The 72,089-nt window shown below is 38.9% G+C and overlaps 2 protein-coding genes and 2 long non-coding RNA genes across 8 annotated transcripts; 3 read left to right on the forward strand and 1 right to left on the reverse strand.

Annotated features, from left to right (window-relative positions):
* Positions 1–3,269: 3,269 nt before the first annotated feature.
* On the forward strand, positions 3,270–11,538 carry LOC124285377 (peroxiredoxin-5, mitochondrial-like). 2 transcript variants are annotated; one of them, XM_046721602.1, is made up of 7 exons: positions 3,270–3,383; positions 4,506–4,640; positions 5,539–5,580; positions 6,500–6,589; positions 7,402–7,496; positions 8,248–9,906; positions 10,548–11,538. In XM_046721602.1, the coding sequence occupies exons 1-6, from the start codon at positions 3,291–3,293 to the stop codon at positions 8,366–8,368; spliced, it is 576 nt and encodes a 191-aa protein (XP_046577558.1). In that variant the 5' UTR covers positions 3,270–3,290; the 3' UTR covers positions 8,369–9,906; positions 10,548–11,538. The 2 variants fall into 2 exon arrangements, with proteins under 2 accessions (XP_046577558.1, XP_046577559.1); XM_046721603.1 differs by lacking the exons at positions 8,248–9,906; positions 10,548–11,538 and adding an exon at positions 7,870–8,026.
* A 977-nt stretch (positions 11,539–12,515) lies between these two features.
* LOC124285375 (glutaminyl-peptide cyclotransferase-like) lies at positions 12,516–53,665 on the reverse strand. Of its 4 annotated transcripts, XR_006900805.1 has the most exons (10): positions 53,474–53,665; positions 35,142–35,294; positions 34,103–34,378; positions 29,880–30,038; positions 28,723–28,822; positions 28,031–28,165; positions 23,362–23,533; positions 19,574–20,050; positions 18,813–18,832; positions 17,943–18,529 (listed from the first exon to the last, which is right to left on the reverse strand). XR_006900805.1 is itself a non-coding variant. In XM_046721600.1 (9 exons), the coding sequence occupies exons 1-9, from the start codon at positions 53,555–53,557 to the stop codon at positions 14,622–14,624; spliced, it is 1,251 nt and encodes a 416-aa protein (XP_046577556.1). In that variant the 5' UTR covers positions 53,558–53,665; the 3' UTR covers positions 12,516–14,621. The 4 variants fall into 4 exon arrangements, 3 of the variants coding, with proteins under 3 accessions (XP_046577556.1, XP_046577555.1, XP_046577557.1); XM_046721600.1 differs by lacking the exons at positions 17,943–18,529; positions 18,813–18,832; positions 19,574–20,050 and adding exons at positions 12,516–14,740; positions 19,257–19,309; XM_046721599.1 differs by lacking the exons at positions 17,943–18,529; positions 18,813–18,832 and adding an exon at positions 12,516–14,740 and having other exon boundaries at positions 19,998–20,050.
* On the forward strand, positions 14,817–33,397 carry LOC124285379. The gene is made up of 3 exons (XR_006900807.1): positions 14,817–15,033; positions 21,021–21,031; positions 33,387–33,397. It is a non-coding gene; the product is annotated as an uncharacterized LOC124285379 (long non-coding RNA).
* Positions 16,269–16,754, forward strand: LOC124285378. Its single transcript, XR_006900806.1, has 2 exons — positions 16,269–16,534; positions 16,586–16,754. It is a non-coding gene; the product is annotated as an uncharacterized LOC124285378 (long non-coding RNA).
* Positions 53,666–72,089: the final 18,424 nt, after the last annotated feature.

A 72,089-nucleotide genomic window follows, 5' to 3' on the forward strand; every position in this document is an offset into this window, starting at 1 on the left:
GTTTGGTTTGTTTAAACCCGTATGTCTCCATTACTTTAATAATGGTATAAAATGCACGTGATTTTGTGCGCGAAAACCCGTATGTCTCCATTACTTGAACCACGTGTCAGAAGACAGTCGTAAGGATGGACATCGGTAGCTCAGATGATGATGGAATGTTTTTGACCCAGTCAACATACACAACGCAATATCCGGATATATCTTCAGATGAAACTGCTGATAAAATTTTTGTTGGTGACGTTTTGGAGGGTTTTGGTGACAAAATCACTCAGTCGGATGACGAGTTAGTGGCATCTTGTATAGTCGCTGAGAAGCAATCAACGTATGAAACTACGTATGAAACTGACAAGAAGGGAGGGAACACGTCGGAGACGTCGGTTACCCACAGTGGCAGTCGTTTTCACGAGCCCGTTCCTGACAACATACTGAATGATCTACAAACCAAAAAGTAAGTACACGTTCATTTCGGATGTTTACTTTAAAATGATAATTCTAGAATTGTTTTGAGAATTTAAAGTAACGCGCACGGTAAACTTTGACATTTGTACTGGATTTGTTTTGTATGCTTTCTCCGAACATGAAATGGAATTGGCATTTATATAATGATGGTGTTACAATAATTATTACGTTAAATCTTACTCGTCTCTTAGAGATTTTCAGAAAGCTTCAGAGATGTTACAATAACATGTACAGATTCGTTTTGTTAATTCTGTTAGCGATTGTGTTTAACATTTATGACCGTTCTCAGTTTATTGTCTTTGGACACTTTGGAGTATTTAAAGTTGAAGTTTAGCTTATAGCAGTTTATGATATCATATACTCTATATCTTATCAGTTGACTTTTGACCTTTCAGGTTTGCCGACATCACAGTATCAAAAATGAAATGGGCTACAATTTTATTCAGAGAATATATATACTATTTCCAGATTTGTCTGTGAGGTGATGAAGACGGACGGCACTGATTTCACGTCCGACACGTTATATGGACTTGTGATCTGTCTCCAATTACACATGGACAGCATTGGCAAAGCCTACAAGTTGACGCTGATGACGCTTTTTTGCCAATAAAGAACACCCAGGATAGCATGATGAAACGTCGCGCTAAGGATCCATCCAGTAAACCAGCGGTTCAAGCCGAAGTGATCACGCCAGAGGAAGAGGAAGTTCTATGGGCAAAAGGTGTTCTTGGGAGTGATAAGCCTAAGCAATTATTGGACACTATTTTCTACTTGGTTGGGATTAATTTCGCCCTAAGGGGTGGCCAGGAACACCGAAATTTGCGCGTCGGAAGGACTTCTCAGTTTCCGTTATCGTCTGATCAACACGGACGTGTTCTGATCTATACTGAGGACGTCTTATCCAAGTCCAATCAGGGGGGCCTAAGCATCGGAAGTGTAAATCTGTGAGGGCCTATGAGAACGTTGACAAGCCAGACAGGTGTTTGGTTGAACTCTTTGAAAAATATTTAACCCATAGACCCCCCCCAAAAAAAACAACAACAAACAAACAAACAGACAGTGACCCCTTCTACTTGCGACCATTACGAAATCCAGTGGGCGACGTATGGTACAGCAGTCAAGCAGTTGGCCGCCACAGTCTAGCTGCTACGGTGTCTGATATTTGCCAAAGAGCTGGATTGACCGGACACGGGACCAACCACTCACTACGCGCCACAGCCGCCACTCTAGACTAACGTTTAGTCCCTGAATACATATAAATTTGATAGTAGCCAATAAACCCATTTAAATTGAAAAAGAGCCCCATTGAGACCAGAGATTCAGGACAAAATCAAAATAAACGATAAAGTGTAAAGTTATGTTTTTTCTAATTTAGTAATGAGTAATATTCAATGTTAGTAATGGTGACTTTTCTCAGGGAAAGTCTCCATTACTGAAAGGTAATGGACAGATTTGCAATGACCAAGCAGAGCAGGTGTATTTTAAGTAAAAATGAAAATATAACAGAAAAAGGCACGGGCATGTTATGACATGTCACAAATGGAAAAAAATCGCCATATTTTTTGCTTCTTTCGTGGTTTATCTGGACATTATAAATGTAAGCTTGCATTTTCATTACAAAAATAAATTTATTTAAGTTGTAGTTGTATTATTTGAATAACATTATAAAAATAAACTTCATATTTATCAACAGTGGGATTAGATCTTTTAAATGGTGTATGAGATGTAGTAGCAATAACGTTTTACATGCTTATAATTTCCTTCATAAACATAGCCTTCATCTATGACCTTAGAGACTCAGTGTCATAGCAGTAAATGTCTCTGGTTGACTGGTGTTGAAAGAGTTAAGTAAACAATAACGCACCCCCAACGGGAGTTATAGTGGGTCAGATCAAGCCATATCTCCTAGCAGATATGGCTACAAAGACATAGCACCATAATGTTTTCCCCGCCCACTGTGACATCATGGGTTACTATGACATCACAATGTAATGGCATCACTAATCGCTATCTTAACTTTCATTACGACACTTTAAATCTTTCTATCATTCAACTGACGAGTTGATGACGCACATCAAGAGTTCATTAGATGTAACTGCACAAGTCTTCACTAAAATTGCTATATATTTATCATTTGCTGGTTGGAAGCAGGGGAGCTGGTGGCGGTTTTTTTTAAAGGATAAATTCCCCATAAGAATAATTGTTCATATATTCTGTATGTGTTTGTTCGGGTATTTTCCAGAAATACGTTAATTGTGAATTATTATTTTCCACAGTAGTTTCTATTGTTTTAGAATAATAAAATCTAGGAAATCACAGTATCATAAATGTTTATAGCTTCTTGCATGGTCATTTATCTCTAGAGTTAATGTTGTGGGGGTAATGTGTCGACTTGCTAAAATTACGACCAAGTGAATTTTACTAGATCTATTTGATTTAAATGTTTTTCGAAAAATTGTTTGTCGTGGTTTTATAAGTTGATTATTATATGTATCTTGAAATCAAATTCACCATAACAATGACCATGGAAAACGGTCAGCAACATCACATTTTCCTTTAAATGCAACCACAATCAAAATGAACATCTCGATCTCGATAGTTTAACAGAAATATAATTCAACCTATGTCGTGAAAACAAATCTAATGAATATTTACATAAATGCCAATCTAGCCAGCATCAGCATCAGCATCAGCATCAGTATCAGGACTCAATATTAAACATATAGGAGAGAAACGTATTACGTAACAAACAAATTGCCCACATGAAAAACGTAACCAGGACTTCCGGAAGTGACGTTACGTTATTTTTAGAACGGGGAACCGCGAGCAAAATGGCCACATTACAAGTGTGTCGGCGGTTGTTGTCGCGGGTTGCCTTGAAGACATCAGCTCCAGTGACAGTTAACCCAAAGAGATACTTGAGGGTAAGTAGTTGTCATGTGTCTAGAAGAAAGTATGTTGAAAAGGAAGTGTTTGTTGAGCATGACTGTGACACAGAAAGTTTGAAATCAGTTTGCGTTCCTCATACACTTCTGTGGACATTGCTGCGGTAGGGTCACGCATGGCTGATGCTGGGGCTCTTTAGGTCAAAATAGAGAACTAGGCCTATCGGTTCAAAATGTGTGGCAGCCTCTAGGTTGAATGGTGGGAGAATAATAGCATATTGGAAGTGATATATTTATCTTTTGTGTCAATCTAAGCGTCTAGGAGCATTTCTGTGAGAGATTGGAAATCATTTAACACCTCTTTGTCTGATAATTGAACAGTTATTATGTACACAGTTAATAAATATGGAAAATTAGTTTTACAGACAATGTTCAGTTTGGCACAAGGCTATCTGAACAACATCCCAGGATTAGATGCATTTGGCAATATCGATCATTTGTCCTTCAGTCCAAGACAAGTGAAAAGGAAGATGGATAACTTAAAAATTATTTCCCCCAAATCTAGATTTTATAAACAAAATCACATGTATGAAATATAATAGTGAAGGTCTATGCTGACTTGGAAGTATAAGTCTTTCAAACTTATATACGAATATTGATTATCAAAATACATGTATATGAATTTCATTATGTTTATAAAAACTGTTGTTGAATGTTATATCATATACTGTTGATATGTTTATGCAAATCAGGAAAGCTGTTGCATAATTTATTATGTTTAATAATTTCTTGTAGACAGGATTTATGGTGTCAATATATAGGTCATTTCTATAAACATTCACTGGGGAAAGTGACAGAAGAATGGTTTATTGCAGTAGTATTTCACCTAAGCAGAGACCATGTGTACATTTTATATCTATATATATGCAATATGGGATGTAATTGTTGAATTCAGAACATAACACCTATGGATTTCAGTTTTGGTTTAGGTTTGGGATAACATGTGAAAGTATATTGATTGGCCTAAAAGCAATATATATGTATTATCACTGTCCAGTTAGCCATTGTCTGAAATGTGAATACTTTAGCTATGTTCTAACAATGCAGGTGTGTGTTATCTGTTTCAGATATTGTATTCCATGTGTAACTTTTGTGCTGCAGGCCGGTGACAGGTTGCCAGATGTGGAGGTATATGGAGCCACACCGAATGATGCCATCAACCCTGCTGAGTTGTATAAAGGAAAACGAGGCGTGTTATTTTCAGTAGTTGGCGCCTTTACCCCAGGCTGTAGTGAGGTAGAAAGAAATACTCAATTAGCATTTTATCTTATATTACTTTCAAATTGCCCCGATTCCTAGAGTGTGAAAAAGAATGAAATTCTAGTTTGAAGTATTTTATATTTAGAAACATCAAGTCTGATAATCATGTTTATGAAACAGTCCATGCCTTGTCAGCAATGACCTGTAGTTCTTGGATGAATTTCTGCTCTTAACTCCACCTGTACTTCAATTGCGCAGATTGATGCTCATGCTGTTGATCACTGGATTGTCTGGTCCAGACTGGATTATTTACAGACCGCCGTCATATAGCTCGAATATTGCTGAGTGCGGCGTAAAACTAAACTCACTCACTTACCTGTACTTAAAAGTGAAAGCTTTCATTCTTTTCAGCTTTGACAATGTGTTGCTAATCTGCTGTCTACTGCTTTAATATGCAGTATTCTAGCTACATCAGAGCAGTCTATAAACATGGTAAATAATCTAGTGCAGAGATATTCATAGTGGGTATTTAAATTTTGAATGACACATGTGAGTATCCTTGTGAAAAGTTGAGTACTATACTTTACCTTCCATAAGAGATTAATTTAGGAAAGGAAAATACTGCTTAAGCTTGCCTTCATAGGAAAACTCACAGGCACATAGTTCTATTACATATTTAGCGTTTTAAGAGGTCACTTTCAAAACATATAATTCTGCCTAATTCATTTGGTGCCTTAGTTTATTCTTCACCATTTCTTGCTTAAGGTGTAAAAAACATCTGTTCACAAAGTGGTAAAGAAATAAGAAAAAAAATGCCTCATCTGATGAAATAACCATCTCAACTACTAAACAGAACTTATTTTTGGTAAAAAATGTTAATACATGCAATCAGACGTTTATAGATTCCTTTATATTTGTTTCTGTTCAATTTCAGTCACACATTCCTGAATACATATCTAACCATCAAAAGTTCAAGGTAGGTGTCTGTCTAAAAAAATATGCCTACGGAATTCAGCTATTTAATGTTTAGTGTGTAGTTAATTGTGTGATGTGTTAGCCATTCCCTATATTGAATATTACTTCAGAGATGGCAGTGCAAGCTAATGCTTAGGTTTGACTCTCATACTGAATTCAAAGTGTGTCATCACTAGGGTGTGAGTTTTAATCTCAGAATTAGAGATTTGATGTTGTAACATCTGTTTATCAAGGATTTAGATCAAAATTTGATGAAATATAAACTGTGGTGTCAACTTAATAATTATCACAATCATTAGTTCACAGTTTTGTTACGAGAGATTCTGTAGACGCAAGAATGACAAATCTCCTGTAACTCGCATCCACATAGTTTTATTCTTTGATGGGTAACAATGATGACACTTTAGGTGTTGATGTACGTTGACAATTGTACAACTAGAATACAGGTTTGATGTTGATCATTAGTTATTGTGTGAACAGATAAATCGATGAGTGGTTGAGGTTTTGAAAACTAGAATAAACAGAAACAATTTGTGATATAGTTTGACTATGAATATAACGCATTAACAAAAGATCATCTAAAATCATGTTTAACAATATTGAAAACGTTTGAACATTATTTGAACACTTTTAAAGGTCACATGCAACGTAAAACACAACTTTGCAGATTCTGATATCTTTCGGTATGGACTTACCGAAACAAATCATCAAAAATGCAAATTCAACTTATAAAGTTGAAAAATCATGCGATGAAAAAAAATCGGAAATCAGCTGGCCAGTCGGGATAGCTTTAACAATATTTCACTGGCCCGATTCACAATCAGCTAGCATTTGGCTAGCGGGCCAGTAGCTATTTCAAATGCTGCTCTCACTCACTCACTTCTACTACACTCGATCAATGGCTGATGTTTCTGTGACAGGAGGAGGGGTATGATGTCATCTGCTGTGTAGCTGTCAACGACCCTTTTGTCATGAATGCCTGGGGGAAGGAACTCAAAGCTGAGGGAAAGGTAAAATGGTTTATGTCATGTCGTAAAATATTTTGCATGATGTTTAAACAAGTGAATAGTTTAAGAATGAGGACAATGTTTATGGATATACAAACGTCTTTATTCTGTATAGGCGGCGTTTCGACATAGGTTCTTATGTTATCAAGCAAGTTAATAGTTTGCACAAGGTTTGTTCAAGGTATCCAAGATGGAATTTCAATGTGGTTGCCAGGTAGCCATCTTATGTTAAAAACAAGACATTTTAATTAAATATCTATTTCTTAAAATCTTTAAGGGAAATGGGGTTGAAACTTAGCATGCTTAGTGGGTACCTAATTAGTACTAAGTCGGTTCAAGACATTTTGATTTATGATCAAATATGGCTACAAGTGGCCATATTGAAAAATGCAATTATTCGGTTGTCAATCTTAAACAGATTGACCAATGAAACTAAAACTTCAAATGCATGCTCCCATGCACCTATGGTGACTCCTGAATTTGTTGAAAAGTTTGGGGTCTGATTGCAGCCGTGTTTAAAACACCATATGTGGCAATCACTCGGTAACTTTTGTTAAAAATGTCATGAATTTTGGTACATGCAAAGTTACAATGTACATTCTGATATGTCCATAAAGCTTAGAGTTGAAACTTCAGGCAAAGCCAACTTAACCATTGTGTGTATTGCAAGAATGCTCCACAATAGTGTGATCAGTCTGAAAAAAATATGGGATAGTCAGTTACTTATTTCATATTTGGGAAGAACTTTGTCCTAAACATATTTGAATAACAGATATTGACTTCCTGGTATGATATATTCTGTTTTTGTGTTTCAGATCAAAATGCTGGCTGACACAAGAGGCGAGTTCACAAGGGCGATGGGCATGCAGCTGGACTGTACGAAGCCTCTCGGGGGATGGCGGTCCAGGAGGTATAGCTGCCTGTTTCAACATTGTGCTATTGTGCATAGTAGTTTTGTGTTGCAGGTATTCTATAGTGGTAGAGGGCAGAATGATACAGCTGTAGTTTTGTGTTGCAGGTATTCTATAGTGGTAGAGGGCAGAATGATACAGCTGTAGTTTTGTGTTGCAGGTATTCTAAAGTGGTAGAGGTCAGCGTGATACAGCTGTAGTTTTGTGTTGCAGGTATTCTATAGTGGTGGAGGGCAGAATGATACAGCTGTAGTTTTGTGTTGCAGGTATTCTATAGTGGTAGAGGACAGCATGATACAGCTGTAGTTTTGTGTTGCAGGTATTCTATAGTGGTAGAGGGCAGCGTGATACAGCTGTAGATTTGTGTTGAAGGTATTCTATAGTGGTGGAGGACAGCGTGATACAGCTGTAGTTTTGTGTTGCAGGTATTCTATAGTGGTAGAGGACAGCGTGATACAGCTGTAGTTTTGTGTTGCAGGTATTCTATAGTGGTGGAGGACAGCGTGATACAGCTGTAGTTTGTGTTGCAGGTATTCTATAGTGGTGGAGGACAGCGTGATACAGCTGTAGTTTTGTGTTGCAGGCATTCTGTACAGCTGTAGTTTTTGTTGCAGGTATTCTATAGTGGTGGAGGACAGTGTGATACAGCTGTAGTTTGTGTTGCAGGTATTCTATAGTGGTGGAGGACAGCGTGATACAGCTGTAGTTTTGTGTTGCAGGCATTCTGTACAGCTGTAGTTTTTGTTGCAGGTATTCTATAGTGGTGGAGGACAGCGTGATACAACAGATCAACGAGGATCCAGATCACACAGGCCTGGTTTGTCTGCTGTGTATAAAGAACATGAAGAGTCGGGCACGGGCACCACCATGACATAGGTCTGGACCCCCTGCCCCGTCGTAGTGTCTTCTTTTCAACTTTGTGAGCTTACGCTACCATTTGATTTGTATTATAATTTGTTCACTTTAATCAAGGCATTATCTCCATCTGGACAAAAGGTTCTCGGCTGATAGTTTGTGTTGATGAGGACTTGGGATCTGTGCAATCTGCTGTTAACTTCTGTAGGACCATGTCGAGTTGCAGTTGCATCCCACCATCTTCAGTTATCTTCAGAGTATTTAGTTGAATTCTACTATCATATTTACCTTGGACACATTCCCCATGACTGCTTGGTGTTGAGTCTGATTTGAATGGCACATGGCTAAAAATGAATGTATGTTTTGAATAAGACTCATGATCAGGAGAAATTCTATGATAGTGTACATACATCAAAGATTGTGATGTAATAATTGGCAAATTGGTCCAGGGTGGAATGAAAATATCTTTCACTGCACCACTTTGAATAACAAACGACTTCTCTTTGGTACTAAAACACTGCTGTTCTTTTCCTGAAAGTTAAAATATGCAGTTTTACTTTTCAAAAAGTCATTTTAACAGTATCAAAGATGAACAAGAGTTAATGATCTCACTGGAAGTATGTTGTCTTAATTTCAAACAGGCCAAAATTTTTCTGAGAAAAACAGTTTGTATCCAGATGTTTTTACATCTCCTGAAACTGATGTTCTGTAGATGCTGAGAGAGAGATGAGAAGGCCCACCAGTGTATCTCTACATGGGAGTGGCCACATATGCTACTGAACTATTGTTAAGGATATTCTAAGTGTCCAGGTTGGTGATGAAGGGCACTTGTTGTTTGGATGTGTTGTCATGCAAAAAGTAGCTGATATTGAGTGAAACTTAAACATGTTAAAAAGTACACGAGTCAATAATATTTTGCCCACTAGTTTCGTTCCATATCCCAAGCAATTTTTAAGTAGTGTGTAAGAAAAGACACAGGAAACACGATTTTAGACAGAATCTCATGTAGATGCTGCCAAGTGTATCCATAGCTCGCCCGTACAAAGATCTACCTAGCGAACAAATGCAGGTGTATGGAGGTTGTATAGAACACCATAGCTCCCTGACTCAGGCAAACAGTGACATAGATCTGGATACTACCAGGATGATATTTGTGTGTGTGTCTTCAAGGCATAGTGAGACTTACCTCTGTATTTTGAGGAGGGACCTCTGGGATGATATAATTTCCGTCTAAGGTCGGCTGGCCCATTTGTCCAGTTTTGTGATCAGTTTAATTAGTAATGAAAACGCTTACTCCGAATTGTCACTGTTATCAGTTGTCATGGAAATCTGCTGGGATGTTATTGTGTTGGCTGTTCTAGCTGTTGAGTAGCTGGTGTTCTTATTGAACTTATTACATAGAAATGATGTTTTCTAAAAGGTTATTTTGCCTATGTGGAAAGTTTATTTTTCTGTTTTTACTTTGTGTAAAATTGTTAGCTTGCCAAGTGATATACCCATCTGCATCTTGAATTGTGTGTCAATTGAATCTGCTGCCTTCACTTGGCCTTTCATGTGTAAAGTGAAATCATCCGGATAATTGAATATCCGGTTATCTGGATTTTTTGTTTTCATACACCTTTAGGATAATCCAAAATGTTTATGATCATCAAGCCGTTATTGTACATGTATAGACATTCAAAAACAGCATCACAACATAATAATCATACCTTTACAATTATTCAGTTTTGAAAAAGTCTTTCATTGAGGACTGCTTACACTGGGTGCCGCTGCTTTGCAACACGATGGAGAACATTTTGACTTGAATATCGAGACACTGCACTTTTATTGCTTTTACTGAATAAACAACTTAACAGTTAGAACTCAATGGTTAAATCAATGTCAGCTAGGCCTACTAATTACCACCAATACCTTGCTGATCGATCATTAATCCGGATTAGCAGACCATGTCTCGTGTCAAAACACTTGGGACTCTCGCGCTTCCCTTCACACGGTCAAAGGTAGATCAAAGCTTCGTGCGTATACGCGGGTCAATTTTGTGTTGATTTAGCCGGTTGGTTTGTAAAATATACCGTCCGGAAAGGGAACCCGAATATCTGTTATAGACAGTCACTTTTATAACATAAGAGATTAGTTTTCTCTAAAAATTGACCGGAAGGCGAGTTTTCCGGATATCTGGGGTCCGGGTATCCGAGGTCTCACTGTATTTGGACTGTTATCTTTTTTTTGCTCTTTTGTTAATAATTGAGCACACCAGCAAACAGTCTTCACCAGAGAACAGAATATCAAACAGGAAGTGTCAGAAGCTATATTTTCTATATCCTTGCACCTACAACTGTGTGGAAGTATGTGTGTACAGTGCCTTTCATTCCTGCTAGATACCATTGGTTTGGGTAGTTCTTTTGAGAGCTGCTCATACACCAGTTTTTGTGATTGTGTGCTCGTATGTCTTGTAGGGACAATAAGTTTCTTGTCTTCCATTTACGTCTGTTGCCTGGACTCAGTTTCTTGCAGCAACACAAAATTTATCCCAAACTGATGAAAATTTAGGTCATCTGAGTTTTTAGCTCAGTGTTTTTTGTCTGGGATCTCAGTGGAATTGGCAGGGATTTCCACTTTAATTCTAATGAAAATTGAAGCTGAAATTTATTTAGAGAAACAAATTTGAGCTTGTTTCAAGAAAACTGGGTGGTATGCTGCTTTCATAAGAAAGCTTAAATCAGTAACTTATGTTCATGGCCAGACCGTGATCAGTTCTGTGGAATCTAGTACTGTCCTTTTCTTGTGAAAACACCCATGACCCATTCTTAGGTACAGTCTCCTTGTGTACAATGCATTGTTGAAAAATACAAAGTTGTAGTTCAGATTAAATCTTACCTTACATTAATAACCCACTACACATGGCATTCTGTATACATGATCATGTTTTACTTTCTCATAAAAATAACGCCAAAAAATGTGACCAGAGCCTTTATTCTTGAAACGTTCATAGCCCTAAGAATTCTTAACTTTGATAGTAGCCAACGTGTTAAGAAAGGGCTTAAAAAAATCGTAGGGCTACGAATGTTTTGAGAATAGCTAGCCAGCTCTATGTTTCCTGCTTTGGACAAAAATCAAACCCCACTGTCTGTATAAAGATACCCAGGTGTATTTTAGGGGTAAGGTGCATGCAATGTACTCACAAAAGTACACAATTTGGTAGCTCTTCTGAAGCTTCCCATTGTTAGGTATGGTTCTTTTATATATTTTCCTACCTGTGTAAATTGCTGTAGTTCCAGTCACTATTTTCTCATTTCAGAATAGGGCTGCCCAAAATGTTGTAGAAAGACATTATTATATGGTTTATCGAAACACTGTTCCTTTAAATATGTTGTTTGTATTGTTGATTAGCTTATAGTTGAAGAATTGTCCATTTCGGAAATCAACCCTATGTTTTTTTAACCACTTGCTTGTAAGAGTTTTGGAGTTTTGGTAAAACAAGAAACAGTTACATCTAAATGTTAACTGTTCTCCATATGAACAAGTTGCAAGCAATACTCCAGCAGTGGATACATTTATTTGCAATGTGTTGTGATATAAACCAGAATTACTGTGTTGTATGTTTCACAGTGTGTTTGTGGTGTCCATTCATGAAGACAGTGTTTTTAATATGTCAAATGACTAAACATTTCAGGGAATATATTTTGAATGTATGTATACATTTTTCAGAATTTGATGAGAGGTTTCAGATGAAACACTGGTACATGCTACTGTTGATCATGTTAAACTAGGGAATATAGATCTTGCAGTTACAATGAATTGATCTGGTACTGGTGTTGTCATAGTTACTTGTTAATAATGAACATATTTGGATAATGGTGAATGTGTAAATAAAGGTTTATGATCTTGACTGGCTCAATGTTATAGAATCCTGGTTTGAAATGAAGTCTGATGAAAGACATGTAGTTCTCGTGGTAGACGTCCACCAAAACCCAAACACAGACCAAGATCAACCTGGTAAACATCTTGTGGGATTTGGGGACATGAGTCACTGGATTGTCTGGTCCAGAGAGCATAGTGTTAACAAACCAAAAATAGAATAATGCTCTGAAGCAGCTGCAATCTGTGAACATGCATTATCATTTCTATTATCTTGTTCTACAACACAAGTCGTAACACCAGCATATCGCCCATGATTTTATTAAAATATATTCCTTCAACAAAATATGGAAACAATGTTTTCTTTCTTGACAATGGTCACGTTTAACACTGATATATGATGACACATAACATGAACACCGTCTTGTTCATGGTGTCCCAGAACTACAGCTCTATAAGCCCAGGGATATATACACCATACCACCGTGCATGGATACCATATGCCATCTTCAGTCACAGCTCAAAACACCACCAGTTCCGGCTATGTTAGAAAACTAACTTAGCCAAGACGATATCCAATTTTCAGTTAAATTGGAAAAACAAATTGTATATGTACATTTTGATATAAATGGTAAGACTTTTTACACTTAAGACAAGACCTTACTTTGTAAACAACCCCTGTTTAAGTGCTTTTTAAGCAGGGATTTCTGTTTTTGATGGACATTCAGTAGCTGGAAGAACAGGAAAAAATGAAATTTTTATGGATAACCATCCTAATTCTCTATCCAAATATCAATTACCAGAAGATAACAAAACTTCAGGAAACTGGAAGTCCAAAGAAGAACGCCAGCTTATAAATGAGACCAAGGCTGTACTGTACTTAATTGGCTTCTCTCCTGTTCTTCCTTTCTGACCTACAACCTGAACATTTTAAACAAAATCTGTTGATCAAATAACAAGTTAAGTCTAACGGAGTAATGTCCCTTTGTATAAAACATGGTCCTAAAGTTATCACCAGAGGGGGGTATTACTGTGTGTCTCATACATTCATGAAGCAAGACCTTATTACTACCTACAACATTATGTATCTAGTTAGGTGTGTCAATTAGCCACTGAGGAACATATTTACACTACAAATAAACAAGACATGATGGATATATCACAAGAAAATATACAAAGATATAATATATCATGCTTCATACAGTGTCAGTAACCATGGAAACAGTATAATAGTTGTGAGATAAACATATTAGTCCCAAAATGCCCTGTTGCACCATCACCAGTATAACAATCATGTCACGTCTCTCCAACACAGGCCACCATCAGTATTCAACACATGGACTGCTGGCTGGGGTTGTAGTGGGGACGTTGTAGTATTTATTAACATTCTCAATAAATAAGAAGTTATTCTGGAGAAAATGGATGCAAGGGAGAATATTTTTATATCAGTGTTGAATACAAGAGGACACTAATTAGATAATTTACAGTAATTTGTCATTTTCGGTTACTTTAAAACTGTTACATCCCAAACTGTGGCTTCAGCTGGAAGAGTGAGTGAGTATGGTTTTATGCCACTTTTAGAAATATATTTCAGCAATATCACGGCAGGGGCACCAGAAATTGGCTTCACACATTGTGCCCATGTGGGGAATCGAACCCGGGGCTTCAGTGTGACGAGCGAACGCTTTACCACTCGGCTACCCCACCGCCCCTCAGCTAAAACAAAACAATGTATGATTGATACATAGAGTCTGATGAGTGAAGTTTCACAATACCCCTATTGTCCAACTTGAAATCGGCCTTAAGTAATTGGTCCACATGAATGAGCTGATGATATTAAAACTGGTCCATTCTATTACATAAAATATCCAATAAGGACTTGACATAAACCACCCTTAAAGGATCAACACAAACAATTGAAATCAGGATAAACCAGAATGACAGTCACAGGGCAGCAAGTGATCTTAGAGCTGAAACAATTGCAAGTCACCAGAGTGCTGTTGTACAAAGGAATCTTAATACTAAGGTGACCGTGACTCCCCTAACATAGACTTACGACTGGCATAGTGTTGAGGTTGCTTTGTACAACGGCATCCTGCTCTATCAGAGACTCATGACAGTCATAGCTCTACAAATTCCAATGTGGAACGGGGCCTAAGCCCTATTCCACTTGATGTTAGCACCAGACATTCGCAAGTCAATGTTAAACTATGGCAGTCCCAAATACAGTCTTCATGCTGAGATCACGTGTTGCCCCAGACCCTCATAAGCTGTACCGATTACACACTGCTATCCAGGGTACAAAAAAGTCGTACCAACCATTCTTTCCCCAAAGTGAGACTGAGCACGGACTCCATACATTCATGCACACAATATCACAAAGAAACGGTCCAGATTGAGACAAATTATGATTATTTTGAGTGAGACCATCTTTCCCACAATATTAATGGCAAAACTACCAAAAGTTTGTGAACCCTGTCACTCACGGCTGCCGTGCCTCCCGACGTTGCCCTCGACTCACAGCTCATCTCTGTCACCAGAAAAAGAAACACAGTTAGTACAACACAACACACAACTTGCAAAACAAATCAGGAAATTTATTTTGATATTTCAAATACCCAAAACCTCCTGACTACATACTGTAATTACTGCTGAAAATGTAGGCCATAAAAATGGCTTTTTATTAGCATAATATCAAAATGAACCTTTTTAAGAATTCAAATATCTCATCTGCAACCATAACTGCATTTGAAAATGCAGCTAGTCAGTTGCAAGTCACTCAGTATTCGCTAAAACAAAACCATTATGTTTACCACACAAATCGTGAACTTACGCATGTTTGAGATAAGTAGCAATCTGATGAAAACATTTTAACCTTTTCTTGCTCGACAAATTAACAATAACCAGTTTACTTTATTTCTTGCTTATGTGAAAATGATTGATTATTTGTAATATACTTTTTTAATAAATAAGAAAAAAGCATACAGTGCAATGTGCCTGGAAGAAGTTAATATTAAATGCAAGCAGGAAAAGATGATATTTTACCAACAGATTCCTGTAAGATCTGAATATAGATCAAATTTGAATTTCGTAAAGGGAATGAGAAAATCGATCTAATTCACAAATTCACTTGCAAATCAAAACAGCAGCTTTGGGATTTGAAATGAAAATAAGCTTTCTGATTATTATAAATGTTGGCAGTTGATGATAGTCCATATCAACATCGTCTGAAAGAAACAAAATTGTGCTTTTTATAACATTCAACATGCCTTTCCTTAAAGTGAAATGATACGTACAGCTCCACGTTTACTGACATCCACTGATACTAGTTGCCAGTCATGCCTATACAGACAAATCCCTCAACAATTCTTGTAGAGACCAATACTAACTCACCTGCTTCACAAGTGAACAATAAATACTATTGTGAAGAACTGTTCGTACTCCATGTTTCTACATAATTTAGCTTCAAGTACAACATTTCTGTTAAAAATATATTGTATAATTAGCTGAATTTTGGAAACTTTCCGTGACATTTCTGAATGTGCTCTCTTACCAACATTTGTAACTAATATAGATGCACAAAATATATCTACAACATATGGAGGTGGACAATGACTTGTGAATGTTGATACAAGACCTGCATCAGTCTCTCTAAGAATATTCTCGTAGTGGGATTTGTAGGTAAGGATTTGTACAGTAACAGAGATACATAATAGCTGCTGACATCACAGATGAGCACTACAACACAACAAGGACACATGCTGACATCTGCTGGCTCATGCTGCCTACATGAACAATATGATTTCTCAACGTTTCAAACAATATGAAGACATTCTCTGCAGGTAAATTATCTTGCTTTATCTTGGGATTTCTCGTTTCAAACAATATGAAGACATTCTCTGCAGGTAAATTATCTTGCTTTATCTTGGGATTTCTCGTTTCAAACAATATGAAGACATCCTCTGCAGGTAAATTATCTTGCTTTATCTTGGGATTTCTCGTTTCAAACAATATGAATACATTCTCTGCAGGTAAATTATCTTGCTTTATCCTGGGAAGGATTTCATCCATCATGTCCATGATTATTAAGGTTTTTTCTCTGTAAGTTTCATACAGCATGGTTCAGGGCAACCAAAATGAGCTTCACATGTTAGTTCATGTGGTTAATCAAAAAGATCGTCTGTGTGACTGGTGAACACTTTAACCACTAGGCCACCCAAACATATAAAATTCAGAGCACTGTCTCTTGTACAGATTTTGCAACTGAAACTACATGTAGACCTAATACAGATACTTATGTAAATATATGTTTTTCACATTAGAGGTGAGATGAGGTGAAATTGGGTTTTTACGTCGTGCTTTTTTCACATTAGAGCTTTAGAAAACGAATCTGTTGGTAACCAAGGAAGCAGTTTCAGTATTAGAAATGAATACAGGAATGGTAACTACTGATGGCTGGGAAGGATGTCAATGATGAAACGTGCCTTGATACTGGGCAACATGACAATGTCAGCTATAAATAAGAGATGGGAAAGTGTGTGTTAGGATGAAAACTTAACTACAGAAATGAGATCTGTCAGACATTTGGTTATAGGCCAGAAAAACAAACTTCTTGTCAGGATACATAAACTTGAATCCCTGCGACACTGACAGACCGTAAACAGCATGACTAACACTAGTAAGGTTGGAATCCGGCACAAAAAATGGCATGAAAAACAAGAAACATAATATCCAAAAGCCTTATTGTAATCAATATTTTACTGGCAAAATATTTTTGAAAAATACTACTGTGATAATACCGTAACCATGTAATGTCATATTGTTTGGAGGCTCAAACAATACCAAACCCAAGGCATTCAAAATACTATGAAACTGTCACAACACCAAAGGGAGACAATCAGTCAAGGCTTCTGCACCACAACAAAAATGATGGACCAACAAAGAGGGAGTTTTACATGCACCGACCAAAAACCCAACCTACCTTCATCAACAAGATTAACATATAAGGATCTCTGATAAACTGAGGTCTCAATCTGTCCAAGATGAACTATATCACGTACGGACATACATAGAACATGTGAACTTGCCTGTAGCAATTTCTCCACAGCATGCACCAGTTCATCATCAACAACAATGGAGGCAGAAGACAATTTCTCATATGATATATCTGAGGTCATGAACCAGGACATGTAGTGGGAATTTTCAGAGAACTGTGTACTAGTTCTAAAGCCACAATACACGATGTTTCCCACATACGACCACAAAATATTACATAGTTTTGTTTCTGTCCCCACCCACGTCACTACAAATATCCAGCCTCACAAAAGTGCTTTGTCCAAAAGAATAACAGACCAAGTACAATCCTCACGTGTCTCTACTCTCTCCTTGATTTGAAACATCTCACATGTTGTTCCACATAACTGATATGCTTCATGTGAATCGCCGCACAAGTTAAGGTATACAGACATTTAGAACAGTTTTTATTTTAACAAACAACTTTATAATATACTACCTTGTCTCACATTTCCAAAAACATAATTAATATATTGTGACCTGTCATGATGTTTATTATACAAGCACAGGTAAGTAGCTCAAGTACCACAAACCCTGTGTTCAATTTACAAATTACAATTTACAAATTCAGTTTATCCAAACAATAATCTTGATCACTGTACATCAACAATACATTACACTAACAAAGCATTGAGTTGCCTCCATAGAAATCTTCTTTCTTCACAAGCGACAAATATACAGGCACAAATAAGATGGTAAACAATATGTCAGAACCATGACACACAGATATGTTGTATTCAAAGAAAGTAGCACCTAATACATAGTACTGAACCAAAGATTTGAATCTCTCTGTAAATCTGGTCAGTAACAATCACCATCCTGCAGTCTGGTTGCCAACACTCAATGAACACTGTAAAGCATGATCGCCATCACCAACAGCCTACCCTTGTGCAAATGTGTAGCCATCACCAGTAACCTACCCCAGTGCGAGTTGCCATCACCATCGGCCTAGCATTTTGCTCTCTTGTCACTATTGCCAACAGCCTACTACAGTGCAACCAGATCGCTATCGTCAACAGCCTACTACAGTGCAACCAGGTCGCTATCACCAACAGCCTATCACAGTGCAACCAGGTCGTTATCGCCAACAGCCTAACAGAGTGCAACCAGGTCGTTATCGCCAACAGTCTAACAGAGTGCAACCAGGTCGTTATCGCCAACAGCTTAACAGAGTGCAACCAGGTCGTTATCGCCAACAGCCTAACAGAGTGCAACCAGGTCGTTAGAGCCAACAGCCTACCACAACCTGGTCACAATCACCAACAGCCTACCACAACCTGGTCACAATCACCAACAGCCTACCACAACCTGGTCACAATCACCAACAGCCTACCACAACCTGGTCACAATCACCAACAGCCTACCACAACCTGGTCACAATCATCACCAACAGCCTACCACAACCTGGTCACAATCACCAACAGCCTACCACAACCTGGTCACAATCACCAACAGCCTACCACAACCTGGTCACAATCACCAACAGCCTACCACAACCTGGTCACAATCACCAACAGCCTACCACAAACCTGGTCACAATCACAGGAACCTTACCAAAGTGGAATCACAATAATCATAACACACTGCAACAAGATCATGATCACCGAGAGCCTACGGCGCTGCAACCAGTTTGCCATCACCTACAACCTCCAACCATGCAGCTAAGCTCAACCCCCATTGACAACAGTACAGCATGGTCATCCAAAAGTCATGTGAACCTCACCGATGTTTAAATATCATGGCAACATGTGGACAACCAGAATGAGGTTCTAACCTCAATATAGCATTAGGTGATATAGGAGTCCTTAATGAAGATCTGGGTGAACACAATCCAGGTGAACTCTCCCAGTCCGGATATTCCTGCAGTCCCTATATCATCATGCATGAGAACAGTATGGAGTGTGTTAGTTGGGGAGTGGTGTTAGTTCAGTCATAGATGTCATCAAGATAGTCGACAACTTGCTGCCACCAACCGCCATCAGTCTGGAAATCAGCATCAGCTTCTGACGATGCTCGGTCTGTGGCACTGAAATAAACACGGCTGTTATATGAGAGACATGGAATACAGAGAGACATAACAGACACCTTGCAATCGAGGACATATATGTTGATACACACAGAAGGATGAGGAACATGTGAAGGAGGGCATACATGTTTGTATACACTGACGAATAAGAGTGTAACTTTGCAGTGGTAGGGATATAATGTTGATATACACTGAAGGTCACATGACATTTTGCATTGGAGGATATAAAGATGATATACACTGGGCATGGACGTACACAGGAACCTTACCAAAGTGGAATCACAATAATCATAACACACTGCAACAAGATCATGATCACCGAGAGCCTACCGCGCTGCAACCAGTTTGCCATCACCTACAACCTCCAACCATGCAGCTAAGCTCAACCCCCATTGACAACAGTACAGCATGGTCATCCAAAAGTCATGTGAACCTCACCGATGTTTAAATATCATGGCAACATGTGGACAACCAGAATGAGGTTCTAACCTCAATATAGCATTAGGTGATATAGGAGTCCTTAATGAAGATCTGGGTGAACACAATCCAGGTGAACTCTCCCAGTCCGGATATTCCTGCAGTCCCTATATCATCATGCATGAGAACAGTATGGAGTGTGTTAGTTGGGGAGTGGTGTTAGTTCAGTCATAGATGTCATCAAGATAGTCGACAACTTGCTGCCACCAACCGCCATCAGTCTGGAAATCAGCATCAGCTTCTGACGATGCTCGGTCTGTGGCACTGAAATAAACACGGCTGTTATATGAGAGACATGGAATACAGAGAGACATAACAGACACCTTGCAATCGAGGACATATATGTTGATACACACAGAAGGATGAGGAACATGTGAAGGAGGGCATACATGTTTGTATACACTGACGAATAAGAGTGTAACTTTGCAGTGGTAGGGATATAATGTTGATATACACTGAAGGTCACATGACATTTTGCATTGGAGGATATAAAGATGATATACACTGGGCATGGACGTACAAGGACATGGGAAACACATTGTAAGAGGGGACGAATGCAAAGACATACACAGAATACCCTTTTTGATGGAGCAGAAAATATAACTATATACGCTGGTTAACATGGAAGGCACTTTAGAATGGACCCAAGGGATGCTACATGAGGAGGTAAGTTTTTTTCAGAAGCATCTATGAGAAAAAGATTCTGTTGAGAAGATGGTTAGACATGACATTCAGAACATTTCTAGTTTCACCTTGGCAAACTTGATGACAGAGTACGTCTGTACATGCATGTGTATCTTGTTTTATCGATATGGATTTCTGGAACTTTGATAATCATACTAGATCTATGCTCACTATCAACACCAACACATTATGTACATTGTTAAGTGAACCAACAAGTATTGAGGAAGGTTTGGTTGTCTAAAAAAATCTAAAATGTTGATGTTTAAACTTGAAGTCTTGGTGCATAATGAAATCAGACCAATGTTTTTTTGTACACTAACCTAAACAGGTCACCTTACAAATCAACCCTGACTCCCACCAAAAAGTAATAGACCTTGTCTGATGGTGACAATAGGACTCCATGGTGGAATTCATGCCCACTCATGGATCAAAACACCCTTCAGGTTTGGTCCATGGTATGCATGAATTGGGCAAACAAATCCTGACCATGTACTTTGTATATTCTCCAGGTTTTGTTTGATAAACTGATACGGTAAAGCAATATTAGAAGTGTTAGTCCTTGTAAACAATGTACACCTCTTTTCTGTGTGTTAGTACTATAATTATTTATTACTGTATCAAGTGTTTCACATTAAAAAGAATATGCTCAGTTTCTATATTGGCATCAAAAATAATTATTCTGATAAAATAGCCAGGATGGTATGACGGATGATGAACCGACAGAAGGGACAAGAAATATCCCTTCAGTTCTGCTGTTAAGACGTTCATCACACTAGTCAATTTTACCATGTCAAACATGTATACAGGTATAACATATATAGTTCTCTATAGTTCATTTGCTGTACAATATCACATAATATTATTGCTTCTGAAATATGCTGATATGTAACCTTGATGTATTCAGATATCAAAAGTTAAAGATTTTCTATATACTGAGTGAGTATAGTTTTACGCCGCACTCAGCAATATTCCAGCTCTATGGCAGCGGTCTGTAAATAATCAAGTCTGGACCAGACAATCCAGTGATCCACAGCATGAGCATCGATCTGCGCAATTAGGAACCGATGCCATGTGTCAACCAAGTCAGCGAGCCTGACCACCCAATCCCGTTAGTCGCCTCATACGACAAGCATAGTCGCCTTTTGTTTTCTATACAGAGCATGCATTGTTACATCTTTATCACAGATACAAGTAAGGCCACAACTGACGACATTTACACATTGTTAAAACCAAATGGTAAAGTCATATCGCATGCCACAACACTCAGAAAGCATGACATATTCCAATGTTGATTTATGGATCTGCACACTGACAAAAGTCACCAATTTCTCTGAAACATGTAAATATTCCACACATGTGGAACTAATAAAATTTTGACAACAGTCTCTTTTTTTCTTTCTACAAAAAGGGAGGAAGTTTTAAACAAATTTCAGTTCAAAATACTTCCAAAAGTTGTTACTAACAGTTAGTAAAAGGGAAGTAACTCTTGTTACAACCAGAGCAATTCAACCAATGTTATTCAATTCTGATTTCACCCAAAGGCCCAAAGTTTCAAGGGATTATTTATATTACATATTTTCCATAACCACCAAGACAATAGTCCATAAACAAAAAGTATCCATAAACCAATAAAAAAAAACAATAAAACACATAAATATCTGAATTAGCAACAATGTCATTACAGGGTAAACTAAAATTGTAGACGCAACTTCTAACATTCCATTGATGGCAGCAGAAACCAGATTAAGCTGAAATGTTGTGCCAGAAAATTGGGTCGTAATTAGCCTAACTTTGTTCAAAACGTGACTGTTCAACTAGCAGTGAATGGGTACCTGGTAGGATGAGACTGTTAATAATCTTGCACCTCAAAAGAATTGTCTCATTAGGCTATTGACTCATATTTTAATTGTCATGCCTCTGTCCACCCAGCAGTGAATGGGTACCTGGTAGGAAGAGATAGTAATGTAAATGTTAATCTTCTTGTACACCATTGGTAGCTTTGGTTGTGTACTCCCTAGGGAGTTGAGATTATAGAGCTGGTCACTACATCAAAGCTCTGTGTACATTAATCAGGACCAGAGATTCAACAGTGAGATCAAAGATGAACCCCAATGGGTAAAATAGAAGGCACTTGATTAGTGCAGATCTGTGCAGTTCACATAATTTTCGGTGCTCAATAATTAGTAGTCAACAACTGATCAGCCATTTAAACCACCCAACCCACAGCTGGTATCACAAACATAACTTAATAGAGCCCAGGCCCTGCTTCATAAAGGGATCTTAGAGCTATGATCACTTGTGAAATGTGCTCTGGTCTAGAGCATGATCCGCCAGGGGAGATAATCTTAGAAGTTGCATCTGTGTTCTTTGTCATCAGTTATTATTTTGTCAGTTGAAAGTATGTTGACCCAATCACTGTAAATGAACTCCAAAATCCCCAAAACACCCTCATACACTTGAAAACATATTTTCCATATAAGATATATTTAATAACAGTCTTCTGTTTTGATTCACTGATTCACAAGTCATTTTGATTGGTTGTTGCGTTCAACGTTATCAGAGATATTGTTTGGAGACGAGAAAGATGGGTTGGGGAGGCCATGTTCGAACTGAAGCTTGCATGGCATATCCACATCAAGATACACTACACTGGGAAATCAAGGATGCTGCTTCTTTTGGTTAAATTTTCAATACCCAAATATAATGTTGTCGTGGTAATTGTGTAACAAAGAAACAAACCGTAAACATCTTGATCAGCACTATGATAAACCAGGGACACAATGAGGACTTTAGCCACAACACTGCCTGAAGTGGATCACAATTTCCATCATGCAAACTGCCACAAAACAAAATGTCTGACTGCCACAACACATTAGCAGCTTGTTCCTCACTTTTTACATCCTGAGGCCTGAAGTCCATTGTACTGCAGATAGCTGGCAACAAAGTTACGGAATATGCGATTGAAGTCGTCGATTAGCGTGAAGTCCAGCGATGCAAGGTTATCTCTTTTCGTGTGCCAGACTTGTGGGAAGGGGTACGAGATTAGATGGAGAATGGAAACACCTGCAATAGAGATTATCATCTCGTGTTAAAACACATATCTACTTTATTGGCTAGTCTCAATTATGTAGAAGTTGATAAAACTTACATAGCCAGACTGTATGTGTATCCTTATATCATAATGTCTAAAGCAATGTCACTACTTCAAGTCCTAATTGATCCTGTTTGGGCTTTATAGAAGTGCTTCTATGGTCACAAGATAATCGTGACACACAAACACCCCACCGAATATATTACTGCAAACTCATGATTTGTTTCAAGTGCTGCTAGTGGTACACATGGTACACATGGAAATTCAAACTAAGGGAGACAACCCTGATGTGAATCTTGACTATATCCAACATTTAGCACTGCTGCCCTTAATAAGCACGAAAGATTTTTTGAAGAAAGAAACTGTAAGAAACATGAATAATTTTTTAAAGATGACCTTGATGCTTCATCATGTTTACATGACTGAATAGTGTTAAACATAACTGACAATGACTCAAATTCTCACACAGCATTACAGCTTCCCCATTTCCATAGGAGTGATATAGCGAGGATGCCAAACTATGTTCCCCATTTCCATAGGAGTGATATAGCGAGGATGCCAAACTATGGTCCCCATTTCCATAGGAGTGATATAGCGAGGATGCCAAATTATGTTCCCCATTTCCATAGGTGGGATATAGCGAGGATGCCAAACTATGTTCCCCATTTCCATAGGAGGGATATAGCGAGGATGCCAAACTATGTTCCTCATTTCCATAGGAGTGATATAGTGAGGATGCCAAATTATGTTCCACATTTCCATAGGTGGGATATAGCAAGGATGCCAAACTATGTTCCCCATTTCATAGGAGTGAATAGTGAGGATTCTAAACTATGTTCCCCATTTCCATAGGAGGGATAGGCAGGGCCAAACTATGTTCCCCCCATTTCCAGGATGCCATTCCAAACATGGATGCCAAACTATGTTCCCCATTTCCATAGGAGGGAATAGTGAGGATTCCAAACTATGTTCCCCATTTCCATAGGAGGGAATAGTGAGGATTCCAAACTATGTTCCCCATTTCCATAGGAGGGATATAGTGAGGATGCCAAACTATGTTCCCCATTTCCATAGGAGGGATATAGTGAGGATGCCAAACTATGTTCCCCATTTCCATAGGAGGGATATAGCGAGGATGCCAAACTATGTTCCCCATTTCCATAGGAGGGATATACCAAGGATGCCAAACTATGTTCCCCATTTCCATAGGAGGGATATACCAAGGATGCCAAACTATGTTCCCCATTTCCATAGGAGGGAATAGTGAGGATTCCAAACTATGTTCCCCATTTCCCCAGGAGGGAATAGTGAGGATTCCAAACTATGTTCCCCATTTCCATAGGAGGGAATAGTGAGGATGCCAAACTATGTTCCCCATTTCCATAGGAGGGATATAGCAAGGATGCCAAACTATGTTCCCCATTTCCATAGGAGGGAATAGTGAGGATTCCAAACTATGTTCCCCATTTCCATAGGAGGGATATAGCAAGGATGCCAAACTATGTTCCCCATTTCCATAGGAGGGAATAGTGAGGATTCCAAACTATGTTCCCCATTTCCATAGGAGGGATATAGTGAGGATGCCAAACTATGTTCCCCATTTCCATAGGAGGGATATAGTGAGGATTCCAAACTATGTTCCCCATTTCCATAGGAGGGATATGATTCCATAGGAAACTATGTTCCCCATTTCCAGGATGCCAAACTATGTTCCCCATTTCCATAGGAGGGATATAGCAAGGATGCCAAACTATGTTCCCCATTTCCATAGGAGGGATATAGAGGATGCCAAACTATGTTCCCCATTTCCATAGGAGGGATATAGTGAGGATGCCAAACTATGTTCCCCATTTCCATAGGAGGGATATAGCAAGGATGCCAAACTATGTTCCCCATTTCCATAGGAGGGATATAGCAAGGATTCCAAACTATGTTCCCCATTTCCATAGGAGGGATATAGCAAGGATGCCAAACTATGTTCCCCATTTCCATAGGAGGGATATAGCAAGGATGCCAAACTATGTTCCCCATTTCCATAGGAGGGATATAGCAAGGATGCCAAACTATGTTCCCCATTTCCATAGGAGAGATATAGCAAGGATTCCCAACGAAGGTCCCCATTTCCATAGGAGGGATATAGCAAGGATGCCAAACTATGTTCCCCATTTCCATAGGAGGGATATAGCGAGGATGCCAAACTATGTTCCCCATTTCCATAGGAGGGAATAGTGAGGATGCCAAACTATGTTCCCCATTTCCATAGGAGGGATATAGCAAGGATGCCAAACTATGTTCCCCATTTCCATAGGAGGGAATAGTGAGGATGCCAAACTATGTTGCCCATTTCCATAGGAGGGATATAGCAAGGATGCCAAACTATGTTCCCCATTTCCATAGGAGGGATATAGCAAGGATGCCAAACTATGTTCCCCATTTCCATAGGAGGGATATAGCAAGGATTCCCAACGAAGTTCCCCATTTCCATAGGAGGGATATAGCAAGGATGCCAAACTATGTTCTCCATTTCCATAGGAGGGATATAGCAAGGATGCCAAACAATGATCCCCATTTCCATAGGAGGGATATAGCGAGGATGCCAAACTATGTTCCCCATTTCCATAGGAGGGATATAGCAAGGATTCCCAACGAAGTTCCCCATTTCCATAGGAGGATATAGCAAGGATGCCAAACTATGTTCCCCATTTCCATAGGAGGGATATAGCAAGGATGCCAAACTATGTTCCCCATTTCCATAGGAGGGATATAGCAAGGATGCCAAACTATGTTCCCCATTTCCATAGGAGGGATATAGCAAGGATTCCAAACTATGTTGCCCATTTCCATAGGAGGGATATAGCAAGGACGCCAAACTATGTTCCCCATTTCCATAGGAGGGATATAGCAAGGATGCCAAACTATGTTCCCCATTTCCATAGGAGGGATATACCAAGGATTCCCAACGAAGTTCCCCATTTCCATAGGAGGGAATAGGGAGGATTCGAAACTATGTTCCCCATATCCACAGCAGGGACACAGCAAGGATTCAAACTATGTTCCCCATTTCCACATAGGGATATACTGAGGATTCCAAATTTTGTTCCCTTTGCAAGCAAAGTAGGAAACAATCATGAAAATTGTGGATTTTTCTAAGCACTTATTTTCTAGATTCAGGTCTTCTAACATTGTACACATCGTATACTAACACTATATGCAATCACGTAACACTAAACATTAAAGCTGCAGATGTTTGATCAGCATTTTAGAAGTTGGTGAGTCAAAAATGAAGAACACGGCTTTATTGATGACAACTTCTTGTTTACTGCATAGAGTGATGTTTCGACGCAGATTCTTACACCGTATCTCATATCTTAGCTTGATAACAGTGCGAGAATCTAAATTGAAACTTCGCTCAATGCAATAAACAAGAATTTGCCATCCATAAAGTTGTATGCTTCAAACAATAAAGCCTCATAACCCATAAAGCCATCACACTACTTTTAATTATACATGAAACTGATCTTCGCTAGTCTTAATTCGTGAGTTTTTCCCAGACATTTACAGCAATGCATATCACACAGATTAAATATGAAACTCTCCTTGTACAATCTTCAGAGTACATACATATATACATACTCACTGAGTAGTATCTTCATCATGGCATTAGTTGGGGAAAAATGGGCTTAATGTGACATTCAAGTTTTTTTAATTTACACTCATTTTCACTACTTATCAAAAGCTTAAACTCACTAGTGTAAATGTAGCCACTTATTTCAGTCAACTGTTAGTGAGTGAGTTTTATTCCAGCAATATCACGGCAGGGGGCACCAGAAATGGGGTTCACACATTGTACCCATGTGGGGAATCAGCGTCTTCAGCGTGACGAGCGAATGCTTTAACTACTAGGCTACTCCACTGCCCTGTTCTAAACTAAATTTTGCAAAGTGTTCCGGACTCTTTAAAGGTACTGTTTACACATGAACTGATGTATTGCAAAATAAATAAGTAATGAGTTCAATAAACGATGAAGCTCAGTGAAAATTGGTGAATTCTTAACAAAACTTTACACCAAAATGCAGCTGTTCACATGCATGATATTTGCACATGCTTTCTAGCAATTTGATGCATGATCCTCGTGCAATTCATCAGCATAAGGATTGCAGTTGGTTTCCCCCAAGTTAGTGGAGAAATCAATCTTCGATGTAACCATATATATACATAACATATAGTGAGTGCTTTAAGTGAGTCTAAACTTTTGATGGGTAGTATATATATATAATGAAAGATATAATATAAGATATAATGAAATATTAATTTCTTCAAAACATCAAGAAAACAAAATTACGTGAAAGGCCAAATGTGAGATGATCTCTGACATTCTTCAATTCTGCTGCACCAAATGTCAACCTATGTGTTTATCAGTGATCACTGAGATGATTTGATTTGTTTTTATAGGATTAACGACAACTGACCTTTTGCTTGGAAAGGCACATGATCGTCTTGCACTCCGGCATTCCTGGCCGACATAGAAGGGAAGAGCTGGTGTCGGTATCCATTTGAGTTCTGCTGCTGGCGTCGAAGAAGGTTCTTTTTCTCCAGACTTTTCTCTGAAACGATGGCATACTCATCAGACAGTTTTAAAAGACAAATATATATAGTAATTATGTGGTACATTGATTGAGTAGTATCTTCACCATGTTATTGGTTGGGAAACAATAGGCTTAATATGGCATTCAAGTTTTCTATCTTACATAGTGATATGCGTGCCTGAGTAGGTGTGGCTGATTGTATTATATCGGACTATATGCAAGTTAATGACGCTAACCCACTGAAACACCGAAGATCCGCGAATACCTGACTCAGATATGTTGCCTCTGTTGACCAGCCCTTGTTTATCCCCTGAGTGAGTGAGTGAGTGAGTGAGTGAGTGAGTGAGTGAGTGAGTGAGTGAGTGAGTGAGTGAGTGAGTGAGTGAGTGAGTGAGTGAGTGAGTGAGTGAGTGAGTGAGTGAGTGAGTGAGTGAGTGGGTTTTAGTTTCAGTTTTATGCCGCTTTTATCAATATTCCAGCAATATCACAGTGGGGACACCAGAAATGGGCTTCACACATTGTATAAAGATTTGCCTTGCATTACAGACTGTATACAAAAACTGGGCTTTACTTACCTATTTTATTTAGCTGTGTATACAGATCTGATGTGTCCACAACAATATTGGCAAACCTGGTATCTGTGGCTTCGATAAGGTCCAACAGGACGAAGTCAGTCTGAAAATGCCCAGTAAAAACCTGGTTATATTTAATAAAAAATCACATCTTTTACTAAGACAATAAACTGTGCATCAGAACAAATTGTAACCTATCTTCCCTAAAGTTTATTGGCTCATCATAGATCAGATGTCAGCTTTCTCAAACAATTAACATATTTACGAGTTCAAATCAGAAACTTTGAGGAAATCCCACATATAACAGAAATTCAGCCTAAATGTTTACAATTCATTTGCATACCATAACATTTTTTTGGTATATCGTTTTGTACCAGAACTGGTACTGTTTTCCGATTCACCAATGTACTGGCATGTTCAGGAAAGTTCCCAGGATTCAGTGCACTGTTACTATTGGTTACAGTGAATGCAGTTGTTTTGATCTTCCCAGCAAACAGACTTCAGAGTGAATCACCACATTCACAGTATGAAGTGTCCTGCACCAATAAGTAAGTACTCTCTAACCAACGTAGAGTCCAATCTGTAAGTTTTCTTTTAAAGCAACTGCTTAGACATAAAATGTACTTACCAGTTTACATTTTATAAACATATCGACGACTTCTTACTGTAAGATGTCGGAGGAAGGAGTATGTAATTAAATACATTGTAAAGCTATGTCTTTTCACTGACATTACAACAAAGTAAGTGATCGCGAGTGAGTGAGTTACTTTAATGCCACTTTCAGCAATATTCCAGCAATATCATGGCAGGGGACAGCATAAATGGATCAAACCCGGGTCTTCGGCGTGACGCCCCAACCTTTTTTAACCCCACAGCACCCTTTAGAACTAAGGACTACTGCTGGATCTCTGTTTACTGGATCTTACTGATGAGCATTCCTCTTTGTTAAATTGCAATGCACTAGAGGTGCTCACTGCAGTAAATATGGAAGTAAGATTTAGTGGATCAGCCACCAGATAGTCCTGTGCTGTTTTTCTAAGGTAATTCATTGAAACAGGGTTACCATGTTGCTCTGTATTGTAATGGCCTATGAACATAGATATGGCTTTATCATCGACTTCATGAAAACAACACACTGCTACATACTATCTGCTACTTACAATGGTACTGATATATTTGCGTGAGGGAGTTACAGGGTCTGGTTTGTCTGCCCACATCTGAGCAAGGTGGCGGGCTCCGTAGATGGAATCTGTTGCTGACCATTCCTTGAAAGCTTCTTCCCCATCAAAAAATACCAACTGGACGGTTAAATTTTTTGCCTGCAAGGAGAGAAAAGAAACTTAGTTGAAATAATGAACAATGTAACGTGTACTGTAATTGTACCCTGTAATCACGCACGATCATGTATATCCAAGGTCATCGTCTAGCATGAAGATACCTATACAGGGTGATTCTCACAGTACTATTCTCACAGTACTATTCTCTCAGTACTATTCTCACAGTACTATTCTCTCAGTACTATTCACACAGTACTATTCTCACAGTACTATTCTCTCAGTACTATTCTCACAGTACTATTCTCACAGTACTATTCTCTCAGTACTATTCACACAGTACTATTCTCACAGTACTATTCTCTCAGTACTATTCTCATAGTACTATTCTCTCAGTACTATTCTCATAGTACTATTCTCACAGTACTATTCTCTCAGTACTATTCTCTCAGTACTATTCTCACAGTACTATTCTCTCAGTACTATTCTCATAGTACTATTCTCACAGTACTATTCTCACAGTACTATTCTCTCACACTATTCTCTCAGTACTATTCTCATAGTACTACTGTAAAGTAATCTTCTGTACCCTTTTATCAACCAAGAGTAACTGTCTATCATCAAGGTTCCTGCCAGGGCTATCATTTTACAAGTTTTTATGATAACTATACATCCATGATCATGATAATAATAATATATAGTGAGATATATCCATGCAAATAACCTCATACCTACCTATCGTAGCCGACCCTTATCATGCTTATCATGTAACATTGTTCAGTCTTGTGTGTAACTGTCAGAGAAGACAATCACACTGATTGTTTGCCATGATCTCATGTCAGCCCCAGTTAATATACCATGTATACAGCACAATAAGTATCTTAATACTATTGTATTTTCACTGAGCATTGTGCATGTTGTATGTACAGATACTTGAATGAGGTGTTTCAAGACATGTCTTGGAGATTTGCCTGGAGTCATCCCGAACTTCACTCAACAATAGGTCTACTCATCGTGTTCATGGTGTAGAAAGCCGGAGTCTGTCAACTTACTGAAGCCTGGCATGGTCAACATGGTCAATTGATGATGGGCCATGTTTGTTTCCAGCTGATTACAGGCGGTTCAATAAACAAGAGCTTTCTACATGCCTGGTGAACACAAGAGTTCTTCATGACAGGCAGACAGCACGGGTATTGGTTTTAGACAACTAGTTAAACATGTCACTTAGCTTATCTGGTGATAGGGTCTTACCTGTAATCATTATGAAATGTATGCAGGTGAGATCAGGGTCTTTATATGTATTCAAAATCTATCAATAATATAGCCTAAAGTATGAACGCAATGATTCCCAGGATCCACATAAGCGTAAGAACTGATGATGATGATGATGACGATGATGATGATGATGATGAAAATGATGATAACAGATGACATATGCCCATGAGTATAAAAAACAACATGCAGCTGATTTAACACTAATAACAGAAAGACAGTGTATCATGTTTCTATTTGATGTCCATATAGAGAGCAAAAATAATTAGTAACATTTGATATGCCTTTGATGATGATGATGATGATGAATATTGATGAGAAAACTCAATACATATTTCTAATGAACATTTCCTTAAACGTAATTAACATTAACATATCCTAGAAAAAACCAAGAACAATGGTGATGATGATGATGAATATTGATGAGAAAACACAATACATATTTCTAATGAACATTTCCATAAACGTAATTAACATTAACATATCCTAGAAAAAAACAAGAACAATGGTGATGATGATGATGATGAGTTATTGCATAGAATCAGTTTTCCCATCACATCTATATGAAGTCTCAAGTCATCCTGCCCATGTTGATTATCCCTGAATGTTTGTCTTCTCACCAGAAAGTTCTTCATCCATATTCAACCGTTTTCAAATTTGTACATCTGTTCCATGTCAACAGAATAAACAGTGCTTTCCGTGTCAGTTCATTATGTCAATGTCACCAAAACCTCAGATTTTATTTTTCCACATGTTCATCATGCTCATTTAAAAACTGATCGTGAAGAAAATATTTTCTGAAAGTAATCCCTAATACAATTTTTATCATACTTTAAACTACTGGTAAAGTATAGACATTTTCCAATGCATTCAATATGTCCAAATCATGTCACTAACATTCAGAGATATTTTCTTTTTGCGTTTATCTTATTCCATAATTGTGTTTAAATACTCAAATATGAACCAGTGTGTTACATGTTAACATGGTCTAATCATGACAGTTGATCTGTGCAAGGACTTATAGTCTCAAGTAGCTATGAACAGTGTGCAGCTGTACAATTTCATTAACATGATAGCAGTTAGGGTGTCTGTTTTATAAACGTGATCAACATGATAAAGGGTAGAGGTGTGACGATACAGAAATATCACGATACGATACGTACTGCGATATCTTGGAACGATACGATTCGATTCGATGCATATCACGATATGCTATCTTAAGTTATTTTCTTTCAAAATGTATATTTTGATAGCAAGTAACAGTGTAAATTTTGACATAACCGCCAATTAATAATTTTAAGGTCAACGATACATATCACGATATGAAAAAAAAAGTATCGATATATTTATCGTCAGATAAAGTATCACGATTATCGATACTACAATATATCGTCACAGCTCTAATAAAGGGAGTATAATCTTCTTTCTTCAGCATATGCACAGCTGATTTATATATAGAAAACTTTAAAAATAGTATCATCCCCCTCAAATTCTGTATCAATTTTACTAGATATTGCTTAATGGATCATCATCATCATCATCATCATCAATTTATTTGGCTCCTTCATTCAAAAGAAAGAAATTCCTTCTTTGAGTGGCACTTTAGAAGTTGGGAAGTACAATATAATATATATAATATACTTTATGTATAAAAACTTCTTTTATTTCGTGAATGCAACATTTCGGTATAGATTCTTGCTTGACAACGATACAAGAATCTGTACTGAAACGTTGCACTCACAAAATAAAATAAGTTGTTATCCACAAAGGTTGTCAATATTGAAAGGAATTCCCCTGCAAACTTACACATCTGACATGTTTATTGAGCACCCATCCTGATTAGGAGGCCTATAAAATACAATACTTAAATATGATCTTCTGTCCTACACCGATCAAGTTGATGCAACTGACAATATCTCACATCACAATGATGGTGCACCCACCCTCACAAACAAACATCCTGTCTTTCTTCTTAATACAAATGACAATCATTCACAGAAATTTTAAACATAATAAAAGTATTTATAGAAACTTGATGCTTTTCCTAAAAACATCCGTCCTCAACATTTAGAGAAGTATTTTTCAAAACATTCCTTCCACTTTTTCATGACCAATCAACAGGCAGAAACATTCAGAGAGCAGGTCCTACAAACATCAACAGATCAAGTCTGACCATACTGACTTAACATTTACCATTAGAGGGCAACTTCAATATGCTGGTTCTGACTTGTACGACCTTACACTTTTAACATCAGCTGACGCTGAGTAAGCAAACATCGGCCTACACCAACCGGTGATCAAACTGTCTTCATCTTAAGAGGATTAGCATTTGCTCAACAACGCGGGAGCAGGTGAAAAGTCCTTACTCTTCCTTATTGTAAATATGGTAACTCAATCCTTTTTCAGAATCCTTTTTATAAGGGAAATACTTAAGGATTGCGTGTTTTCTTAATGCATTGTCCTGGTCAATAAGGATAAAAATATACTGAACTTAAAAAGTTAGTGATTATGAATATTTTAGGAATTATTTTGAGACTGGGCACACAATTTCATCCACAAATATTTTCAGGATCCTGATGAGTTTTGTTCAGCATATAATAAATTATGATATGTAATTAATACTAAAATACTTAAAGTCTGTGTGAACAAAACACTCACGACAACAAAAGACATTCATAATAACAAAAAAATACTTTGTTTGATACTCCAGCTTTCCATGGTGAGCAGATCTGCACAACATGAAAACCCTGACCTGTCCTAGAAATCATTAGAAATACTTCCATAATTTGTTTTAATTAACATGATATGGAGTGTAAAGAAATGTTTTGTTTACTTACAGACTCCTTGGCCGGTTCCTTGTGAAATAAACAGGAAAGCTGTTTTGCCAAGTCCAATAATATAGCACATGGAACAGCTGAATCTGTAGCACCAATAAATTCTATCTTCTCATAATACTTGGAGTCAAAATGACAGGCAAGAACAAGTCTCTCTGCAGCACTGGGATTAAATGTAGCAATAATATTGGTAAACTCTTTCGTCCCTTGAGGAGTAGAATCTGTAAATTGGTCCTCTTCTATTGTCCATCCTAATGGGTTTAGGCGATTCTTGATATGCTGAAAGGAAACACACACAATACGTTTAGTTAAAGAAGAAAAATTCATCATTATCGTGAAAATGATTATCAGATTACACAGATTGCAAGTGATTCAAAGGTATTTGATTGGTCGACCAAGCAATTTGTTTTGCATTTCCATAAAGGGCAGCAGTAAGGTCATGCTGACCAGGAGACTAGTAGTTGTGTTTTGATTGGCTAATATAGATATAGTAGGCGGGGCTTGGTTGATTATTTGTGCATAATGATGTCAATGACTTTGTACTGTTGTTCACAATATTCCTGTGTCCATGATTAAATAGAGAATCTGTGAAGGTATGCTGACAGCAGATTTACACCTATGGGGTGTTAATACCACCATAAAACCTGAAAGATATTGAAGTAAATTCTAATTAATCATGATTGTTTAATTTTAATGTTTTATGTAAACTACCATGAATAATGATAACATTATTTTATTAAATCATGAAACTTATGAACATCGAATGGGCAAAAAATACATAAATTGCATGTTTTGAACTCTTAGCTGATCAAAATGATATAAACATGAAAAATAGAAAACTAAAATAAACAGAATAAAGTTACACTGGATTCTAAGTATCTCCATCTTGCTAAAAATCAAACAGTCTGTAATAAAATACTGACAAACAAGCCTAGTTCTCTGACAGCACTGCTTGATCAATACAATTAACTTTAACATTTGACCATCTCAACTGATTTGTGGAATTAGTTGTACAGCAGACAGTATGTAGGGAAGCACCAACCTGTTGCACTTCCTTGTTGGCCTTTGTCCCTGAAACCCGCACTTTCATGAACGGCATCAACTCCTGCTCCTTAAAACTCTTCATATCTGAAAATATCTCCGACAGGACCTGCAGTGCTGAGTCGGTCTGCCATTTTAGTGACCGTCTCTTTCGCTGAAAACACAAGAACCACTGATAAACAACATCATATCACCTAATCCCAATTAATTTGTTGTGTAACGCTGCATTCAGCAATGGTTGGATCTAAATAATCACGACTGGACCAGACAATCCAGTGAGTGACATCATGAAAATCGATCTACACAGCTGGAATAGCATGACATGCAACAACTATGTCCTATAGCCTGACCTCCCTTCATGTCAGCTTATCTTGATGATAAGCATGGGTTGCTGAAGTTCGATACTAACCCGGGTCTTCATACCCAAGTCTCTCATAGACCCTGAAGCAAATATATCCAAGAAATCCCACTAAAGTCTAGAAAATGTGGCAAGACTAGATTTCCACAGCTTCAGGAAATGAAGAAAGCCTCAGGGCATCTTTTTTAATATATGTAATTTTTTTACTATGAGCTGTTTTCCTGTAAAATATGTTCATTTCAGAGACTAGTTGTTAGTCTATTCATACCCCTACATAGCCCTACGTAAACCTCACGGCATGATAGATTATACCTAATTATTTGAAGTAGTACATACGTGTGACAGAAGATGCCACGCTCATATCTGGATATAGCATTATCATAATTAAGACAACTGTCATGACATTGCTGTAATGTATATCATAACCACGAGCACCCCTAGGGCTGGCTAAAAATATTGATAATCAGAAATATCATCAATGGGAAGAATTATTAATGATGATCAATATGAAAATTAAATCATTGGTCGTATCATACATTAACTATTGTGATGAAATATAGTGTTAATTTACTCACAAAGCACAAAACTACAACTTTATTCATGAGTCAGCAAATATACTGATAATCAGAGATATATCCTTGGGGAGAAATATTAATGATGATCAATATGAAAATTAAGACATTGGTCATATCATACATAAACTATTGTGATGAAATATAGTGTTAATTTACTCACAAAGCACTACATCTTTATTCATAAGCTGCGTCACAATCATGCTCAAGAAACTGTATGGTCAGAAATCTATACATAAACATGTCACCACTCGCCAGTGACATAACATATGATTTCTTCTGAAATTTGAGGTATTTTAGCTCAAAGTTACTTTTCCGATATTTATTGATAATCTAATGATATTTAGGAAATGCTGATCAGTTTCTATAATCTATACTAACAGCCAGATCTTATAACCACTACCAACCAAACCTCCAAACTGTTCACTTTCACAAGAACAGGTGTCCTCTAACCATGATATAATTCTAGACACTTGAAATAACTAATCTCTGTTCAGCATCTTTAGTACTTAGCAGTCAGGTCTAGTGGGTGAATAAGTGCAGGCTTCCTTGTGCAAGTCAGCAATATTGCAGCTACATTAAGGCAGCCAATAAATAATTGAATAACAGTCTGGAACACACAAAAGAGTGGTCTGTTGGTCTGAATGTCCAGTCCATTTTGTGCCCGTGGGTGGTTAGGTGAGGATAAACACCACCCAGTACTGTATCCTTGCATAGCTACAGTCTAATGGAACACTCTACCACAAGGTGTAGAAACTACACTGCTGGACTCTTTTGCTACATCAACGTCAATTATGCTGCATTTTTTTCAAGAGCAATACAAACCAATGAACATGACCAATAATATTCACACAGAAATATAGAAGACAAAGTAAGGGTTGTTTAAACTAATATTGTGCATATTTATTAGAGCTGTGACGATATATCATAGTATCGATAATCGTGATACTTTATCTGACGATAAATATATCGATACGTTTTTTCGTATCGTGATATGTATCGTTGACCTTAAAATAGATAATTTTCACTAGCTATTAACGGTTATGTCAAAATTTACACTCACTTGCTTTTAAAAAATGAATTTTTAAAGAAAATAACTGAAGATAGCATATCGTGATATGCATAGAATGGAATCGTATAATTCCAAGACATTGCGATACATATCATATCGTGACATTCCTGTATCGTCACACCTCTAATATATATGCATGTATCTATTCAGATGGAGTGATGACATTTAAAAAAATGGACAATACTATTGATTAGATTATCACAGATTTGGGTTTAAACTAGTATTACAAGTTTAAAAAGTACTAAGCATAATTCATATTTTAAGACTGGGCTGGACATCACACTAAAGATCACCAGCAACCAACTACATAAAAAGCACCGCCATAGACCACAGAACTATTTCACTATTATTCTACTCTAACAAACTGACAAATCAATTTCCGATAGTATAGAACATCAGTTACATATTCCTGCGCAAGGACGAGTCATGTTGGAAGAGGCGTTGTCTGCCATCATGTCTTCCTGTAAAGCTATGTAGTAACAAAGCAAATACCAGCTATTCGCTACTGTCGTTGTTCAAACACAGCATACACGCCATGTATACTGAACATGTTGAACAACCATCAGAGCAGAAAATGTGCTGGCCTAGTTGTACTGCAGTTAGTCTTCATGTCGTGATGTGTTGAGTCACTGTTTATTTTGGGCAATGTTCACAAACCATGTTGACACACCTACCATATTTTCACATGACTGAACAAACTGAAGCAGGTGCCCTTCTTGATATACATTAACATTAACCACATACAGTTTATTATGCTCAGTAAGAGTTTAAACATCAGCATGTATGTCTGGGTGAGTGAGTACGGTTTTACACCGTTTAGCAATGTTCCAGCACTATCACGGCTTGGAACATCAGAAGTGGGCTTTACACATTGCAACCATATTGGGAATTGAACATGGACCTTTGGCATGACAAGCAAATGTTTTAACTACTAGGCTTCCCAACCGCCCCGTATGTCTGTGAGTGCTCATGTTTTAAGATTTAAGGGGTTCCTGGATTCATATTAAATACATTGCAAGTCCTACTTGTTCATATACTCATGGAAACAAATAAGGGAACACATGGAAGTACAATTGTACCTTTATTCTTTTCCAGGTTCTTTTCACAAGGTATGTATTGCACTGTGGGTGAAATTCTGGGAATGAATAAAGGAACACTTGTATTTTCATTTGTTCCTTTATTTGTTTCCATGAGTATATACATTACCCAGCCTAAGTTGACAAACACCTACATTTGGAAGTCTGCATTCTTATACTATACACCATAATATATACATTTTAGCATTTGCTTTCAGAAATGGTGTGTGTACCCCCTACTGGAACCACACGTGTTGAAATTATAATCAACATCTATCAATACAAATCAATACCCAAGCATTATGATTGAACTGCCAAGCAATATTTCATCATCAAGTTCAGGCGTCAAGTGACCCTTACAAGTTACATAAGCAGGAGAAGCATGTGGCAGTTTGAACAATGCTCTTCACACACATTACAGATGCTTGCCATAAATCACCAGGCTGCTGACCCTGTCCACACCTGAGGCTATGCTGTCCACACCCTGAGGCTATACAAACAGCGAATATCAGGCACCCAGCAATGTCATAACGATAAACCAGCAGAAGCTCTCGTAAACTGTGCAGGTGTCTAGTTAAGGAGTAGGCAATGGACCAATATACAGTAACAGTCCACTGTGATAATTAGAAGGTGAAGGACAGTCAGACTATTCATTATTGCCATGGTTACTGTAATCTGTATATTTCACCTGATTAGCATTAATTAGTAAATATTACCTAATCAAAAGGAATATACATGATATACTGCCATCATCAATCAGACTTAATGATGGCATCATAAGATATTTCAAGGGCAAATATTTCTCTCTCAGTAGGAATATACTGAACACACATTTGAATGATACACATTCCCAATGGTACAGTAGGGGTCTATTCTACCATGACTTCAGTAAATACTGGATTGTGATTGGTTAATCAAAGTCATTCAAAGGTATATAATCAAGATTTTCCAACACAGTATGTATTTTTGCAAAATCTTAATAACGCGGTCATGGTAGAATGTAGATAAACGTACTGTGTTGGAAAATCAGAGGTATATAATGAAATAATAATAGCTCTAATTTTTTTAATTTAAAACCTCACGCTACGCGTTCGGTATTAAATCAAATTTAGAGCTATTATAATTTCATTATATACCTGATTTTCCAATACAGTATGTTTATCTCCTAAATACCTAACTCCTTAAAAGAAGCCAAACATGGGGGATTTATCTTGGATTCCATACTAAGTGCCCTTACAGGGAAATTGAGAAAACATTTGTAATTTGTTCAACATGTTGAAAGTTAACAGTCTATTTAAAAGTTTTCTTTCTTAAATTTCACAGGTATTTTTGAACTTATACCACATATACAAAGGTATGAACTCAAGAATGGCGTGAGTACACTTTAACGCCATTTTTAGCAATATTCCAGCAATGTCACGACAGGGGACACCAGAAATGGGGAAGCGAACCTGGGTCCTCAGCGTGACGCGCTGATGATTTAGCCATTAGGCTACCCCACTGGCCCCTTAACAGAGGAAGCCAACAGCCACAGGGTGTGATGGGCAACTGCAAGGATCACAAGGAAGGCAGGGAAATGAGCAATACCTAGTGATAGTTACAGGAACCCTGATATGATACGGTATCATTCATTTATCTGATGATGAAGTACATTCTGTCATTTCTCTGAAACATGTGTTCCTAAGAATGAAGAAGTTAACATGCATAATTTTCTCCCCTAGGGTCAAATATTGGATTTAGATTGTAGCAAGATAAACAGCTGTCCCATTCATTATATATTTAATAGCATATAAGAACATATGGCAGTTATGATAAGCAGCATGTCATAGAGTCTCCCCTAACAGCTACCAGTACAATACAATACACCAAGACTCTCTTAAACCAGTACAATACAATACACCAAGACTCTCTTAAACCAATACAATACAATACACCAAGACTCTCTTAAACCAGCACAATACAATACACCAAGACTCTCTTAAACCAGTACAATACAATACACCAAGACTCTCTTAAACCAGTACAATACAATACACCAAGACTCTCTTAAACCAGTACAATACAATACACCAAGACTCTCTTAAACCAGTACAATACAATAAAACCAAGACTCTTGTCAACTAGTACAAGACAATACTACAAAGACTCTCTTAAACCAGTACAATACAATAAAACCAAGACTCTTGTCAACTAGTACAAGACAATACTACAAAGACTCTCTTAAACCAGTACAATACAATAACACCAAGACTCTTGTCAACTAGTACAAGACAATACTACAAAGACTCTCTTAAACCAGTACAATACAATAAAACCAAGACTCTTGTCAACTAGTACAAGACAATACTACAAAGACTCTCTTAAACCAGTACAATACAATAAAAACAAGATACTTGCCAACCAGTACAGTGCTATAATACAAGGACTCTATTCAACAAGTACAATGCAATATAACCAAGACTTTCGTCATCCAGTACAATACTATACCACAGAGACTCTATTTAACAAGTACAATACAATACCACAAAAACTCTCTTCAACCAGTAGAATACAACAAAGACTCTATTCAACAAGTACAATACTGTACAACAAAGACTCTCGTCACCCAGTACAATACTATACTACAAGGATTCTATTCAACAAGTACAATAGAATACAACAAAGACTTTCATCACCCAGTACAATACCATACTACAAAGACTCTATTCAACAAGTACTTTCCATCCAGTTAATTACAACATTGTGAAGAATATTCTCTGCACAACGTACATAACGCCATTACACTAAAGCACTTCTCATGCTCATCACACCATAAAAACTTCATCAAACTGAACCATGCTAGCTCACAACTTAACTTTCTATTCCTGATCAACCACAAACAGTTTCTGTAATCAATGGTTTAGCCCCGCATCAATGTCACAGTTCCTCTGGCATTGATACACAGACAAGTCTATTGTTTCTGTTATTGATTTAGACGTGACACTGCATTCCACATAGTCCTGTAGATTACCATGGGAGATGACTGTCCACCAGATTTCCATGGTAACTGCATCCTTCCAGTTCCACAACAGATTCTCATTTCAAAACCATTTAAGTCTCAGGGGGTACGGAGGGCTTAAGTCTACCACTGCCGTTTCTCCCTAGGGATCAGCTGCAGAATGTAATGTGTATCATTATCAAAGCATAGTGCTGTGATTACCAGTCCAATATTCTATTTAGCTGCTAAATTCCTATAGGGTAATATAAATAAACTGCCTGAAAGAATATTCATCAAAGCTTTCTGAAATATCCACTTTTAGTCATTTAAAGCATTTACCAGGCTTTGAAGCATTTTTAGTATCAAAGCCTGAAACTATGTTAAATATCTTAAAAGGGTCCCAAAATAAAATGACCAAAAATGCATTAATATCAATAATAATTCCATAAATGTCAGAGATTAAATCATCATGTTTACTTGGCAATGAATCCCATGATTATAGTTTAATATTGTCCAGGAGCTGAGCAGGAAAAGGATTGAAGTGCAAAACAATCTATGGTTATAAACTAGTTTCCACACATCCATTCATGTTTCGATCAACATATTCATAATATCTATCAGCCATCCATTTTGATTAGATACTATGTGTATTGAACTATGAACTATCCATTTATTGTAAAACATGTACCAGTGAAAAGAAATGAAGTTATGAAAAAAAAGGACCCACAATGAACTGTCCATCAGGTCACACCTGTCAAAGTCCTGGACCCTCAACATCCTTAAGGTCACACCTGTCAAAGTCCTGGACCATCAACATCTTTCAGGTCTCATGTCAGTCCTGGACCATCAACATCCTTCAGGTCACATCTGTCAAAGTCCTAAACCATCAACATCTTTCAGGTCTCATGTCAGTCCTGGACCCTCAACATCCTTCAGGTCACACATGTCAAAAGTCCTTGATCCTCAACATCCTTCAGGTAACATGTCAGTCCTGGGTGCCGTTCCACTAACCGATCTTAGCCCTATGCCAATCGTAAACCCCTAAAATCCCAATCTTAGTGTGACGTTACGATCGGCATACCGTTCCACTAACCAATCTTACCTAAGTCAATCGTAAAGTTAAGATTCAAAGTCTAAGCTGCTCATGACCAACTTAGGATAGCTAAAATCAATCGTAGAGAAACCAAAATGGTGGCTTTCCTATTCTATGTGAAAAATAAGAGCGAGCATTTCACCGTGAGCGTCCCCTAAAGTCCCCCATGAAATGAATTTGTATATTTCTGTGATGTAAACAAACACTGCGCTGAACAAGCCTTACAAATGTCTGGCCAGTCTGACCACTGTCGCCATGGGAACACAACCCGAAGCGAAGTTGGTGTAACACATTTGTACAACAATATTGCAACGTCATGGTTAAGAATAGGGACAGCCGTGAAGTGAACAATGTTCTGAAGCAAAAAGATACAAATATGCTTGATTTCACTGGGCATATTTGGTGGGGATTCAGAAGGCAGGCCGCGTGTTATTCAAGACCACTGACAGATTCTACATAACGCTATAGCCTCACGCCTTGTTTATTCTGATTGACAAGGTTCAGGCACATATTAAAAGCTCTGACACAATTGACAGACTTAAAACCTGTTCTCAGTATATTACTTATAATCTCGGCTGTAAATATTCTCGTGTAAATTATAGATCTGTACACAGCGCTTTGAGCATGCCTACTGATGTGGAAAAGGCGCACTATAAATATGTAATTATTATTAATATATTATGCTTGATACCCAGCGTTCTCACGCACTTGCACCTGAAACCAAGGTGCTCAGTACCCTAATATTTTGCTCTAGGTTTTTTCTCCACGTTTACACTTGGTTGGAAAAATACCCATGAAGGACCGTGTTAGAATATTGAACTTCAATAACCCATGCCTGTCGTAAGAGGCCACTTACGGGATCGGGTGGTCAGGCTCGCTGTCTTGGTTGACACATGTCATCGGTTCCCAACTGCGCAGATCGATGCGCATGCTGTTGATCACTGGATTGTTTGGTCCAGACTCGATTATTTATAGCTAAGATACATAGCGTTCACTAACATGAACGCTCATGTTAGTGAACGCTATGCATCTTAGCTAGATTATTTACAGACCGCCGCCATATAGCTGGACTGTTGCTGAGTGCGGCGTAAATCTAAACTCACTCACTCACTCAATTGGTTCGTAAACTACTTTGTATCATTTGCTAGACTATGCAAAGGGATAACGCCTCGCATTCCTCTATCTCTCGCAGACGAATATTCCTGCAAATTGCACAGTGTGTAATCAGCTAGATGATGTTGCTCATTTTTCCTGCATTGTCAAAATATTTAACTCATCGTAAGGCGATGGTGGGATCTTTGACAGCTTAATATTGACCTCTCCTTGACTGGATTGTTGTGTACAAGTAATATCACTCGCAAGGATGTTCAGAATGTCATTCTTGCTTACATTAAAAGCTTGTGGCAGCTTTACTACTTTTAAACATGTATAAACGTAGCAAACCTTTATGATGGGCAAGGTGTAAATGGGCCCAGTTGCCCGAACACCTATGAAACTTTCAATTATCCATCCATCCATCTCGCACGAAAGAGTCTCGATCTAAGCTTGGATCGGATCGTAAGATCGGGACCGGCTACGATCGGCCTAAGATCGGTTAGTGGAACGGGTGTAACTTTTAGCTAAGGCGATTGTAAAATTGGCGTAACTTGCTAAGATTGATCTTAGATAAGATCGGTTAGTGGAACGGCACCCTGGACCCTCAACATCCATCAGGTCACACCTGTCAAAGTCCTAGACCCTCAACATCCTTCAGGTCACACCTGTCAAAGTCCTGGACCCTCAACATCCTTCAGGTCTCATGTCAGTCCTGGACCCTCAACATCCTTCAGGTCACACATGTCAAAAGTCCTTGATCCTCAACATCCTTCAGGTAACATGTCAGTCCTGGACCCTCAACATCCATCAGGTCACACCTGTCAAAGTCCTAGACCCTCAACATCCTTCAGGTCACACCTGTCAAAGTCCTGGACCCTCAACATCCATCAGGTCACACCTGTCAAAGTCCTAGACCCTCAACATCCTTCAGGTCACACCTGTCAAAGTCCTGGACTCTCAACATCTTTTCAGGTCACACCTGTCAAAGTCCTGGACCCTCAACATCTTTTTCAGGTCACACATGTCAAAGTCCTAGACCCTCAACATCCTTCAGGTCACACCTGTCAAAGTCCTGGACCCTCAACAACTTTCAAGTCACACCTGTCAAAGTCCTGGACCCTCAACATCCTTCAGGTCACACCTGTCAAAGTCCTGGACCTCAACATCCTTCAGGTCTCATGTCAGTCCTGGACCTCAACATCCTTCAGGTCACACATGTCAAAAGTCCTTGATCCTCAACATCCTTCAGGTAACATGTCAGTCCTGGACCCTCAACATCCATCAGGTCACACCTGTCAAAGTCCTAGACCCTCAACATCCTTCAGGTCACACCTGTCAAAGTCCTGGACCCTCAACATCCATCAGGTCACACCTGTCAAAGTCCTAGACCCTCAACATCCTTCAGGTCACACCTGTCAAAGTCCTGGACTCTCAACATCTTTCAGGTCACACCTGTCAAAGTCCTGGACCCTCAACATCTTTCAGGTCACACATGTCAAAGTCCTAGACCCTCAACATCCTTCAGGTCACACCTGTCAAAGTCCTGGACCCTCAACAACTTTCAAGTCACACCTGTCAAAGTCCTGGACCCTCAACATCCTTCAGGTCACACATGTCAAAGTCCTAGACCCTCAACATCCTTCAGGTCACACCTGTCAAAGTCCTGGACCCTCAACATCCATCAGGTCACACCTGTCAAAGTCCTAGACCCTCAACATCCTTCAGGTCACACCTGTCAAAGTCCTGGACTCTCAACATCTTTCAGGTCACACCTGTCAAAGTCCTGGACCCTCAACATCTTTCAGGTCACACATGTCAAAGTCCTAGACCCTCAACATCCTTCAGGTCACACCTGTCAAAGTCCTGGACCCTCAACAACTTTCAAGTCACACCTGTCAAAGTCCTGGACCCTCAACATCCTTCAGGTCACACATGTCAAAGTCCTGGACCCTCAACATCCTTCAGGTCTCATGTCAGTCCTGGACCCTCAACATCCTTCAGGTCACACATGTCAAAAGTCCTTGATCCTCAACATCCTTCAGGTAACATGTCAGTCCTGGACCCTCAACATCCATCAGGTCACACCTGTCAAAGTCCTAGACCCTCAACATCCTTCAGGTCACACCTGTCAAAGTCCTGGACCCTCAACATCCATCAGGTCACACCTGTCAAAGTCCTAGACCCTCAACATCCTTCAGGTCACACCTGTCAAAGTCCTGGACTCTCAACATCTTTCAGGTCACACCTGTCAAAGTCCTGGACCCTCAACATCTTTCAGGTCACACATGTCAAAGTCCTAGACCCTCAACATCCTTCAGGTCACACCTGTCAAAGTCCTGGACCCTCAACAACTTTCAAGTCACACCTGTCAAAGTCCTGGACCCTCAACATCCTTCAGGTCACACATGTCAAAGTCCTAGACCCTCAACATCCTTCAGGTCACACCTGTCAAAGTCCTGGACCCTCAACATCCTTCAGATCACACCTGTCAAAGTCCTGGACCCTCAACATCCTTCAGGTCACACATGTCAAAGTCCTAGACCCTCAACATCCTTCAAGTCACACATGTGAAAGTCCTGGACCCTCAACATCCTTCAGGTCACACCTGTCAAAGTCCTAGACCCTCAACATCCTTCAGGTCACACATGTCAAAGTCCTAGACCCTCAACATCCTTCAGATCACACCTGTCAAAGTCCTGGACCCTCAACAACTTTCAAGTCACACATGTGAAAGTCCTGGACCCTCAACATCCTTCAGGTCACACATGTCAAAGTCCACGACCCTCAACATCCTTCAGATCACACCTGTCAAAGTCCTGGACCCTCAACATCCTTCAGGTCACACATGTCAAAGTCCTAGACCCTCAACATCCTTCAAGTCACACATGTGAAAGTCCTGGACCCTCAACATCCTTCAGGTCACACCTGTCAAAGTCCTGGACCCTCAACATCCTTCAGGTCACACATGTCAAAGTCCTAGACCCTCAACATCCTTCAGATCACACCTGTCAAAGTCCTGGACCCTCAACAACTTTCAAGTCACACATGTGAAAGTCCTGGACCCTCAACATCCTTCAGGTCACACATGTCAAAGTCCACGACCCTCAACATCCTTCAGATCACACCTGTCAAAGTCCTGGACCCTCAACATCCTTCAGGTCACACCTGTCAAAGTCCTGGACCCTCAATGGACTGTTTTACATCACACCTGCCTGTCAACAACTACGTTGCATCTCACACTTATACCCTGCAACTTCATCAAACTGAACACTGATAATGGCTTCCTACATATTCAGCTAACAGTAACTGATGAATCTACACGCTGCGGACAGTGAAGTGTACTGGGATTCAGCTGCGACAACGTCTCATCCATTGGCTGCCATGTAGAAACCATAACCATATCTCAACATTGTCATGGGACGTCACTGTAAACCCATATCTGAATCAGCGAACACATTGTCTTGTCTGTGGTTGTAACTACATCTACAACTGCAACAACAACTACATCATAAACTAATTGTTTCTATCTAATGTTTCAGATATTAACAATGACTAACATGATAAACAAGAACGTTTGCTTTCATGGTTTATCTATGCAAATCTATTTATTACAAGTGCTTGTAAAGAAAAGGGGACATGCATTTAATAGAAACAGTTCAATGTTTAGCGAAACTTGATTACAATAATTTTTAAATTATATATTGCTTAGAATTCAACATGACAAATGTGAAAATATCTTTCAATCAAACATGTCAGAGAAAACCTAGAAACAATGCACTGCATCCCAGTGCAGACGACACTCTGGCAGACGTCTTGCCACATCAATCTTCCAGTCACAGAAACATGCCAACAATCACAAACATGGACAAATTGCACTGTGATATGTGGAGCCTCTGACTGGTTAAGGCAGGAACTTAACAAATGGGAGACCCCAGAGCCTATTTGCATACAAATTGAAAATGGATGCAAAACTCAGAGTTCATCCACAGGAACGCAGAATTCTGTTAGCACGACTAGGAATGAGCACTGGTATTCTATAATTTGGCACCATTTAAAATACATATTTACATGTACCCAGTACTCAATTTAAAAACCCATACATAACTACTTCTAGCACAATCTCTTGGGTAATTGTTTCTGCAGGGGAACTTCATTTCTATTTTAACTGATGGCCTCTGACATAGTTTTTTGCCACTTTTCTTAACCTTTGACATCTACAATGTAACATGTTAAAGGCTCTCAATTGCATAGACCCTGAAAAACCAAAGCCTGGCATTTATTTCCTGATAATAAGAGAGTTTATTACGTAAGCATATTTTTCCAGCTACCTGATTGGTCTAGAGGCGGTCATGTGACAGTCGACAGAAAAGCATATTGACTCCAACCCAGGTCCGACCAAAAGTCATATTGACTTGAGTTACTGAAAAAAGATTTTGTTTAAGTGAGGGCGTCAAGCTATGATGTCATTCTATCGTTTACATGTCACAGTATTGTTGACAATACTGTTAGCAGTGAGTGAACGCTGTAACCCCTAAGCTACCCCATTGCCTGATCATGAAATGCAGAACATCAAGTTAAATTGTTGATAACTGGATAAATAAGTTGGATGATATGTAGAGAGAAAAGAAATAAAATATTTCAATAATTCAAATGTGGAAACATTATGTCAAATGGACGTGCTGAAACGCTGATCAGACAGTTGATGGACTAGCACACCACACAGAGCTTACAAGCCTTCATATTCAGAATGTTCAGGAAGCCCTTTGATGATCAGAAGGAAATCTGAAATGTCCTTTTTAATTTTGCTCTTTCAACTTACCTAACAAAATCTTGCTTGGCACTGGCAGGTTCACTAAGCATGTAGGCTTAAGTGGATAAGGTGATGGAATCTATAAGTCTACAATGATTGGCTAGAGGCCACCCATAAGGACTTAAAGTGCATATGTACCAGCTTACGAGCCACCAAACTAACCAGATATTGTCATTGTGCAGTAATTGTCCTCAGAACTGTTCACAGAGGCAGTGTTATAATGTCTGGGAAATCGTGCAACATAACACTCTCACTGTCAACATGTCACACACTATTCCATTAATAAGTACATGGATTACGGGGCCTAGATTTTCGAAGCTCTCTTAGTGCTAAGATAGTCGTAAGTTAATGTTAATGTATGGCACTTACGACTATCTTAGCGTTAAGAGAGCTTCGAAAATCTAGGCCCTGGAATATATACTGCTCAAAAGATGTTCAAGAACATCTGATTCTTTCATATCACTAAGGTTACGTGTCATTCCGTGACATGATTAACAAAAGACATGATAGTAATGTGAGAGTCAGGTGTTCCTGAACATGCTCCAGTACTTATTGAAAAGATGATTCCCCACATGGGTACAATGAGTGAAGCCTATTTCTGGTGTCCCCCCGCCTTGATATTGCTGGAATATTGCTAAAAGCAGCATAAAACTAGACTCACTCACTCTTGAGAAGAACTGACATTTGGCACTATTTACCATGTTAACATGCTAACCCTGCTTAAAGGCTGCTACCTTTCTTTATTACAGCATATTCTATCTCAGTGTTTAAAGGTATTTGCCTTAGTAGGCACCCTGGGCTCTTACAGTTAGAAACAACAGCAGGGGTTCGTATTAGTGGTGGTCCGATTAATTGAAATAATCGAAGATTGGTCGCAATGACTAAACGACCAAGCAATCAATCATGTTTTCTCATAATCGAACACAAAAGCATTTGGAACACTTGTTTGTTTTAACAATATGTTTCACAGGGTTGGTTTTGTCTGTTACATTTCAAAAGCACTACAAGCTCGTTCCAAGTCAGGATTGAATTTATCTTAAAGACTCCTGGAAATTTATGTTCCTAACATACTGGTCATCCTTTAAAGATGTAAAATTTGCAAATGCCTTTTGTGCAATTTGCAAAAAAAACTCGATAGAACTACATGTTCTTTTTGTGCATTAAAAAACACAACCAGGAAAATTTGATAAATGATGCTAACCAATTATTTGGGATGATTGAGCAGCTGTAATGAACCAATCATCAATGTATGAGATTTTAACCAATTCCCAACACTAGTGAATATTTAAACAATACAAGAGTTGAGCTGTCAGAGAATAAAGTAAAGAGAATAATCTTTTTGCAACATATTTCCATTGATTAGTTGTCAAAATGGATGATCAAGTCCACAACCCATCAGTCGAACAATACTTCATGATCTCTGAATGATTCCTGTTTAACTTGCATACCTGTATTTCACAGTAGTTCTACATGTACTGATTGACACAGGTAACACATATACATAACAGAATTGCAGTGAATCATGCATTAAATTGGCAATACATCTCAATTAATTAATTCCTATTTTGACTTTGTGCAACATGTTCCAGACTTGGGACTACACAGAACAGATACAAATAGGAAGCCACACTGATGAAACAGCATATTAAAAATAATTTTAAAAATTGCCCAAAACAAGCCCAAAGAATGGAACAGAGAAAGTAAAAATACGTAAAATATTCAAAGAAAAACTATCACTACCAAATGTGAATGACAACTTATGATTAGATGGCTAAAAAGATTATCTAGAGCTCTTATACCATACCAAAGAAATCACAGACTGTCATATTAAAGAGTGTTGACTGTACTGAGTGTCAACATAGTTGATACATAGATTACTTGCCGACTGACCTAGAACTGTACAATGGGCACTCATTTGAGTTGGACCGACATGGTGAATTTGGTAAGCCCAATTCTAATGACATGATGCCCAAAACAGCCATCCAATCATATTACATTAATCATAATGATCAAGAAAAAGACAGTGCCTAGTTGGTGATAAGAAACACGCACTGATGAAGCAGGTAATATAAATTCTGACTGACTGACTGAGTTTGGTTTTACGCCGCTTTTAGCAATATTCCAGCAACATCACGGCGGGGAACACCAGAAATGGGCTTCACACATCGTACCCATGTAGGGATTCGAACCCGGGTATTCGGCGTGACGAGCCAACACTTTAACCACTACGCTACCCCACCGCCCCATATAAATTCTGAAGCATGTTTAGTGTCATTGCACCCGCCTCACACAAAAGTACTGCAGCTTACACTATGTCAATAATGCTGAGGTTTGCAATTAACAAATGTACTTGGGCGTTCAGTAACCTTCCATTTCTACAGCTTCTTGAAGAGTATAAGAATTAAGTGTTCCTTCAACAGAAAACACTGGATAACATATTGTTTCAAACTGCCACCATTTTTTATCTTTTAAACATTCTTTTTCAAACTTCACTTCAAACAAAACGCAAAATATTAAACAGCTATACTAACATGACAGACATTCCGAGTTTGGTCAAGTGGTTTCCAAGAAGTATAAGTTATAACACCCTAAAGCTGTGCACAGTGATGAAGAACAGGTCATAATACCCTACACAAACATATTAAAGGTCACATGCAACCAAAACATCAAACATAAGTAAAACACAATTATCACTTATTCATGACATATAATATACATTGCTCATTATGAAAAAACATATAAACAAAATTATAAGCGTACAATCGCAAATCAAAAGTGCAATATTTTGTACTTGGGTGTACTTCCCAAGAAACGAAGCAGCCGGGATACCAAACCCAGTCAGAGCGGGTGGGTGTGCACTCAAGTGTAACGGCTGGTTCATTTGCAGATGCCCTCACAGCTCATTGGGTGTATATATAGAGATGTTGGGTTTTGTAAATACATGCTCATTTTTTGTGTATAACATTTTACAATCAACAGACATCATAACATGTCATGTGTTCAAGTATCACACCTGCCTGTCTGTGTAATTACGTAACGTGACAGAGACCGAACTCGGGCCATAAATCATTGTGTTTTGTTTATTCAGTATAGCCTGATAGGTGATAGTTCAATTTGCATGTGGTCAGTGATTGAAGTTGTGTATTGAATATTGTCATTAGCTGACAGGCAGGCAGACACATAGGTGTCAATAAAACAGACATTGAGTTTTGTCTGTGACAACGACATATCTATATCACAGTTAGAAATTCTGTCAATGCTAAACAATGACATTGCTTTAAGTATCGAACTGAGAAAGTGACTCGGTAAGAAGAACGTATGGTGAAATAGACAAATGAAATTATATAAACAGTTAAATCGGTAATATACTGTCATAACATATAAAAAGCTCAGGCCTGTGAAATATCAACAAAACATTAGAAAAATAGCTCACACCAAGCCTTCACCGAGTATTCACTGGACAACCCGCTTCTAATCTGCGCGAACCTATTTCACTGCGCATGTGCTATGACCGCAGCCCAGCCCAGCTGTTGAAACCACTTTTCCCCCCAAACGCTGGGGGAAAATTAGTGATTCGTTTGAACTCCGATTTCGCGTGTTTTTTTTCATCACGTTATTTTTCAACTTTATAAGTTGAATTTGCATTTTTGATGATTTGTTTCGGTAAGTCCATACCGAAAAGGTATCAGAATCTGCAAAGTTGTGTTTTACGTTGCATGTGACCTTTAAGTTAGATATTTCCATACCAATTAGTCAACGGGTTTCACCTGAACATGTTCAGGTGGTACAAACATACTTTGATCTCTTCGCAAAACATCTTTTATTCATTTTATCTCGTATACAGCTTTTGGTATATATGGTGTAGGTATTGAATATTGCAAGCATTCTCTGTAATAAGTGCACTCAAATGCATATATAATGCTTATCATGCAACATCATTAATACCCTGATCAGTGAATCAGAGTGCTCTTGAGTTTTACTCAGCTTTCTGGGGAGTATACAACATAAGCTGATTGTGAAGTGCGAGGAGGTTCAAGATCACATTATGAGGACCACATACCACCAGGTACCCCTTCACAGCTGGATGAATATCGGAATATCACAAAGCCAACTGCCTATGGTGACACCATATGTGCTCAAGTGTATGTTAGGACCAAAACCATGTACCACCTCGCAGGTCTGACATATTGACAGCCAATTACGCTAACTATAACAATAACTTTTATGCAATAAATCTCATATTACATTGATTTTAATCATACTGCTTTAGAAACTAACTTGTATTTAGCAACAGATGGTTAACATATTGACTTAATCATCATGTGTGGTGTATTATTCATGTGTGTTGTTTGCTCATATAATTGGATCTGATCAGCATACTGTGTATATTATTTGGAAATTAATTTTGCTTATCATGTACTTCAAATTCAGGGATCACACAAACGTGTGAAAGACCCGAAGGTCATAATGGTCTCCATTTCATGCAGTTTAGCCCTTCATGATGGTTTCACAGACTTTACCATATGTTGTGGTTGATAGGTACAGATCCATACAGACTTTGTGTGGGCAATGTTGCCCTTGTGTAATTAAAACGTTCATTAATTACTTAGTTGAAAAACAAACAAAAAATTGGGTCAGAGACATATATGATTGTATTTTTTAGAGACATAAATCATATTTGATAGAACCCAAATCTTACTACCCATTCATATTTAGTACACAGGACAAAATGTTTCACAATACTTTATAGATTTTGATCATTACCTTCATTTCAGTCAGAGAACCAGTAGAGTAAACTTTAATAATAATTAAGCCCCTTTGAAGATGTAATGAGATATTAAATTATTTAGTTTAATCCACTTTCGTCAAAAAACCAAGAATATGATTCAAATAAGGATGTATTTCCGGGTATGTGCTCTCCATATGAGACCCTAGTCCAGCATATAACTAGACGACTTTGCACTAGATCTATACCAAGGTGTGCTCGATGTAGGCCTTGGCTGGATTACGAGTTTATTCATATGAACTAATCAGACCCTAGTTTATTATAACCACATTGCAATGTTACAATATCACCACATCTCTTGTTGGCTACTAAACTACATCATCAAGACTTCTCTTTCAAAAGACACGTCACTAAATAAGAAGTTGTTTTATAGTGTTTATGTGACGAACAGCTCAACGTGCGATCAGACAAAACGCCAGTATTACCGTAAGCTGTCAGGACAGCTGTCGCTGTTAACAGGTGTCTCATGTCGAACCTTTGGGTGATCCACTTACCGTTCCGCTCGCTTCGTGTGTAGATTTTATCGACAAGCAGATGAGCAAAGATGTAATCCACAAGACGCAGTCGTTGTATTTCATCTTTCCGCCGCCCTAGCCCTACACGCCCGTCTAAGCCAACTGGCTCTCACAGTCTGTCCACACACCAACTTTCCCAACTTACAACCCACATGACCAGCAGCTAAAGCATTACCGACCGGTAAATGTCTTGACGCTGCTGATTGGCTAGTCGTAACCAATCCAAGATAGTCTTACAAAGCGTTGGGCCTACCACTTCGGAGAAATAATCCCATTGACTGCTGCGATTTCCAGAAGATTGGCTCGTAATGGGAAAGCAATGTTGAAAGGAAATTGCCGGGCTAATAGTGGCCTATACTAGGCTAGATAACGACAGTCTGTTTACACAGAACCATGCTCACAGATTAAAAAAAATACATATACAGGTGGTAGGGCAAGGAAAAGGAAACTGTCCTAAAATCGTACACGTACTGTAATATTTTATTTTGCGTTCCTTGACTAAAGCGATATATTGAACGATATTGCAGCTCTTCTGAAGGTAACGCAAACGTATTAGATTTAATATGAGTCTAATGAGATAAGGTGATCTGTTCTAAGATAGAGTTGCAATTTTGCTTTACAAGCAAACCATGTTTCAAACTAAATAGAATGATCTTGTTAATTAGAAACACGATCATGAAAGTAAAGTTATTTTTAAACCGTTTTCGCACATATTTTTACGTGGACTCTGTCTGGTACCTAACGTGTTTGTTGTATAGCTATGGAATATTTCAACATCAGGTTTTTAAAATTTGTATGAAACTCTCGCTTAATAATTGGCCTTATCAGCTTAAAAACAGCTTACACTACCTCTTCACCGTAGCTATATCAAGGATTCGGAGTTAAAGTATTCAAGTATTTATAGCTTTAAGGCGATTTTACCAACAAATACGGCATTGTCCAATTTAGATATACAGACTATGCATGTGACTAATTGTACAATACCTGTCATCGTGCTGATGATTTATCGATGATTCATAAAGTACAAAACGTCAGTGCCAGAGACAATCACTAACGATGATCCAGTCGGCTGCAAAAGGCAATGCACATGTAGTTGGAAAAATTATAGGAATGTTCATACATTGTAATTCTAATTGTACAGTGGACACTGCTTATAGTAGGCCTATATACTTTTTATGTTCATAGAAAGGGTTGTGTCGCATTTATTTAATTAGAGCATAATGCTATAGGATTCATGAATATTGATAGTGTCTGGAAAATGTATTTTGATAACTATTTCTTTTTCCACATTTCAAACACATCTGTCATCTTAACATTTCGGTATCCACGATAAAGTATTCGTAATTGTTTAATTTAAGCCAACATCAACTCAGTTCTTTGCTAACATAGCCTCATCCTGTAGTATATATAGTAGTGTATAGTACGTCTTTCTTGACTGAAACCTACAATATTTAAAAAAACCTTCACATTCAAATACAATGTATTTTACGTGCGTATTGTATTCTGCTGTGTATTGCCATTGTCAGGTTCCCATTAGAAGCATTAATACAACTTTGGACCTACCGTGCGTAATACAAATAATACAACATGGGTAGATCATACTGTACGAGTAATACGACAAGGACAAATCATACTGTAATATTAATAATACAACATGGGCACACCGTGCATAGCACAAGTTAAACAACATGGGTACACCGTGCATAATACAAGTTATACAACATGGACACACCGTGCAAAATACAAGTTATACAACATTGGCAACACGCGCATAACACAAGTTATACGTCATTGGTACACCGTGCATAACACAAGTTATACAACATGAGTACACCGTGCATAATACAAGTTATACAACATCGACACACCGTGCATAATACAAGTTATACAACATCGACACACCGTGCATAATACAAGTTATACAACATGGGCACATATAATACTGTAATACAAGTTATACAACAAGGCCACATCGTACATAAATAAAGTAATACAACATTGGCACATCTTACTGTAAAACAAAGAAATACAAGATGACAGATGATACTATAATACAAGCTGTGCAACATGGGCACATTGTGCTGTAACAATGTCTCTCTAGAGTAACAACTCTCCACCCTTATCAAGCTAGTGATAACGGTTTTAACATCTACACCAAAACTTGTATATATTGTAACAAAGAAGTTGGATATTCATAAAACTATCCCCTTGTGTTAGAATCTCTTTGTACATTTCAACCGAGGGGTTTTCGGGTTAGAATAGGTCCCCAGCAACTAATTTGTACAACTAATTGAGTAGTGAAGTGCGGTGATCCCGTGCATTGGCTGTTACATCGTACCCCCACGGTGTAGGACATCTCCGGACGTCAGTCACTGGATTGTCTGGTTCAGACTCAGCTATTTACAGATCGCCGCATTATTGGTGAAATATCGACGAATTAAAAGTTTTTTAATTAAAAATCGTACCATTCACTATTAATATTATTAAATACCATCAACAAACCTTTGTTCTGATCTGATCATCAATTATTCAATCATTTGCTGCATACAATTTTAGTTGATACAAATGTGTATTCTCACATTTATATTTCTGTAATGCTAAAGTTTCGAGGTATTTCCATCATTTGGATAATGATAATGAGTCGTGTTTCAATCACAGCTATATAATACACGGATGTACATTACAGATTAAGAACTAGAATATTTAAACGGTCAAAGTCTAATTTAGCTAATGTCACAGACATGGTTGAAATGCCAATCACACTTAAGCAGACACTTGGACGAGATCTTCAGAGTAAATGACTTTATGTATCTCCAGTTCCACAAGGCAGACATATAAAATTCAGATTGTACTCACAAGACTTTCAAACACCCTAGGCGACATTTGGGAACTTGTAAAACTTGGACTCTGAAATTACATTTACATTTAGTTATTAACTACCAACCGCTTCTTCTTCTTTGTTTGTATTATGATGTACACTATTTACCATCTAAAGGTACATACCGATACAGTTGGTTTTTTGTACTAACTGCCCAGAAACTCAAGGGTAACTTTGACATTAGTCGAAATGAGACCGCCGTAGTGTGAAGGTAGGCATTGCATAAAGTTACATGGAAGTTCGGGATATATTGAAATATCGAAATGCTGAAATCGATAGACCAAGGTTCATTACCCATCCCCGAACGCCAACCCCCCATCCCCCAACCGCCATAACCCAGCCCCCAAGCGCCATAACCCATGCAACCTCATCCCCCAACCGTGTTTTCCGTGAAGAGCAAACAACTCCTAATTGCTAAGGAGTTTACCAGTATAGCCTCATATATGTAAGTCTAAATTATATAGAGGGGCGATGGGGTAGCCTAGTGGTTAAAGCGTTGGCTCGTCACGCCGAAGACCCAGGTTCGAATCCCCACATGGGTACAATGTCTGAAGCCCATTTCTGGTGTCCCCTGCCGTGATGTTGCTGGAATATTGCTAAAAGCGGCGTAAAACCAAACTCAGTCAGTCAGTCTAACTAGATAGAACCTGGTCTTTCCAATGTTGGTGATTGCAAACAGGATTTTAGGCGATGTTGCCAGATAAAAAGTGAAACATTTCTCCTGGAAATCTCGGGTAAACTATTTTACAAGCATTTGAGAAAATATTAGTCTACTTTCGTGGGCTAAAATTAATGAATTACTTATTGAAGTACGATCCGAGTTTGGGCTAAGCTATTTTACAACTGATAATATATGCAAGCTCTCTGTTTCAAATATTCCCCTAAGCCCAAAGAGAGTTTTTAGGGAACCTTTGTAGACTTCAAGAAGACATTCGGCTTTGTAGACAGTAAGAAGATATTGCATATGTTATATACTAAAGGATGTGATGGAAAACTGTATTTAATTTGGAGAGCATGTACGAGTCAGTTGCTGCATGAGTGAAAGCTAAATGTGGTATCACTGAGGCGTTTAACACAATATCAGGTATGCGGTGGGGCTTCGTCCTTAGTCCCATACGTTTAACACAATATCAGGTATGCGATGGGGCTTCGTCCTTAGTCCCATATGTTTAACACAATACCAGGTGTGCGATGGGACTTCCTCCTTAGTCCCATACGTTTAACACAATATCAGGTGTGCGATGGGACTTCCACCTTAGCCACATACGTTTAACACAATATCAGGTGTGCGATGGGACTTCCTTCTTAGTCCCATACGTTTAACACAATATCAGGTATGCGATGGGGCTTCGTCCTTAGTCCCATACGTTTAAAACAATATCAGGTATGCGTTTGGGTTTCGTCCTTCGTCCCATACGTTTAATACAATATCAGGTATGCGATGGGGTTTCGTCCTTAGTCCCATACGTTTAATACAAAACCAGGTGTGCGATGGGGCTTCGTCCTTTGTCCCATACGTTTAACACAATACCAGGTGTGCGATGAGGCTTTGTCCTTCGTCCAATACGTTTAACACAATATCAGGTGTGCGATGGGACTTCCACCTTAGCCACATACGTTTAACACAATATCAGGTGTGCGATGGGACTTCCTCCCTAGTCCCATACTTTTAACACAATATCAGGTGTGCGATTGGGCTTCGTCCTTTGTCCCATACGTTTAACACAATGCCAGGTGTGCGATGGAGCTTCGTCCTTTGTCCCATACGTTTCCCACAATACCAGGTGTGCGATGGGGCTTCGTCCTTAGTCCCACACGTTTTATTAAGGGAACTTGTTGACGCTATTTATGAGAAATGAAAAATGGAATACTTGCACCCAAACAAAAAAGCATCTACTTTCACTTTCATTTGGAATTGGACCCGTGAAGATCCAGGTTAGAATTGATCTTCAGTAACCCATGCCTATCGTAAGAGGCGACTAACCGGATTGGGTGGTCAGGCTCGCTGACTTGGTTGACACATGTCATCGTATCCCAGTTGTGTAGATCGATGCTCATGTTGTTCATCACTGGATTGTCTGGTCCAGCCTCGATTATTTACAGACCGCCGCCATATATATAGCTGGAATATTGCTGAGTGCGGCGTAAAACTAACCTCACCCATTCACTCATTTGGAAATGACGAAGTTATGTTTTCCTACACAGTGAAAGGTGAAAATAAACTACTGAACACCCTGAAGCAGTTGTGTTACACCTGAAGTCTAGAGCTTATGCTAGACAAATGAAATATAATTGTATCCTATTTTAAATATTTCAGTTTAATATTTTGATATGAACTTGCTATGGCTCAGGGTTTGCGAGGCAGTCTACCGTGTTCGCTTGACATCAGCTAATCAGCTCATGTTACCAGGTAAGTAAGGTAGGTGGTCGAATGGACAAACAGATTCCAGTATTGAAAGTTACCCACAGTTTGCATATCCTCCAGATGTGAAACGGAAGATTCTCCAAATACTAATCGAAGTATATTAATTTCCGAGCGATTTCCAATTTGCAAGTTCAGTTTGATTCATCAATTTACACGAACAAATTAATAACTATCTATTTCTCTTCTCAGCAAATGAAAATTCCTGCCCTGATTTGATATTTGATCTTCCTAGCCATACATGAAATTGATCTTCCTTACCATACACAGATAAATGGAATGTCGAAATCGTGTTCGGCTTGATCCGAGCTAATTACACTTCGCAAACAGGTATTATTACCATATACATTTGCTGACATATGAAGCATTGCAATTCAGAATGATAAGAAACTACCTCAAGATTGTATGGTTTTTTTATATCACATTTTACAACTTTAAATAGATCATGCTCTTCCTCAGCAGATTTCAAATAGCGTCACATGATCACAGTTGTTTGATCAACAACACACTGTGCAAGATGCTGTCATCATCATGAAGATAAATGGTCAGATAATATAGTTTTTCATTCCTGTTTTTAGATTTTTTATATTTAAGACGCACCTGTGACGTCTGATGTTTAAAGCATCCAAGGTTTGACACGAATGAAGAGGTGATTGTAAAATTGGACTTCTAAAGGTTGGCGAGTTAATGCGAAATCATAATTATGACTTATTGAAAAACAACATTTTTGTTGCATAAGGGGACGTTTCTGTGATGATGCCCACACTGGTATCAAACTGTTGTAATGGACATTAAGTTGTCAGTTTGCACGTTTGGATTCCAACTGTGTGCTTTGACTATCGAGTAAATAATTCCAAATTTTGTCAAAACGGCGACAAGTGACTGAGAGTTGTGTGCAGTGAATTTCACCACAGGATCTGGTGAATGTTAATGGGCCCTGTTTACCTGGATCACAGGATCAGGCAGTGAAAATGCGCCCTGTTTACCTGGATCACAATATCAGGTGAATGTTAATTGGCCCTGTTTACGTGGATCACAATATCTGGTGAGTGTTAATTGGCCCTGGTTACTGGGATCACAATATCTGGTGAGTGTTACTTGGCCCTGTTTACGTGGATCACAATATCTGGTGAGTGTTAATTGGCCCTGTTTACGTGGATCACAATATCAGGTGAGTGTTAATTGGCCCTGTTTACGTGGATCACAATATCTGGTGAGTGTTAATTGGCCCTGTTTACGTGGATCACAATATCTGGTGAGTGTTAATTGGCCCTGTTTACGTGGATCACAATATCTGGTGAATCCTAATTGGCCCTGGTTACTGGGGTCAAAAATATCTGGTGAGTGTTAATTGGCCCTGTTTACGTGGATCACAATGGCCCTGTTTACGTGGATCACAATATCTGGTGAGTGTTAATTGGCCCTGTGTACTGGGATCACAATATCTGGTGAGTGTTAATTGGCCCTGTTTACGTGGATCACAATATCTGGTGAGTGTTACTTGGCCCTGGTTACTGGGATCACAATATCTGGTGAATGTTAATGGGCCCTGTTTACGTGGATCACAATATCTGGTGAGTGTTAATTGGCCCTGTTTACTGGGATCACAATATCTGGTGAGTGTTAATCGGCCCTGTTTACGTGGATCACAATATCTGGTGAATCCTAATTGGCCCTGGTTACTGGGGTCAAAATATCTGGTGAGTGTTAATTGGCCCTGTTTACGTGGATCACAATGGCCCTGTCTACGTGGATCACAATATCTGGTGAGTGTTAATTGGCCCTGTTTACTGGGATCATAATATCTGGTGAGTGTTAATTGGCCCTGTTTACTGGGGTCACAATATCTGGTGAGTGTTAATTGGCCCCGATTACGTGGATCACAATATCAGGTGAATGTTAATTGGCCCTGGTAACTGGGATCACAATATCTGGTGAGGGTTAATTGGCCCTGTTTACTGGGATCACAATATCTAGTGAGTGTTAATTGTCCCTGTTTACGTGGATCACAATGGCCCTGTTTACGTGGATCACAATATCTGGTGAGTGTTAATTGGCCCTGTTTACTGGGGTCACAATATCTGGTGAGTGTTAATTGGCCCCTGATTACGTGGATCACAATATCAGGTGAATGTTAATTGGCCCTGGTAACTGGGATCACAATATCTGGTGAGGGTTAATTGGCCCTGTTTACTGGGATCACAATATCTAGTGAGTGTTAATTGTCCCTGTTTACGTGGATCACAATATCTGGTGAATGTTAATTGGCCCTGGTTACTGGGGTCAAAATATCTGGTGAGTGTTAATTGGCCCTGTTTACGTGGATCACAATGGCCCTGTTTACGTGGATCACAATATCTGGTGAGTGTTAATTGGCCCTGTCTACTGGGATCATAATATCTGGTGAGTGTTAATTGGCCCTGTTTACTGGGGTCACAATATCTGGTGAGTGTTAATTGGCCCTGATTACGTGGATCACAATATCTGGTGAATGTTAATTGGCCCTGGTTACTGGGATCACAATATCTGGTGAGTGTTAATTGGCCCTGTTTACTGGAATCACAATATCTGGTGAGTGTTAATTGGCCCCGATTACGTGGATCACAATATCTGGTGAGGGTTAATTGGCCCCGATTACGTGGATCACAATGGCCCTGTTTACGATGGATCACAATATCTGGTGAGTGTTAATTGGCCCTGTTTACGTGGATCACAATATCTGGTGAGTGTTAATTGGCCCTGTTTACGTGGATCACAATATCTGGTGAATGTTAATTGGCCCTGTTTACGTGGATCACAATATCTGGTGAATGTTAATTGGCCCTGTTTACGTGGATCACAATATCTGGTGAATGTTAATTGGCCCTGTTTACGTGGATCACAATATCAGGTGAGTGTTAATTGGCCCTGTTTACGTGGATCACAATATCAGGTGAATGTTAATTGGCCCCGTTTACGTGGATCACAATATCTGGTGAGTGTTACTTGGACCCGTTTACGTGGATCACAATATCAGGTGAATGTTAATGGGCCCCGTTTACGTGGATCACAATATCTGGTGAGTGTTAATTGGCCCTGTTTACGTGGATCACAATATCAGGTGAGTGTTAATTGGCCCTGTTTACGTGGATCACAATATCTGGTGAATGTTAATTGGCCCTGTTTACGTGGATCACAATATCTGGTGAGTGTTAATGGGCCCTGTTTACGTGGATCACAATATCAGGTGAATGTTAATTGGCCCTGTTTACGTGGATCACAATATCTGGTGAGTGTTAATGGGCCCTGTTTACGTGGATCACAATATCTGGTGAATGTTAATTGGGCCCTGTTTACGTGGATCACAATATCAGGTGAATGTTAATGGGCCCCGTTTACGTGGATCACAATATCTGGTGAGTGTTAATGGGCCCTGTTTACGTGGATCACAATAACAGGTGAATGTTAATGGGCCCTGTTCGTGTTGGTCACAATATTTGGGAAGCGTTAATGTCCTTATTGCATTTATCACCATATCTGATAGGTATTAATGACTCCTTTGCGAGGATCATTAATATCCTGTATATAGCTTACCGAACGGGGAAACCAAGGTGCCTAATTTGGCAAGTCCTCATTAGCTGATTGGAGAGATGGTCACATTATCGATCACTCGTTCACCTGCTTGTTGCATAGGTCACACCTGCTCATGCTGCTGGGGAACCTTCTGACAATGATGAAACACGTTATCTCATCTCCACATTGTTGCCAAACATGTCCACAGCTGTTGTGTGAACCCATGACAACTTCCGATGGAATACACACAAATAATGCATGGCCGTGTTGCACTGCTACGGTTTAAAAATGATATTTAATCGATTTTCCTTCTTTCAGAGAAAACGGAAAGACCGTCATGATAAACATTTCTTAGTATACAAGTATGAATACACTATGTTTTTAGAAAGTATTCAAATATGATGTTTGGGATAACACTTCCTTGGTACAAATGACAAAAGTACCAATTGTAGTTTATTTGGGTTGAGTTCCATCCTGGATTCGAACCCATACTCTCAGAGTGAGGCTCCTAAACGTCAGCACACTAAGTCAGCGACCTAACTAACTCACCCAAGGACTGTCCGAAAACTGGTCGTGTAGAACATGTACTTCTGTACACTGGTATATGTGGGCCATGGCGAAAAGCTATGGATGCATAACACCTCTCAGAAAAGTGGTGAGATGTATCATATTTTACATTTGTGATTGCATATGCTTCGTACTACACACACATACTCACGCACACGCGCACGCACGCACACACACACACACACACACACACACACATACTTACCTATTCGCCAGCACACATGCAAAGTCAGCAACCAAATCCATTGACTCTTCCACAAACATTTGTCCACTTTCTAAGGTTACATCGCATTCTGCCTACAATCCCAATCTGCCTACATCCCAGTTTGCCTACAAACATTACTGTAGGCAGAATGGGAAATGATTTTTGATCTATTAAGTAATGGAGCAACCCAGATACCATGCCAGGGTATGTTGTTGGGTTTGGAGAAAGAGTAATTAATGCAGTTTCACTTAAATTAAACAACATAATGATATTGGTGATAACAAACGGCAAGTTACAGTTTCAAAGCTGTGGTTGGTCACTGCATGGACCGTATCAATCTATCTTGTTGTTTTAACGTGTGGGCAGAATGGGACTGTAGGCAGAATGGGAAGACACCCTTTCTAAAAGCCCTTGTGTATTCTCTATAATCTCACAAACAAAACGTCTGCAACTTACTTAAATTTAAATGATCTATATCTGTATATGTATGAGGCCCGTTGAAAATGATCTAAGATTTTTTCATACGCTGCTTTGAACTCCCCGTCCCCCCTCATTAGTCTGACAAAGCGTTAGTGGGATACACCTGCTGCTCAAACTGCGACAGTCCAAACTCACTCACTCATTGGCTGTTCCTGGTTGATTTCTGTAATAACATAGTCAAAACGAGGCAGTGTTATATTCAATGGGTTAGTGTTAATCGCCAAGAGGCAGTGTTATATGCAATTGATGCCTCTTTATCAGCAATGTGTCAGTAAGGCAAAGCTTTGTACCAATGTGCTATTCACAATGAGCAGCGTTATACATAATGAGGCAGTGTCATGCACATTGAGGCAGTGTCATGCATAATGAGGCAGTAGGAGGCAGCGTTACATACAGTGATGCAGTGACGTGTGCAGTGAGGCTGTTAGTGGTGAACTCAACGAGACGTTTTCATATAAATGTACAATGAGGCGGTGTTATACAGTATGGCCAGTGTTTTACTTGATCAGGAAGAGCCGCACACAACGAAACAATTTGTTGTGCACAGTGCACAATGCTTTGCTCAATGATATTCTTTGAACGCAGTGAGGCAGTGTTATTCAAAATGAGGCAATGCAGTTCAAAATAAGACGGTGTCATTACGATTTTAAACTTGGCCTCCATAGCAACTGTATTACTATAAATACAACGTGCGAAGTATACAAAGTTCGCAGGGATTTATTTCTCTTTGAACACATATTTAAACCAACAAATAATTTAGCCATACTCTATTTTCAAAATGTCTCTCTTTGTGAAGCTCGTTTTTTAAAATATATATGATCCAAACAATGACGATGACGTTTGTTTAAGAAGACCATATTCTTTCTGTTAAATATCCTATAGGATCAAAGCCATACGTGAATGTGCTGCTTTTGTTCTCTAAAACCGGGCTCAGCCATATTCAAGCTTTATGACAGTGGCATGTAAATAGTCAGGCTGGATCAGATAATCCAGTGATCAGAAATATTTACCAAAGTCTCATATTGGGGAACGATGACACACTGTACCGATTCCGTTTCAGATGAATATTATGCCAAGAGATTGGTTCCTGGGGAGCAATTCTATTCCGATTCCTCTTGGGGTCTATTGTAAATGATAACGACGGTTAGTAATTAGACGTGCGTCTGATACATCATACATGACCTTCAGCTTTCGCCACCGTGGGAGACGAGATTAGAAATCATCTGCGCAGTGTTTCCAAGGGTTAACAGGGTTTACTTTGAAGAAGATTTCTCAATGGTATTTAAAATAATTGAAAAGCAAAAAGTTCTTGATCTTCCTAGAAAGCATCTTCTCCTGAAGCCGCTTAACTGTTCAATTTAATTCTAGCTGTAGCTGGGAGTATCATTTCTGTTACTAATGTACAAGTGCTGGGTATCACTGTTATGAAGCATTGTACCATATATTGTTTCGAATTAGGAAACGAGTGAAAGAAACAAAGAAACGTCCTACCGCAGTTCCATTCTAATGTTGACATGTAATGTATGGACCGTGTAACTAGCTACAGAGCATTGGTAATGTTTCTTATATCAAACCATTGATTCCTACAGTAACGTTCTGGGTGAACAGGGGAGCTACACAGCACCAGATATATTCTTTTAAAGAGTGGCATTTCTAAACATTGTCTATATACACAGGTGAGCTACAGAGCACCAGATATATTCTTTTATAGAGTGGCATTTCTAAACATTGTCTATATACACAGGTGAGCTACATAGCCTTGGTTCTATTCCTTTATAGAGCGTCATTTCTAAACATTGTCTATATACACAGGTGAGCTACATAGCCTTGGTTCTATTCCTTTATAGAGTGGCATTTCTAAACATTGTCAATATACGCAGGTGAGCTACAGAGCCTTGGTTCTATTCCTTTATGAGAGCGTCATTTCTAAACATTGTCTATATACGCAGGTGAGCTACATAGTGTTGGTTCTATTCCTTTATAGAGCGTCATTTCTAAACATTGTCTATATACACAGGTGAGCTACATAGCCATGGTTCTAGTTCCTTTATAGAGCGTCATTTCTAAACATTGTCTATATACGCAGGTGAGCTACAGAAAATTGGTTCTATTCCTTTTATAGAATGGCATTTCTAAACATTGTCTATATACGCAGGTGAGCTACAGACCCTTGGTTCTATTCCTTTTATAGAGCGTCATTTCTAAACATTGTCTATATACACAGGTGAGCTACATAGCCTTGGTTCTATTCCTTTATAGAGCGTCATTTCTAAACATTGTCAATATACGCAGGTGAGCTACAGAATATTGGTTCTATTCCTTTATAGAATGGCATTTCTAAACATTGTCTATATACGCAGGTGAGCTACAGACCCTTGGTTCTATTCCTTCTAGCGTCATTTCTCGGTAGCTTGTTTACCGGTATTATTATTGTTGGCTAACATCTATCCATTACCGGTATTATTATTGTTGGCTAACATCTATCCATTACATGGGTTGATTGTCGTCGGTTGAGATGAGTTTCCGATTAATGGCATCATACAACTAGGATTGGCTGATGACATCTAGCTGTGTATAGCATCACGGGTACTGTATATAGACGAGCTAGAATGTCATGGGGTCAACGATAGGTCACAAGGGGGATCTGCTGCTATTTACAGGTACTCTCACGGGTCTACTACAAATCAGCTGTTTACGGGGAGCCATGCTCCTGGTGACTACACCACAGAAACACTTCATGATGATTGCGGTGCTAAACATATCTGTTAGAAATTAAACAAGACCTTTCCTATTTATATTGTTACGACAGGTCGACAAGGTGAAATCGGTTGACTGACTCCATTTATTCGTTTGTGAACTTTAAACAAATGTTATTTTTCCGACAATCAATAGTTGCTGGTTTAGCCCATAATCGACAGACGTAACTACTCACAGAATAATTACATTGAATGCACAACATATGGTATTTTTATTGTACCGCCACATTCGACTGTGAACAAGAAGTGATAAATGGAATATCTTAATGCATGAAACCTATGCTACATTGCGTATGACGAAGTAGACACATTTTATAGATAACAACGTATTCTATAATGGCGCTGTCTCGGTACAGTCCTATACCGTTGTCAATCAGGACTCTATTTTGTGGGAGTAATTTGATTACATGACTTTTTAGCGTCGTGTTCAATACGATGCTGTGACAGAGGATGTTGTTCGGGGGATCTATTCCAACAGATGACAGACATTATTCTTACAAACTGAGGATGTTTTCTTTATATACTTATGTCTTATTCATGCGAATTCCTCGAAGACATACAGACGAATCGTTCTATATAGTGTCTTCTTTCTGAGGCCCACGTCTAAATGTTGCTTCCTTATTAGGAATCACGTGCAGCTTAGATCCCGAGTAACTGGCTTTTCTTGTACCGATTGATGAGGCCACTATGTGTAACCTGGCTGGCTGTGTGTCATCGTGACCTGACATATCATTCGTTGCTCACTGTTTCGACCATCAGTTTCTTCTGGCAGAGACTCGATTACTTAAACGATTGTTACGAGGCTGTAATATTGATTGCGGTACAAACGACAGATGCGGAAAATGAGACCCTGATCGACCACAGGAGAGGCCCACCCGTTCGCTGCACTCAGTCAGCGGTTGAGTGTTGATATCAGCTTGAAGTAATGGGTCTCGAGTAATCTCCGTAAGTGCCCCTGCACAACCCAGGCCTCGCCAGCTGCTGCTGTTGCCAACGTGTTACGTGTTCAGCGTGATGTGTTATAGGTAGCGAAGTTGTCATCTCCCATGTAAATCTTGGAATGAGATCGTTTCTCAAAACAATGCTATTTCTGAGCCTGTCGTAAGAATGTTGTGGACGTCTAAGGAGTCGGGATATAAACTCCCATACTAGGTACCAAAAGAAACGACTCCGTGGTGTAGTGGTTAGAGCGTCAGCCCGCTACGGAAGGTCGCGAGTTTGATCCCCGAACGCGTCATACCAAAGACGTTAAAATATGTATCCCGCCTGGCGCTCGGCATTAATGGGTACAAACTGGTCGGCTCTGGAGTCAGTATAATGTTCTGGGGAGCCTGTCGTCATAAAAAGTTGTGGGCGGTCTACAGGCACATACACATACACGCATGCGAGTCATATATACTCAAGCACGACGTTATTTCATACTCAGGTACCAAAAGAAACTGGGTATAACATCATATGCACAGTTTCTGCCTTGTGCCGAATATATATATCTCAAGACATGAAAGGGAAATGTGTATAAAATGATGAAATCACAAGCAGTTTGTGTTTGTGCCTGGAATACTTTGATGCAGGCCATTCTGATAACAGTATACAACCAGCCGTATTGTATTATTGTTATGCATCTTTATAATACGTTGTGCAACAATGTTGCATTTGTTGTACATTGTACCTGTTGATTCATTAAGGGATAATGGGGTGCTATATTTAGACGTGTGCTACAATCTTACAGGCAAGTGACCCTGTAAATATTATAGAATGACCTGGAAAGTTTATGTCAGCATGTAAGGGGCGGTGACTATGGTCTCTCATCTTACATTACATCTCAGGTCAACAGAAGACCAGCATTGTGTGATGATCATATCCTGCCTATCCCAAGTTGCAGTTTTCATTACTGTTGCTGTGGGGGAATATTGCCATCGTTGTCTTTATTGATGTAGTCTTTATATGAATCTGTACTGTGAAAAAGGTTTAAGTGAACCAGCAAAATAAAACACACATTAAGTCCTAAAATATTCAAGAATATATTGAACGCAAAACAATTGAATCACAATATTATATAATTGAGTCACCTAAAGTATTGGGTCACAAATATAAGAATCTTGACATTTACTGAGAGCAGCCACAATCAATATTGAATACTGCCATTTTTGTATTACGATTGTAATTTTTTTATATTTTTTTCACTCATTACTCACGTATAATGAATATTGCCAGATTGACAAAAGAACAGGTATTTTTCAAGTCAATGGGCAGCCCTTTGCGGCGGGAACCAGCATGCTGTCCCAATATGGGACCACCTCTTCTTTCATGTCAGCAATATTTGTCAGATTTTCTTATGAAACTTTCCTTTGTCCTCAAACATTTTCTATTGGATTTAGGTCAGGGCTATAGCTTGGCCAATCTAATAATGTCATATTTTGGGTCGAAACCAGGCCTGTGAATGCTTTGAACGAACGTGGTAGATGGAAGTAAATGTCCTCGAGAATATCTGTGTACCGCTCACTGTTCATATTCGCTTCAAATACACAGACGGGCGTTGCCCCTAACAAAGATATGCCACCCCACACGTTAAATTTCGGACTGTACTCTGGGCGCTGATACAAAGGTTTTCAGTTTGTTTGGTCCAGAATTTCAGTGTATTAGGAAACAGCCACACAGAACTTTCATCTGAGAAAATATCATTGTCCCAGTTAAAATTTCTATGCTGTAAGCACCAGTTCAACCTTCGCTCCTTTTGTTCAGGTATCATGATCGGTGATGGAATTCCTCGACTTTTCTGCCAACCCATTGCATGCAGCTCAGTTCTAATTGTTGCCACAGTTCCTCTATCAATATCCAGCCTTAAGTTTTCTAAACTCCTTCGTTTGTTTTAGTTCCTGTCACCGACAGTCAATTTTCTGGGACTGCTCAATGCCATATCCATTTGCAATATTTTTCAAAACACGATAAACAGTGGACAAAGGATGCCAGTTCTACTTGAAATCACCTTAGCTGATCTGATGTCCTTGTTATAATACTCTAAAATCAACTTCCTCTTCTCCAAATCATCCATACTGAGGATCACTGAAAATGTCGTCTGCTAGAATCAAAGGGGTAACTCAATCACAAACATAACAGGTTGTCTCTTGAATGAAACCAACCAGGTTGTTTATACTAGAAATTAAATTAAACATATTCCTAAAATTCTCGATAATTTCTGGTCATACTATACATGATGCAAGATGTGAGCCGCAACCCACGCTCAAAACTTTAAACATTGTGACCCATAATAACTATCCCTTAATCAATGTCAAATTACTAAAAACACACTCTAATAACAATATGCGTTGTTTTGTGGACCTAGTCTGCTCCATGTTAATGACTAATTCCCACTAAACGGTTTAGACTGGGAATCCAACACATATTTTGAACCAGCAGCGGCAGCATCCCTTTCTGTCTCCAGATGATAATGATATGACTGGAAGCGCAGTATGATGATAGAAGATCTGTAAGACACTCTGTAAAGATTTTGTACTATTCAGACATGTGATAGGACAGAAGGTTTAAAGCTCTGTGAAATATCCTTTGACTGGAGCTGAATTTTTCGTACTTTGCAAACCATTCCCCGTATTCGAGCGAGAATTTAAACGGTAGAGTAACGGTGGTTGACCAGAATGGAAGTTTCTAATAACGGTTTCGAATACCCTCAAGTCGCGGGCATATGTTTTTTGAAAGAAAATGATATTGGCATGTGATATTGTTAGATATATCTGCCACATGAAACCACTCCATGTCTACAATATATGGACGCGATTTATAAAATGTCAAAAGTAATCGCCCAAGAAAGGTCCATTAAATACATTCTGTCAGTTTCTTCAACACTGAAGAAGTGAATGAGCGAGTGATCATTCCTTAAAGCAACATCAGCAATCTTTTCGCGACAACACAGCAAAAACGTTCCCAATAAGCAGCTCTTAGGAAAACCGTTTTTACTCCCAGACCAATTTAACCAGCCAAACCTGTCAAATCCAGTAGTCTGTGGAACAGAAAATCGAGTAAATGTGATTGTTTTAAGAATTGAATGTCTCGCAGAGAATCCCGTGTAGTCCACACGATACCATATAGCTTCAGAGACAAATTGCAAGCAATGATCGTGTGCCAATGTCTCATTGTAGCTTTAAAGGTCAGCGGCCAATCAGGGCGATGTTCCTGACTGATGCAGTACAGCAAGCTTCATCCCTCGCAGGCAGGAATCTATGGGGGAAACATGGGAAGTGTTGCGGTAACGCGCCTAGGGTGATAGGATAGGTCAGTAGATATGGCCAGCTGGTGTCTTGGAGGACACGTAGGTGCATGTTGTGTATGACCTTGACCCATAGTGGTCATTGTAGCCTGGCTTCGTCATTGTCAGTGGCACAGTTGTCTCCTCTTGAGTGAGTGACTTTTTAAGCCGCTTTTTGAAGATTCCATACTCGCGGCGGACATACCATTGTCCCATACATTGTGTTGGTGTAGGGGATCGAATTTGAATAATGATGTAACCCAACCCAACTCAACCCAACCTTGACAGATAAAACATGCTGTCGTAGTGATTGGTTTTGCAAACTAATATAAAATCGTGTGAAAAACAGCAACAAAAACTAAAACATCATTGTGGCAATAATTACTTCTCAGTACTGATCCAAAACAGGCCGTCTGTTAATAATCAAATCTGGACCAGACAATCCAGTGATTGACATTATGAGAATCGATCAACGCAGTTGGGATACGATGACATGCGTCAACCACGTCAGCGAGCCTGACTATCCTTTGCTTTTAACCGCGCGCCCTTTACGACAAACATGGGTTAATGAAGACCAACATGAATCTTCACAGATGGTATGGCATTTGCATTTCGATGAGAATCTGTACTGAAATAGGAACACCCTACCTGGCCAAAAACACATGTCACGTCTACCTGGATGGGTATATTATATTTCTAATACTCTGTTGACTGTGGCTGGCATCCTGCACTTGTCCAGATCATAATCAGAAGCGTCTGTAACGTCCATCTTTGAAAAAGTTGCTTCTCTAGAGATTAAGAGAGGTACTTTCCAACTTTTTACTTGAAACAAGCCCTGAAACAAGCCATTAATATCAGACTTTCCAACAATGTCCCGGCAAATACATTAAGCAGACGCAGACGCAGACGCAGACGCAGGTGACAGCATGTAGTTAATCTGTGCATTGGACCATAACATGTGTTGTTTTAAGCTGTAGTTCTTATGGGAGGACACCGTCCTGGTGTGGGGTGCAGTGTGAAACACGTGACGAGGACTTGAACATGTGGGAAGACGCGACCAACTTTGGCGCCATCCATAATAGAACGCAATATTCAGACCGCTGTTCGTATTTCGGTTTTTACAAAGATGACTACTACATCATATAAGAAATCTATTTGAGATTACATCCCTGACAGACATACACCATGACAGATTACCAAGTTAAAGATATCTATTTCTCGCTCTTCCAGTAATAGAGGCATACAGACTGGTGAGACTATAAGTTACACTATGTTCAATGCGACACGAAACGCTTAGTTAAATAAATATTGGAGTGTTTGCTGAAACATATAAAAGAAGCAATTATGCGAGGTGATTGAAACGGCGAACCACCTCAATAATATTTGTCTAATTTCAAATCAGCGCAAATTCGGCAGGCGATGGCTGTGGCCTTTTCAGCGACCAACGTTTCGAAACGCGGGTGTCGATTTGTTA

This window comes from Haliotis rubra, unplaced genomic scaffold, assembly GCF_003918875.1.
Source record: "Haliotis rubra isolate DU_JTF1 unplaced genomic scaffold, ASM391887v1 Scf36, whole genome shotgun sequence".
Classification (NCBI taxonomy): Eukaryota; Metazoa; Mollusca; class Gastropoda; order Lepetellida; family Haliotidae; genus Haliotis; species Haliotis rubra.

Coding starts and splice junctions, on each gene's coding strand:
- LOC124285377 (XM_046721602.1), top strand. CDS start 3,291: ATGGCCACATTACAAGTGTGTCGGCGGTTGTTGTCGCGGGTTGCCTTG. Junction 3,384..4,505: donor ACCCAAAGAGATACTTGAGG/GTAAGTAGTTGT, acceptor TTTGTGCTGCAG/GCCGGTGACAGGTTGCCAGA. Junction 7,497..8,247: donor GGGGGATGGCGGTCCAGGAG/GTATAGCTGCCT, acceptor TTTTTGTTGCAG/GTATTCTATAGTGGTGGAGG.
- LOC124285375 (XM_046721600.1), bottom strand. CDS start 53,557: ATGAAATACAACGACTGCGTCTTGTGGATTACATCTTTGCTCATCTGC. Junction 34,379..35,141: donor CCAACAAGGAAGTGCAACAG/GTTGGTGCTTCC, acceptor GTTTCCTTTCAG/CATATCAAGAATCGCCTAAA. Junction 19,310..23,361: donor CAGGCCTCAGGATGTAAAAA/GTGAGGAACAAG, acceptor TGTTTATTTCAG/TGCCACAGACCGAGCATCGT.